Source organism: Coffea arabica, chromosome 11e, assembly GCF_036785885.1.
Source record: "Coffea arabica cultivar ET-39 chromosome 11e, Coffea Arabica ET-39 HiFi, whole genome shotgun sequence".
Taxonomy (NCBI): Eukaryota; Viridiplantae; Streptophyta; class Magnoliopsida; order Gentianales; family Rubiaceae; genus Coffea; species Coffea arabica.
Window position 1 is genome coordinate 56,948,070 of NC_092331.1, and position 69,501 is coordinate 57,017,570.

Consider the following 69,501-nt stretch of genomic DNA (forward strand, 5'->3'; position numbering starts at 1 on the left):
ATAGGGATCACTATGGTGTGAGATTCGTTTTGTGATCAGTTGTCTTTTTCTTTATAATCTTATCGGTTTGAAATTAAGATGCCATTGAAATCAACGATGGAACCAATGGGGACCAATGAGGGCTAATGGATGCCATAGCCCAAACACCCCCTAAAAATGCATTCAATGTTATGTACCATATCAGTAGTATTAACAAGCGGAACTACGTAGTTTTGCATTGGACAGACATAATGGACAGAGTGATAGTTTTAATTGTCAAGAGTTGCTTTGCTAGCATAAGTGCATGACATTAGTATTGTTAATAAACTTATTATTTAATGTATAAGTCAACGATAAACTTTAAAAATTTTGAAGCTTCTCAATTATGAGGCAAAATTAAAAGTCTACAACACTATGTTAAGGCTCAAAATAAAAGTCTAATACTGAATAATATCTCATAAAATGAAATTCTAATATCTCTTGCTACCTCCCGAAATTAACCAACACGCCTAATTAAATGACCAAAACTACGGTATTTGCTATTTCGTAATTCAATTATATTGAAATAATTACATAAGCAAACAAGAAAAGAAATTCTAAAGTTTGCCCAATCTCATAACTTTGTCTGGATTGGCCATTTTTTCAAAAACAAGTTTTTCAAAATACAATGTTACAGTAATACACAATAACTCAATAAACATCTCATCCATATAATATATCAAATATTTCAAAAAACTTTTATAGTAAAATTTTTTATATACATTGCTGCAATAAAATTTTTTAAAAAATATTTTCAAAAATAGCTAATCCAAACGGAGCATAACCTTTATATAATACAACATCCAAACAAACTACACTTTCACAAAATTTTCGCCTCCACTCGTCACACACACTAGACGCATGCTTGGTTAGTAGCATAATGTACAACTTTTATACTATTCTCCAAAACTCTTGAAAGCCCTAGAACGCTTTGGAATATTACAAAAACATTTCAAAAAACATCCATGCATTGGCCTAACCTCCACAGTTTCCCATTTGTTCATTGAAGTAGAGCATGCCTTTACTAATGGTACTATTTTTTCGTTGATTTTCCTATAGGCAATAGTGCATGTCTGACCCATCGCAGATAGACACGTACGGACCAATGCATAGCACATATTGCTAAAGTGCGAGAGCGGTTATAGGATTAGTTAAGAGATAAATATTTCTTAATTATAAAAATGTAAAATTCTATTAAAATAGCATTTAGACTTTTGATAATTTTGGAAGTTCCTTATCCAAAACCCCCTCTGCAATACATATAGATACCTTCCCTCATCCGGAGACGAGAAGGTATTTAATATCATTCTCAACAGTTTGGTGAGCTCAAGCACTTCTTTTTTGACTTCTTCTCTCAACTCATGAATCTCAACCACAACGAGATAATGCACCAAATTCAAAGCAGCTTCAAGTGTTGCCTTGTCTTACTTTAGATTTTTGACACTCTCTTGAATCATAACTAAGATGTCTTTGTCACTCTCAAAACCAAGCATGAACTTCACCAAATTGCGAGCCAGGTCAAACAAGGTGAAACCACCACAATAAATTGTTCAACGCATAGTCACAGTCGGGTGAAAGATCATCCTATCCAACCTCTCAAACCATCCATCAGCCCTACCCCCATTACCACTACCATCACCCCCATTATCAGCACCCATATTGCCATTACTACTATGATTACGCCTACCCCCATTAGCTCCCCCATTGCTACCACTCCTCGCCCACCAGCACCAGCCTTCACTCTATGGATAGCCCCACTAGAACTCCCCTTCACACCAACTGCCTCGCTACCACCACTACAGGAAGACCCATTCACACCCAGACCACCAGCCCCACAACCACCAGAAGACTCATTCACACCACCATTGACTCTACTAGTTTCAGTTGAACCTCCATTCACAGCCTTGTTACAGTAGAGCCTTCTTCTGCTGCAAGTTCGAATGACACGATACATCTCCTAAAAACATGGGTTTTCAGATGGACTACTACAAAATAGTAGTTAATAAGTACTTCTTTAAAAAGTACACATTCCCCACTAAAACTAGTATGAATATCCGTGCTACGCACGGTATTTACGTTATTGAAATAAATTAAAAGATTATATCATTTTAATTTGAAAAAAATTTAAAAATTATACCAACATAATTAAAATTTAAGATTTGTCTAACAATAGTTCAAAGTATGACGAAATCTGTAGATCATTCAAGAATTGCGTTTTTGCAGAAGATGGATCTTAAAATAATAATAAAAATTTATATTTGAAAATGAATGATATATGGATAGAAATAAATATAATTGCACGTTTTCATGTGATTTCAAAATGAAATACTTACAAACGTTATGCATTCGATTTGATAATCTTGTACAAAGGTGCGAACATTTTTTACACCAATCAATTTTTAGTATGAAAATTAATATTGGTGGTTTAGTTAATTCTATTGAATTTTGTAGAGTTCATACTACAAAAAAATGTCCAACGAGACTTGTATTTATTGGAAGTGAACTTGCTGAAGCTTTTTAAAATATTTCATAGGGATCACTATGGTGTGAGATTCGTTTTGTGATCAGTTGTCTTTTTCTTTATAATCTTATCGGTTTGAAATTAAGATGCCATTGAAATCAACGATGGAACCAATGGGGACCAATGAGGGCTAATGGATGCCATAGCCCAAACACCCCCTAAAAATGCATTCAATGTTATGTACCATATCAGTAGTATTAACAAGCGGAACTACGTAGTTTTGCATTGGACAGACATAATGGACAGAGTGATAGTTTTAATTGTCAAGAGTTGCTTTGCTAGCATAAGTGCATGACATTAGTATTGTTAATAAACTTATTATTTAATGTATAAGTCAACGATAAACTTTAAAAATTTTGAAGCTTCTCAATTATGAGGCAAAATTAAAAGTCTACAACACTATGTTAAGGCTCAAAATAAAAGTCTAATACTGAATAATATCTCATAAAATGAAATTCTAATATCTCTTGCTACCTCCCGAAATTAACCAACACGCCTAATTAAATGACCAAAACTACGGTATTTGCTATTTCGTAATTCAATTATATTGAAATAATTACATAAGCAAACAAGAAAAGAAATTCTAAAGTTTGCCCAATCTCATAACTTTGTTTGGATTGGCCATTTTTTCAAAAACAAGTTTTTCAAAATACAATGTTACAGTAATACACAATAACTCAATAAACATCTCATCCATATAATATATCAAATATTTCAAAAAACTTTTATAGTAAAATTTTTTATATACATTGCTGCAATAAAATTTTTTTAAAAATATTTTCAAAAATAGCTAATCCAAACGGAGCATAACCTTTATATAATACAACATCCAAACAAACTACACTTTCAAAAAATTTTCGCCTCCACTCGTCACTCACACTAGACGCATGCTTGGTTAGTAGCATAATGTACAACTTTTATACTATTCTCCAAAACTCTTGAAAGCCCTAGAACGCTTTGGAATATTACAAAAACATTTCAAAAAACATCCATGCATTGGCCTAACCTCCACAGTTTCCCATTTGTTCATTGAAGTAGAGCATGCCTTTACTAATGGTACTATTTTTTCGTTGATTTTCCTATAGGCAATAGTGCATGTCTGACCCATCGCAGATAGACACGTACGGACCAATGCATAGCACATATTGCTAAAGTGCGAGAGCGGTTATAGGATTAGTTAAGAGATAAATATTTCTTAATTATAAAAATGTAAAATTCTATTAAAATAGCATTTAGACTTTTGATAATTTTGGAAGTTCCTTATCCAAAACCCCCTCTGCAATACATATAGATACCTTCCCTCCTCCGGAGACGAGAAGGTATTTAATATCATTCTCAACAGTTTGGTGAGCTCAAGCACTTCTTTTTTGACTTCTTCTCTCAACTCATGAATCTCAACCACAACGAGATAATGCACCAAATTCAAAGCAGCTTCAAGTGTTGCCTTGTCTTACTTTAGATTTTTGACACTCTCTTGAATCATAACTAAGATGTCTTTGTCACTCTCAAAACCAAGCATGAACTTCACCAAATTGCAAGCCAGGTCAAACAAGGTGAAACCACCACAATAAATTGTTCAACGCATAGTCACAGTCGGGTGAAAGATCATCCTATCCAACCTCTCAAACCATCCATCAGCCCTACCCCCATTACCACTACCATCACCCCCATTATCAGCACCCATATTGCCATTACTACTATGATTACGCCTACCCCCATTAGCTCCCCCATTGCTACCACTCCTCGCCCACCAGCACCAGCCTTCACTCTATGGATAGCCCCACTAGAACTCCCCTTCACACCAACTGCCTCGCTACCACCACTACAGGAAGACCCATTCACACCTAGACCACCAGCCCCACAACCACCAGAAGACTCATTCACACCACCATTGACTCTACTAGTTTCAGTTGAACCTCCATTCACAGCCTTGTTACAGTAGAGCCTTCTTCTGCTGCAAGTTCGAATGACACGATACATCTCCTAAAAACATGGGTTTTCAGATGGACTACTACAAAATAGTAGTTAATAAGTACTTCTTTAAAAAGTACACATTCCCCACTAAAACTAGTATGAATATCCGTGCTACGCACGGTATTTACGTTATTGAAATAAATTAAAAGATTATATCATTTTAATTTGAAAAAAATTTAAAAATTATACCAACATAATTAAAATTTAAGATTTGTCTAACAATAGTTCAAAGTATGACGAAATCTGTAGATCATTCAAGAATTGCGTTTTTGCAGAAGATGGATCTTAAAATAATAATAAAAATTTATATTTGAAAATGAATGATATATGGATAGAAATAAATATAATTGCATGTTTTATGTGATTTCAAAATGAAATAAACACATCTAATTAAATGACCAAAACTACGGTATTTGCTATTTCATAATTCAATTATACTGAAATAATTAGATAAGTAAACAAGAAAAGAATTTCTAAAGTTTGCCCAATCTCATAACTTTGTTTGGATTGGCCATTTTTTCAAAAATAAGTTTTTCAAAATACAATGTTACAGTAATACACAATAACTCAATAAACATCTCATCCATATAATATATAAAATATTTCAAAAAAATTTTATAGTAAAATTTTTTTATATACATTGCTGCAATAAAATTTTTTTAAAAATATTTTCAAAAATAGCTAATCCAAACGGAGCATAACCTTTATATAATACAACATCCAAACAAACTACACTTTCAAAAAATTTTCGCCTCCACTCGTCACACACACTAGACGCATGCTTGGTTAGTAGCATAATGTACAACTTTTATACTATTCTCCAAAACTCTTGAAAGCCCTAGAACGCTTTGGAATATTACAAAAACATTTCAAAAAACATCCATGCATTGGCCTAACCTCCACAGTTTCCCATTTGTTCATTGAAGTAGAGTATGCTTTTACTAATGGTACTATTTTTTCGTTGATTTTCCTATAGGCAATAGTGCATGTCTGACCCATCGCAGATAGACACGTACGGACCAATGCATAGCACATATTGCTAAAGTGCGAGAGCGGTTATAGGTTTATGTTCTAAAATAACATTTGTGTATAGCAGATATAGCTCCCTATAAATATTGTAGACCATTTTGGTGTTAGTGCTAGGTGGTATGTACAGTTTACTTTTATTCTGTGCACAGACAAATCAAACCTTTCTGGGCAGACAATGCACGAGGCACTATACTAGTATATGAGTAGATATAGCTTCAAACATAATCTTGGAGATATATTCATCAATTGTTATTTTGTTCAACTTACATTCATTTAAACTTGGTTATTTATATGAATAGACATATCTTTGAACCTAGATTTTGGTTAGAGATATATTCATCAATGACTTGATTTATTTATGATAGGTATGTCACGTTTCTCGAGCTTTCGTCACAGATTGGCCAGTTTGGATGAGGATTTTTTGAAGGAACCACATTGGTACGCTTTGTTGTGATAGAAGGCGTTTACTCGGAACTCGCGCTGATGAAGTCTACCACCTCTTTATTCAAAGAATGAACAGAGAATCGCCTGAAGAGGTTGAGATCAACACTGAAGTCGTCTTTAAGATGGAGGAGGAGGATTTGGATGAAGTCTCGGCTGTGGTCAACCATATCGGCTGTGGTCAACCATATTGTTGACAAAACAGTCTAATACTTGGCCAAATTTAATACAACTTTGTATATTCAGTTCAGATGATAAAAATTGTGGAATTTAAACTAATCTTACAAACTAGTGTGTCAACTTGTCTATGCTTCCCACAGTCACACTCTCTTATATTATTAGCTGTGACTCCTCTAGCACCTTTTCGTTGTTTGAAGAAATACCCATACTGACACTTACATATGTGAAGTTAATCAAATAATTTTTGACTTCTAGGTATTTGTTTTTTCTTTAATCATTTTCTAAGTTTTAATTCACCTACCTTTACACGCAAGTATGATACTATTGTTTTTTCTTTATAAATGCACAAAGAAAATTCAGCATTATAGCATTCTATGACATATACACAAAGGTGATATATGATTTACAATTCCATTATTTGTGGATCTTTTTTGATAGCTCCATGAAGTGTGGATTTATGCTTATTAATTTAGTACCACGACACATTTTTTACATAAGAATTATATGTGACAACAGTTATAAACATTTTATCACTTTTAGTGCTTCCTCAATTTTTAGACAATCCATTTGAGCAATGCCTAATAAAAAAAAAAAAGGGAAGTTTTCGTTGTACAATCAATAGAATAGAAATTTTTTTAAATTTCTTAAAAGTTTGAAGATTGGCATTTCTTCGATTTCCACTTTAAGTTCATCGTAGATTTGTTATTCAACCATATGTAACTAATCCAATGATGAAGTTCTCTGTATTGCTCCTCCTTTCCAACTTCTCTCTATTGTTCTTTTTTTCTGAATTCCTTTCTCTTTAGGAAAGAGACCACCATAGGTTTCGTTTTTATTATTTTTCTAATAAAGTTTCCTCTAAATTTTCTTAGTGAGAGATCTCTGTTTCTCCTAGAGTTCCTAGTCAAAATTTTTGTTCTTCTAGAAGTTTCTAGTGAGATTTTGTGTTATTTTTCTTTGTTTTGTTGTTTAAATTTGAATTTACTGCAAATCTGGTTATTAGATCTGAATTTATTTTAGATTTGTCGGCAGATCTCATCATCTTTATTGGAGTTTACAACTGTTGATTAGCAGATTTGACGATTGCAATATGCATAGAGTGGGTTGCAACGGTTTATTTTATGAAGAGATAATTTTAAAATTGATAGTACTTTTTAAATCTGTTCTTAATTTTTCAAATCTTTTATATCTATCAATTTGAAGATCTACAATTTTAATGCATGTTTTATCTGCCATTAGGGCAACGATGCATATCAATCGTACTGACGATTATTGACGATTTCTAGCAATCTGTTAATGAAATATGTTTTGCTATAAAAAAAAAAACTAATCCAATGATAGTTTTAATTGTCAAGAGTTGCTTTGTTAGCATAACTGCATGACATCAGTATTGTTAATAAACGTATTATCTAATGTATAAGTCAACGATAAACTTTAAAAATTTTAAAGCTTCTCAATTATGAGGCAAACTTAAAAGTCTACAACACTATGTTAAGGCTCATAAAATGAAATTCTAATATCTCTTGCCACCTCCCGAAATTAACCAACACGCCTAATTAAATAACCAAAAACAAGACGCAATTCTATTTACTATTTCATAATTCAATTATATTCAAAGAATTAGATAAGTAAACAAGAAAATTAAATTCTAAAGTCTGCCCAATCTCAGAATCTTTTTATATAATACAACATCCAAACAAACTACTACTTCTACAAAATTTTCGCCTCCACTCGTCACACTACACACACTAGACGCAGGCTTGCTTAGTAGCATATAGCACACGCTACCAAACAAAAAAGGAAAAATCCTCAGCTCTTTCGCGCTTTCCACAAATCTTGCTCTCGATCTCTCTTTCCATTCTCTTTCAGTCTTTCTTCATCGGTCGCCAGCTTGAAGAAAGATGAGTCTCTCAGTCGTTCAAGTAATAAATTTTCACAAATTTGCTTCATTTCTCTTGTCTACTGTATGTGTTTGTGATTTTATTTCTTTTTGAAAGGTTTTTTGGTTGGTAAAATTTATGTGTTTTCATCTGTAAATCTTGAAAGGGTTTTTCGAAGTCGCTGGCGATGACTGTTCTATCCGAAATCGGAGACAAAACATTTTTCGCCGCCGCGGTAAGTCATATGACCTTTTCTTTTCTTTGGGCAATTTACTGGATTAGTATTACGTTTTTTCCTCTGGCTATTTGAAATTGAAAGCAGATTAGTTTTTTAGGCTGGTATTGAGCTAGCTGTTGAGGAACTTAATTGTGGTTTAATGATTTATATAAATTACAAAAATTGAAAGTTCACTTTTTTTTTTCCTTTTACCGTTTTGAGTTCGTGGATTTTATTGGGGCTTTATTAGCTATGTCTGTTATTATTTGCAAAGAATGATTGGCTATGGGTCCTTAATTATATCGTTAATATGTTGACATTGTCATTTTTTAAATCTTCATTTAAAGGTTGAAAAGCAGATTAAAAATAATAAGGATACTATTCAGAAAGGAAAAGATGCTGTCTTAATTCACTTTACTGTGTTTAGAGAATAAGAGGAACTAGATTCCTACCACCAATACGAATAAGATGCCATACGGGCATTCAGGAATCTGAATTTTTCTTTAGAGTTGCAAGTTTTTATATCCATTTTCAGGAATCTGAATTTTTCTTCGTAGTTGCAAGTTTATATCCCTTTTCTTGTCGGTTGTTGGATGCTCTACCTCATGCACTTGTTTTTTTTGAGTGCAGGGATGACTGGAACAATTTTATGAATCTGTCGTTGAATTCTTGCATTTATCATGAGCCAATGTTTGCATTCTATTTGTGACCATCAGCTCTGGTTGTTACTGTTTTTGATTGTCCAAATCCAGATTACGGCCTGTAACTTTTAGACTATTAAGGTGTAGTTGATGCTTTTTAAAGAACAAGCAAAAAATAATCTCCATTAGTTGGGTATTACAATAAAAATAGTCAACAAAGAGCTTTCAGCTTGGTAATGAGCATTTGCTTGCATTTTTTTAGTTGTTTTGGTCGTAAATCTTCTGTTCGTAGCTTAATGCTCTTTTATTCATGTTAGGCCAGAAGTTTTATTTCGGCATATAATGTTTGTGGTACAGAATTAAAGAATTGAATAAGCTGTTAGAATTGGGCTTTTCGCTCCTGTAGTTTGGCATTCGGAGTATTGCTTCTAGTCATTGTCAGTTCACAAGGACTGTCAAAAAGAAATAAGTAGTTCTGGACAGTGACAGAAAAGCGAGCAAATGAGCCAAGTCTCAATTCCAGGAACTTAATTCCAGTGAGGTAATTACCATAGATTGTCAATTATAGTGTCTGAGAAGCTGGGTATGCCTGTTTGTCCATGAAGTGGTACAAGTTTGTGCTTATCAAAATTTCTTTAGCATTTAGGATTACTGTATTGCGAAGCACATTTTTGTTAGGCATTTCACTTCCTATAGAACCGCATACTATGTGGAACAGACTCGGATCACTTGGGGACGTGCAACTTTAATCAGAGATAATAAATTTTCAAAATAATATTCAACTCACATTCCTGAATTGAAGGGATGAATCATTTCTGCTGCATAAAAAGATTTAATCTACTTATCCAAGAGGAAGGATCTTTTGGCTTCCAGGCAAAGATTGTATTTTGCATGGAAGACAAACTTCTATTGACCAAATAATTTGGGGAATCGCATTTTTTTCCCCTTACTTTTCTGCACTTTTCTCAGTGTAAAATTCTCTGCTGTTGACGTTGGATGCACGTGCTATATCATCAAATTCACCATATGGAAGATGTTCCCTGTTTAGCGACTCATATTCATCTTTTTCTGGCATAAAAGATTGGAAAAGTAGGTCTGTTTGTTTGAATTGAACTCTCTTTCCCCTTCTCCCTTAATCAGATGAGCTCAATCTTCTGCAGTAGTGTAATCATTTTGTTCGACACGCTCAAGATGATTAACAACTGCTGAACATGATCCAACCAGTTGAATTCATTTATTACACAATGTTTTTCAGGATTCTCTCAGGCACCTCCCTGTTAAACTGACTAGTCTGTTTTAAACAAGTCTTCAATGGGATGATGTTTCATAGTTTCCTTACCAGAAGTCATCTAGCATTCCTCTTCGCATGAGGTTTTAATTCTTATCAAATGAGATCTAAACCTGACCAATGGCAATCTCACTCTCAAAATTCAGAATGACATTCTAGCATCTAGATGATATTATTATGGTACAATAACTTAAAAAGTTGCCCAAGTCTTTATATGTTTTTCTGATTGTTGCTAGATCTTGGCGATGCGCCATCCCAGAAGACTGGTTTTGTCTGGTTGCCTTTCAGCTCTAATTGTAAGAATTTTTTGGACCTACTCATTCTTTGAGCTTATAACTGCAACTGTTAGGTCTTACTTACAATTTATTTTGTTTCTTCTTCCGGCTTCCAGGTAATGACTATCTTTTCTGCTCTTGTTGGCTGGGCTGCTCCGAATCTGGTAAGATTGAAATGATATTGATGCCATAGGGGCATTAGATGCTAGTATTTCGTTATGTCATTGCATTTTGGTTTGGTCTGGGATCAGAAAGGTGGGCTATGGGAGGGGAAAAGTGTAATTACAAGTGGACACATAATTGAACCTTAAGATGGAGTTTTTGAATGTCGAGACTCTGAAGTTAAACTTTATAAACATGCTGTGCCTCAGTAATCCTGACATGACAGCCTTTGCTATATATGATACTAAGCCATAGTTTACTGATTCCCTTTTAGGTTTTGGCAATAACTATGGTTTCTGCATGGATTTCATAATTTGTTCATCAATTTCTTGAACTTTGACTGCAGATTCCGCGTGCATGGACTCATCATATCACAACTTTACTGTTTTTGGGTTTTGGACTATGGTCGCTGTGGGATGCATTTCATGATGGGTAATGCTCTTGTTTTTGTTCCTTTATGGTATCTTTTTAGAAGGAGAAGGATGAAGAGGTGAGAGTAGAATGGGGCTAGTAGATCAACCCCTCACTTTAAGATGGGGAAACAATGGCCTTGCTCTCTGGACATATCAATCTCTCTTTAATTATATATTGTTAGCCTAATATTATTACATTCATTTTCTTTACTTTCACACTGATGGTCCCTATGCTGTTTTTTGTTACAGGGAGGCTGAAGAATTGGCTGAAGTTGAAGCAAAACTGGTATATTTCTGTACCATGCGACTGTATTTTTTCACCTCAGTAAGTTATTCCTGTTACTAAGTAACTTGCCTCGCTTGTCCTTGATAACTTTTCTCTTACAAGGATGCCGATTTAAAAGCCAACGGTGGAATAACTAAAGAGAAGAATAAGGTATTGTCATTGCTGATCCTATTCTGATGAATACCTCCACTTATTAAGACCACTTAGCTATGGGATCCTTAAAATTGGGACGAGATAAGATTTGTTCTAGTACAACACATCTCCTCTTCGAATGGAACTTGATTTTCATTTTGGTCCTAAAGTTGGTTCAACTCCGACTAATTTTAGGTGCATCTGTCTGCACTAAGTCCTATAAAGTAGGCTAGCCTTGACTTCACTAAAGCCTGTCTAACTATACTGTAGTTCCTCATAAACTAGTTAGAAAGGGGGGGGGGGTCTGTGTAAATGTATCAAAGATTTAGATGTTTGCAGGTTCATTGGCTCATTGTATTGTCTTCAATTGGGAATTGGATGTAGAATGCCAGTGGTTCTGCTACCACACTACTTTGTGCTTTTCCAAGATTCTATTTTTCTAATTATGTGCATCTCCCAGATTGATGATGATTTGAAGAAGCAAAAGCAGCCAATTCTTGCTCAATTCTTCTCGCCCATCCTTCTAAAGGTTTTGGTTCTCATAGGCTGTTAATTTTAGATTGTGGAAATTAGTATGTGATTCCCCACTATTAACTTGCAACTGATGGCAGGCATTTTCTATTACGTTTTTCGGGGAATGGGGTGACAAAAGTCAGGTATGCATGACGACGAGAGTTGGTTTAACTGTATTTGTTCTGATGACCACAAAACTGTTTCTTGATTCCTGAATAACATACAAATTACTAATTTTTCAGCTTGCTACCATTGGTTTGGCTGCGGATGAGAATCCATTTGGTGTTGTTCTTGGCGGGATCATGTAAGCTTTCTTGATATCCTATGGTTTGACCCTTCCTTTGTTAATGCTTTTGCAACTTCAAGCAGCATTATACTTTTCCTCATTGACACGTGATCTAACAGTCAAAGGAAAGCCTTGGAAGTGCTAATTCTATCCCATTTCTTTCTGTTTGACAGTGGGCAAACTTTGTGCACAACAGCTGCTGTCCTAGGAGGAAAAAGTTTGGCAAAACAGATATCTGAGAAAATGGTGAGTTACTTTCATTTTTAATTTCTCCTTATTCTACCTTATTTTTCATTTGTTTTAACAGCTTAGTTAATGTTGGGTGTAGGTCGCACTTTCTGGTGGAGTTCTTTTTATTGTTTTTGGAATTCAATCCTTCCTCTCAAAGGTTGATTCATGAAGAGGTCAAGTCCTTAAGGTAATTTGGTACCTTGTACATCGACAGGTCTTTAAAATACAGTAATGTAACAATTAATGAAATGAGAATAGTTCCACTTCTGCCTTCTCTAGAAGGGGGAAGTAACTATTAATTTTGAGTTTATCTCTGTCTCTTCCTCTCTCTGGGAGCCATAATCAAACAATATCCACCTCACAGAAGCTTCTCCATTATGTAAGAGCCTTGATTTCTTGTGAAAATTCAACCGAGTCAGTGGATGAGACTGAATCAAAAATTTTCTTTCATAGCCAAAGTATTAGAAAGACATTTTTTGGAAATCCAAGCTAATTGTTTTTTGGCCTTGCTGTGTTGGACTCATGCAGGAATTGAAGATGATCCAGAATTATGTTTACATGTTCTCTTGAAGGTAAAAGGATCCAGGAACAATTAAATTGTGAAGATTGCTAAACTGAAGTCATTATAATTTTGATTCGAAGTCAGTGATCCTGTACAACAGCCTCGAGAGCAATAACTTCATGTAAAACTTGAAGACTAACTTGAGCCAATTTTTAGGCATTCTTGCCTCTGTAACAACTTTCTTTACCTCTTTTTACTTTGTCAAAGTCCCCCAGACATCAGTTACTGATAACTTTGACACTGTTGGAGGCATTTTTCAACCAAATGTTACCAGCTAATTTCTCTCCAGATTCTCTCTTCGACTACTTTAGCTTTTGTAATATGTAAATATGATAAGATGCATAATATGGCCAAAGTGGATTCCCCTGTTTCATTCAGATCAACACATTTTCTGTATAGTGTTGGTCTTTGCCCTTTTCCTGCATTTCTGTAAAATTCCCACAAATTTTCAGTTAATCCAAGCTGCCAATAAAGAAGCTAGTGCAAATGTTCTAGGCCACAGAAGACCTACCTTTTATCGAGGAAAACTGGCAACTCGCCTTGCACGGTAAGGCTTTGTCAATTGCAATAATTGGTTCGTTAGCGATTACGTCTTTTAGTCAAATCAAGCATTAGATCGGCCCAGGTTAAAATTTAAACTCTGTCTTGTTTGCCGTGTTACCAAATACAAATAATATTTGTTGCTACTCGCTACCAGTAGATATTAGATAATGCAACAAATGCTATGCAAAAGGGTTCTTTTTCTTGATTTAGACAATGACGGTTTAACAATAAAATATGGAGTATACATTATCATAGTTAAATATATAATATATATGTAAAATTTGAATTTGAAATTAAAATTTTGTTCATATATCATTTATGATGATGTATACACTCACAGTGTATATAAAAATTACTCATAAAATACATGACAAAGTGGAAGAGTAGCGAAAGTAATTAATCATTGAAAGCAATAAATTACTTGGGGTAGATGACTTCATTGTAGATAACAATCAGCATGGTGCGCCAAAGTTTAGCTTTTAGATCTTTTCCGGGAAACGACCAAACAATGAACCACAAACAAATGGAGAAAGATACGTGAAGATGCTTTTTATGTGTATATATATATTTTGGTGCTCCTTTTGAATGAATGACTCTATGATATTATCTAGCCTTTTTTGGGTTAGGGCTGGAAAAGGGAGCATTGAGACGAGACACTTTAATCTTGCGAAAAGGGAAATATGCTTGTGTTGTAGCAATAAGAGAGAGGCAATTGTTAAACTGTAAATTTGAAACCAAGACAATACAAGTTGGCTCAGTTAATATATTTAACTTGTTTTCTTTTTTAAGTTGGAGGTCACTGAGATGGATTCCATGCAAAACTGATCTTTTTTGGATTGTCGTTTTTTATAGAAAAATTTTTATATTTTTTATGAATATTTTTTCAATCACGTTTTAATTTCACATATATCAAATTGTTACGGTACATTTTTCTACAAAAACTTTTAAAAATAGCTATCCAAACGAAAAGTTTTCCATGGCTTCCCACGTTGTTCAACCATTCTATGGAAGTCGACCTATTTAATTCCTGAATCTCTTTTGGTACAGAATCCAGCCAATCTAATTCTCAGCCCGTTGCAGTACCATTCTCCTTCTCAATTACAGAACAAATAAATAAGTAAATAATTACAAATCAAAAGGAAAGATACTATCGTTGCACAAGACTTGGACTTGCTGACATCCAAGCAGCTAACTTGTTTCCAGTCTTTGAGAGAGAAAATTTTGTTGAGTACAAGTACAAGATCCAAGTTGTGTCAAATCATTAGTGGGCTTCGTCTAGAATAACATATATTTTTTGTTACTAGTGCTCATTTTCTTTAATGTGTTGATAAAATATTCCACTCACGATGCTTATGATTGGATCACTAGGTATACTATACTCATCAACTTTGGCCTTTTGTGCTTTGGAAAATTCTGCTTGAGCTGATTTGGTCCATCCAAAGACTTTAGTTTTTTGCAATGCTTTATGGAATTGTACATAAAGGAGACTTAACAGGATACTAAAGCATCTCGATTTTAATTTTTGCCTTTGTTAACCTCAACTCCTAATCTACATCTGTTTTGCCTTTTTGATCTCTGACGGGCCTTTCTGAGATAACAATTAATATGAGCTGCTTTTCTCACTTCTACAAACTTTTTAGTCCAAATTAAGAATATTTATTTTGCGGAATTGGGTCAGTCCTTTGTGTTTTGTTATGGGTTAAACTAGACCACCTTTGTTTCTACTTTTCCTCGACATTAATGTGGTAATAATATATCTATACTAATAAAAAAGAAGATGCTTTCATCTTTTCTAAAGTGAAAGACAAGCTTCTAACTTTCCATTTTAAAGCAGAAAAAAAAAAGTGTTAGTCTGGTCATTTTCCAAATTAAAGAAGCTGAGGCCTGCCTTAGAGTTCGTAAAGCTCGGTAATGAATAATCATTTCCAATTTTTGCCTTTTAAGAGCGCACTAATTTTGACGGAACCACAAACAAAGTAGGTGTTTCTTTGAAATCAATCCTATATAGCCTAGGGAAATGGAACCACACAACTAGCTTTGTTGTTACTGATAATGATTTTTATCTTGGATAAATTATTTATGTCCCTCTTGTACTTTTGCATAATACTACATGATCTCCTAAGATTTCTAAATATCCACGCTACTTTCTTATAGTTTTATGTAAAATAAAAATTAATTTTAACAAAATTTCATAATGTTGTTAGTTGAAATGCCATAATAGTGCCCTTATTTGAGAACTCAATGTTGAATAAGGGTTTAATCACTTTGCATCAAATTATAGGGGAGATTATGTGAATAGATAAAAAAATTACAAGAAGTTGCATGGATATTTATGTAGAAGGATTAAGTTGTTATTATACTTGCATCAAATGCAAAAGTGCGTCTCTGTCACCAGCCTAAAATGCTTTCCGTCCATTTTTATTTTGCGCAAAACTACAAGGGAATCATATCAATTTTTTGGAAACTTCAGAATGATCATGTAGTCTCATGCAAACCACACAGGGTGTTGTGTTACCCTTTTATGTAACTCATTGTTTATGAAGGAATCAATGCCATTGTTTGTAGGGACTAGGGACTTGTTTTCTTTGGTAAAATGATCAGAGTTACAGAAGTGTTCCCGAGCTTATGATACCCAAGTGCCAAATAAAGAGGAGAAACTTTAGCTAGGCTAATATTTGGATGCTTCTATTGGTTAATGACAGACCATCTTCATGTGTAGAACTTGTAAGTGGAGGAATCAGCAACAATATTCCGCAGCCCACCAACAGTTGAAGCAATCATGATAAACATTCCGATGAAAATGCATGACTGCAATCAATGAAATAATCAGAAGTTAATGAAAGAGGCATCTGTAGATTTTGTTCATCATCTTTCTTTTGCCATCATATGCTGCAAACAGAGATTAGGCCATTTTGTCGTCAGCCATGTTTTCAGTTTTCCCTTGTTAACTACAATTAGCTGACTACGTTCTATGCAATCGTGCTTACCCAATTGATAAACCATGAGACGCTAAATCTTCTTGGTTTCATGAGTTTTAACCAGATTATGCTTGGAAGCTGCCAAAAAAGCACCCCAGATAAGTGGATTCTTGTGTGACCCAAAATCTTCAAACAAGAATAAATTTGATGGAGACTAGTAGCACTTACAAAATAAGAAGTGGGAGCAAAACCAAATCCACCAAAGAAACCAAGAAGATCCCCAAAGAAAGGGAAAGTGACGCCAACGAATAAAGTGAAAGCTGCCAGATTGAACAACACATTCAATCAACAACAACATAGAGACCAGAGAAATGATTGTCAGCGCTGTCTATTTACAATCATTAGAGATTCTTACCAACATAGGTAGAACGGACGATGAGTCTTAGAATCATTCCAGGTGGGATCCTGGATCTTTTGACGATTGATCGCTCAATTAAATCAAACACTGGCATTGCGTAAACCTGCAGTGTTTTTTTCTCTTGTTAGTTGTACCTCCAGCTATATACTCAAGAGATTCTTGTGCCCACACGTATTTTAATTATGAAATCAACTGCATGGAAGAAAAGGTAATTCAAACTGATTGAACTTGAGTGATCAGTTTCAATGATACCTGATAGCTGCCTATGACATGGACAACCACCATCATGTTAGCAGCAGCAATAAGCCATGAAGGTCTCTGAAGTCCAACTAACACATTGTCAGCAACGTCTTGGCCGAATGCCCAGTATCCGATGAAAGCAACTGGAAAATAGCAAATTCCATTGATGAAATAGGCCCCCAAGGCACCTTTCCACATGGGAACTTTTGAGGGCTTCTCAGGTGTGGAAGGAATGGTGGCCTGAATCTCAAGGACCACAGCATGACCAGCATAGGCAAATGTTATCTGGCCCAATGCATTGAAGAAGCGGAACATTGAATCAGCTGCACTGGCTTTCTTGTATCCATAGTTCACATTTGGAACCCTACCTCGACTCAAGCAAGCCACCCAGGCTATAGTTGAATAGCTGCCACGGTACAAGAATTTCGGGTGATATAGAATAGGATGATTCTAACGTAAGCAAAAGTGTCTACATAGCCTGTTTCAGCAAAAACTAGTTTCATAATGTTACAGATATTTTGATATCCATTTCCAGCTTCTCAAAACATGGACGCAATTGCTAAAATCACCTTTGGGAGTCCTGATTAGGATATTGCTAGTCCTGAAGAATAAATTTCAATGGTACTTGCCAAAAAGGACAGAATTTCAACAATATAGTTACAAAGCATGCTCTTGTATTAGTATGACTACCATCCTGAGAGAAGTTATTAATCTATTCCGACTGCAAAAGATGGCTTCTTTGGAAGTTTACGTCAAGAAGCACTTTCGCAAGTTCAAGTTAAGTTAGACTTTAGCTTCTATTCCTTATCGATGAATAATCTAATTTTCTATGCATCTCTCTCTCAGACGTGTCCAAGTTGTAAACTCATTATCTAGATAAAATTCCTTTCCTCTGTGAATCAAAGCAACCAGCGAATTAATTAGCTGTGCCATACCATTCCACAAGTTACATGTCTAGTTTTTGAGTAAAAGATTCGCAATCGAATTTTTCAACAAAAAGTAAAGTAGATGGTCCACTTACCCCAGAACCCTGCACAACAATAGATTGATCTTACTTGCAATGATTGAATGCCAAGTTTCTCAAAAGCTGAACTATAGAATTGTAAGACTACCTAACTAGCAGAACATAGATTTCTGCCTTGAGTTCAAAGTTACAAAATCACAAACTGATAGTACTGAGACAACTTTTCGTTGGTGAGATGAAAATTATCAACATTATACGCATAAAGTGGTTGGTCAGGCCCCTCAGTTGGCAAATAAAATCAGCAAGTACCTCAAAGACATGATTGCAGCTGCCAAAGAAACACCAGACACAGAATTGAAGTTAGGTAATTGAGAGAGGAAGAAATGGAGGGCTCCAAAGATGCAAATCCAGTATGATTCCTTGAGTCTGGTGCAATTTGTACAAGTTATCTCCACAAATTTCTTAAGACAATTTCCTCCGGTAACCATATAAACAATGTCACAGCCAACCTGAACAATCAGCTGCTGAGGGAGCACAATCCATGGCCCAAATTTTGGTCCAAAAGCATGTCTTCCAAGATCATAGTACCGATCAAATCGAACTCCGGGTACACATTCATGCAACTGAATCATCTGCCACATTGTATTTAAGGTGATGCACCATGAAAATATCATCACCACTGTCCCTGGTCCCCTGAAAGATGCAAAAGGAAGGAAAACAAAACAAAAACATGAACCAACCATCATTAAATTTTTTTGGGATGCAAATGGAAAATTTCGGCTAAGTTTTGCATCCCATGAAAAATATGGTGCACCTATTAACTGAGACATGAAAACTAAGAGCAGGGTGCATACCAGCCTAAGTAAGCCATGGCATAAGGGAGGCCGAGGACACCAGCACCAACCATGGCTGTGACAGTGTGGAAGGTTGAGTACCACCATTTGGCTTCTCTTGGGGGTCCGTCTTCTTCCCACCTATCATCTGGAATTTCCTGCAAGAAGACAATACTCACGAAGCTCAAATTTGATGTGCAAGAAATTTATAGAGCTTGAAATTAATGCATGTATTATGGCATGCAATGAACCTTTGGAGCTGGAGGAGGTGGAGGAGAAGCTGAAACCATGTTTGCTAGTTTTTCAAAGAAAGAGAGCACAAGGAATTCTTGTGCTCCTCAGCATTTATTTGTGGTGGTTGATGATGACTGAGTTAGTCTTGTAGTAACAACTGACAAGAAAAAAAGCAGCATTGTTCATTGGTGATCTTTACTTTGCTTACTCGCTTCTTAGGTTTTACTAGTCAGACCGACAACGATTTTCTTCCACACCTGAAATTATTTAGGTCAGTAGCATCACAAAATAGTAAAATAGCATTACCAAAAAAAAAATCACAAAATACTAAAATAGACCTAATTTCACTAAAATACGAGTCGATTTGGCTGCCTAAGAGAAGGAGAATTGCGTGAGATTCAAAAAAATAGAGGCTTAAGAGTTCACCATATCAGCTGTAATTCTCGCAACGTTCTTAATATACGATTTGTCATTTTGTAAGTACTCGTACATTTTTAAATCATACGATAATTATGCACATAAAACAATCACGTAGTTAACTTAATTCAGCATTTAAATATAATAAATTCAGATCTTAACATATTCAAACATGCTTGATAATAAAAAGTAAAATATTTGAATTAATTAAGTGGTATTGAATTTTTTAGGCAAAATTTGTTCCAAAAAATAAAGTGATAAACTATTTACTTATCACTTAATATGATATACACTAAAATATATTAAATTAGTGTTTAACAATTCAATAATTTAAAAGATTCAGATTTTAGTTTTTAAACTTTACTTTTATCAAATGTAGCCTAGAGTTTTCAGATAGAGTGAACATATTAACTTAGAGCGTGAAGACCATTGGAAACTTGTCATAGTCCGTCTTGCCATGAAAGCTTTGCATTTCCAAGGTTTAATGCGTGATAATTGATAAATGCAAATATAAAAAAAGGGTAAATGCAAATATAACTCTGATAAATAATTAAAGTGGCCATGTATGTGGTAGCAAGCTTTTGCACTAAAGGACGTTCTTAAATTGAATAAGATAGTCATCTACTTCTAATTGTCTGGTCCAATAATTTTCTACCTCGTGCAATGTTTGATAACTACTACAAGAAAATATTTTGAAAAAAGATATGATCTTTTTTTGTCGTTGATATCTTAGAAGTTCTTGTTTCTTTTTAAATTACCAAACAAACTTTATCACGATTGAAGACAGAAAATTAAAGTTGCAATGCAGTATGTATAATTTGTTACAACTGTAAAAGCCCTTTTGTTCCCCCTCCCCCACCCCCCACCCAAAAAAAAACTAAACTCGTAAGAGTTTTAAAAGAGTGCTACCACCAATTTCATGGATGGTCGTCTCTAATTTACTTAAATTTCCTCGAAAGCAAGTTAAGCAACAAATACGATTAATCCTGCAATGAATTTTAATGGCCTACACTTGTATGTTAGTCATTGGCTGGCTAGTACTGACTTTTGTCTGTGACGAGAAGGAAAAATTAAATCCCAGACACGTTAATGAAAAGACAAGAAAACACAACACACATCATCTCCGAGAAAACCTCGTTCAAGATTCCTACGGCAATGTTCACTTATGTTTTGGTTGGGACGTGAGGTTAGACTGGGCAGTCCACTACCAACAACCAGGAAAAGCTCTTCCACTGGATTATTCGCACGCAAACATCTGAGTTCTAGACTGGAAATTCGTAATACATATGTAACCAAAATAATAATAATAATAAAGGACTTTGTCCAACGAACAGCCGTGCAAGTCCAATTAGACTCCCTCGCCTCGCCCATAATATAAGAGTAGAGTAATAATTATTATCATTAAACAATAAATAAAAAAATAAGAAAATTTCCGGTAAAGTTCTATAAGTGGATACCCATTTTGCAGAGCATCGAGACGTGTAAAATCTTCTTTTTTACGTTTGTCATGGTGGCAGGCAGCCTAAAGAATCATTTCCTTTCTTTTTTTTTTTTTTTTAAAAAAAAAAAGGGAAACATACATGATTAGGAAATGCTTCTGAAGGCTACAATTATATCATATGAAAGATAAAATTAAGGTGAAGTATTTCGAGATTTGCACTAGAGGGAGATAAGTTGGTGGGTGACCAATAGCCATCTCAAAATGATTACAGAGTATAATGCTTTAGGAAGCAATAGTTTCAAATGATGAATGGAACCGGAAAACGTCAGGGTGTACATTCGTGAAGCCTAAAGGTGGTGGAGGCCTACTTAAAATCTTTCAATTGATGTATCCCCACTCCCAGTAACTTTCTGTCAGTGATCCTCATTCCTCAAAAAGTACAAATGACGCATATTTTATGTAATCAACCAGAGTCTACTCTCTGTAAATAAACGCTCTTTGTTATATTTGTACAAGCACAAAACAAAATTAAAATAAGATTAAAAAAAGACAAGCATAAAGCAACCATATCACTCTTCAAGTTTATTTCGGTTACCGGTCCTAAGGATGGAGAGGTGAACGGGGTGATGCGGATAAAGTTACGCATTCTATGGTTAAAGCTAAAATGAAATACAGCCTCAGAATACCTCTGATAGCGCCTTAAAAGTTAAAAAGTTTACCTGGTAGGGAGGGATTCCAATTCCTCCCCTCTTGTTCTCAACCTCGTACAAAAATACAGCCTCTAAGATATTGGATGTCATTCGGGTCTCAAAATAGTTATGTCAAAGTTAAGAACGGGGACAAACAGAATAATACGGGAAAAAGATGAGAAAATTTTGCCTATGCTACAAACCGAGAAAATTTACTCAAATTATTCGAGAAGAATACCAAGCATGCATTCTAGCGTCAGAAGAACGATACAGGAACCATACACGCTCTTCGCGCGCACACAGTTAAAGCTACCTTAAATCATGAATATTACGAGCATTTCTAAGACCCAATCAACTGCACAGGAATGTTAACTATGTCAAATAGGCAGCTTTGGACTACTTACACCAAAATCAACTCATGAAGGGTCCTCCAGACATGGTTGGAGGTCCTTGTGATGAGACTTGCCCCTGAGACATTAGTGGTGATCGGCCAGGGCCTTGCATGTAAGGTTGGCCCAATCCTGTCCCAACCATCTGTTGTTGCTGTTGTGGTTGTTGCAGCTGTGGAATTTGTTGCTGCTGTTGTAACTGCGGGATTTGTTGCTGCTGTTGTAGCTGTGGCATCTGCTGTTGTTGCTGCAATGGCATTAGCGGTTGCTGCTGTTGCATCTGAGCAAGGGGCTGCTGCTGTAGTTGTGCCAGAGGTTGCTGTTGCTGCTGTAACTGTGGCATGTGCTGCTGCTGCTGCTGCTGCAGCTGTGGAATTGATTGTTGCTGCTGTAGCTGTTGCAGCTGCTGTTGCTGCAACTGAGGATGCTGCTGTGCCTGTAGCTGCTGATGTTGCTGTTGTTGCAGTTGCTGCTGTTGTTGCTGACTCGGTATCTGAGGCTTAAACACAACCATGTCCTGAAACAGAGTGATTTTATTGTCACAAGAAGAAAGTAGTATCAAAAGCAATTCCAAGTCTTATGCTGTAGTTAATCCGGTTACAGCTTAAATCAATAGAAGCACTAACATCTTACCCCAGGAAAAAGCATCCCAATCAAGCGACAGGCTTTGTCAGAAACAGAGAGCAGCAGTGTTTGTGATGGTAACTGTATTACTGCACACTGATATTTTCCGAAACCAAAAAGAAAGAACATTAGGAAGCCAGGAAATTAAAATTACATAAATCCAACATGGTAAAAAAAAAAAAAGCATTTGAAAAATATGTATAAACAAAAGCTTTTCATAGTCATAGTAACAGCAGGAAATGAAAATAAATAAGCGGAATAAGTCAAGCACCAACATAACCCATACATGTCGCCAGCACTCCAAGACGTTGGAGTACCTTCATCTCATTTATGGAACCCATATATTATCTATCTAGCTCGATGTATATATTAAGTCTTTCAGGGTACTTACAAGCTTCTTTTCTTGCAGCTGCCCAAGAAACCCATGCTGATTCATTGCCCGAAATACTAGAAAGTCTGCCTTTCCCACATATTGCCTGACAGACAAGGAAACAATGAAGTAGAATAAATGTATCAGTCATAAGTACTAAAAGATAAAGGTTAAAGACTCTATTCTATTACTAAAGTGCTGAAGGAGAAACTATAGCTCCGCCAAAATAATGATTACTTGTTATTCATGTGGTCCTGTGATATAAGACGTACTATCTGCATGGTTGGTGGCCAATTTGCCGCAAGCCTGAAAAAACAATTTCCAAGCACAACAGAAAACTAGTCATCCTAGTGCAGATAGATATTATCAAAGAAATAAAGCTGGGATAGATCAAAATCAGATTGACAAACACCCAGTCACTTGCAATATCAATTATAAGAAGACGTGAAATGACAAAAGAAAAAAAAAACTTATTTAGCATCAGGGACTTCGTAGCCTTACGTCTCAGAAGCCGAGGCACTCCTATATCCCTGAAACAGTTGAATTAAATAAAAAGTTCAAAAGCAAATCAAGTAGTTATCAACATTTATTAAGAAAGAAGCCAAGGAGAAACTATGATTTACAACAAAATGCTATATATCACATGGGGATGACTTAGAAAGGTCCATCTAGAGCAGTCATTTGCTATAATAAAATTGGTTACAAATATAAAAAAGACTAGAAAGAAGAAACATCAAACTCTTTACCAAGAATCAGCAAATCCGTTTATCCATACCTCTAATCTGGTAATGAAAACAGGCTGCCCTTGCCTCTGCCCAGATAAGTTTCCCTGCATCATTCAGCAATAAGTTCAGTTATTGCATGCTTCAAGTCAGGCTAAGACTAACTACATATATATAGTTCCAGAGATTCTGCCAAAAGAAATGTATATTCATCTGAAACAGTAATCTCAGTTCTCTACACTAACTAGTAAACCACATACATATTTGAAACACTACAAGACCTAATCAAGCCAACAATTCACACTAACTTCAACCGCTATGTCATGTTAACCCCCTTTAGCCTTTCTTAAGTCTGGCCCACACAACACTGAATTAGCAAACAAAGCATGAGGCCAATACTTTACAAATCTCCTTCCCCTCCCCCAAAAAATAAAAAAATGTTGCTGGTTCTTTGCTGATGCACCGTGTATCTCAGTCTTGTCATGCTTTGACCACATTTTTATTGTCCAGAAAAGGAAGAACATTATACTCTATTTTACACCTGTGAAAACAGAAATTTGAGCCGAAAAAGCTTACAAGTAGGTGAGTCAGACATGCTACCAACCTCTAACAGCTTATTATCATAAAATTCCATCCTTTTTCTTTGTTACATAAACGTACCTCCCAGACTTTGACGTATTTTGATTGTGCTGATGGCAACGTATTTGATGTTTGCTGAGGCAATGGCATATTAGCTCCAGCATTGTTATTAACACCAAGAGGCTGCATTCCTGGCTGAACTTGCTGTGACATTCCTGGAGTAGGAATCATTGTTCCAGTTCCAGAAGGAATACCGGATGCCCCAATGCCACCCATCATGTTTTGATTCATGGTCATGCCACTCTGTACCATTTGCGTACCTGTCAAATTCCCTTGGCTCATGCTAGGAACAGTTTGACCCATGCTAACACCTCCTTGGTGGTTACTCAATGGCTGAGACATGCTAAGGTTTGAAGACCCAGATACATTCGAGGTTGTAGTAGGAAATGATGCAGGAGCTGGATTCTGTGCACCCTGTGCATTTCCTGCTACTGGCGCCGACCCAGATACTGATGTAACACCTGATTGCCCAGATGATATTAGAGTTTGAGCAGCAGGAATAGAAGATGTCATCCCACTCGATATCATGTTGGAGAGAATAGGTGTCCCTCCCATGGACTGAAGTCCCATAGAAGTTCCTCCTGCAAAAGCTTGCCGTGCTTGGGCAACATCATTCAAAATTCTCACATTTGCTGGAGCAGCACCCACAGGACGTAGTGACTGTGTCATACTACTAACAATTGGTTTCATCTCTTGAATATTTTCATTAGTTGATACCATGTCCTGAGATGCAGATATAGGCGAAGAAGTTTGCAAGTTTGGAATAGGTTGCGAGGAAGCCCGAGGAACTGATGGAACATGTGGAAATGTAGGTCCGCTCATGGATGTCACAGTGGTTGGCTCCTAAAATGTAACATATCAGACGTGTTCCATAATTATTGACATAGAAACTACAAAATTGACATTCTTCACGTCATAGCTATCAAGAAATGAGATTTCTGTCTTACAATTTTCACAACAGCAGGTGGGATGGTTCCAACAGAACCGGGTTGCCGATTCACGACAGCTCCAGCATTTGCTGAAAGGAAAGTATTAAGAGGTTAGAAACCACCAAGAATGACATGAAAGACTACAGTATATTTTGGATTCATGATTCTCCTCCAACAGATATGCAATGCCTATGTAACTCCATAAAGTCTCAATAAATGTTTTATCCAAGTTTAAGCATTATTATTTCATTTAGTTATGCAAGCAATGACATCTATTCTTCTGATGCTTTTTGGACGAATTTTTATCTCCAATTTAGCAATAAAGAATAATACTAAAATCCTTTTTACATTCTATAGAAGCTTGTAAAAATGGTCATGTTGATAAGTGCATAATAGGAAAAATTAGCTACTGCCTTTTCAACCTGAATCCGAATTCTAGGAGATCTCTAATGGAAGTGTAATAGAAGGTGTTAAAATCTCTATATTTACGAGCACTTAGACAAGTGCGGACATGCTGCCATTACCAAAATACAACTAATTGACGAGCCTCTAGAGAGATCAGGATTGACCTAATTATTGCCATTGTATGAGCAAACTTTCTGACCCTCAGCACACAAGGGAGGAGTAGATGCAATGTTAAAAGACAAAAAGTATGAGACGTGTTTGCCATGTAGTTAGAAAGAGAATGTTGATCTTCATCCTTTGACATAGCAGATTAACTTGAAATTACTTGACTAAAGCAAAACAGAATTTGTTCCCTGACTAATGACCACAAACATCAAATTCATCCTCATCTTTTCATCCATGTTAGAAATTTGGATCTGTGAAAAATGATTGAGGCCCTGCAAATAGTGTTTCCAAGCAAAAAAAAACCTGACTGAACAGATGTCGAAGGTGGCCCAGAAACAGAAGCTGCATCGACTTTAACAGGGCTTTGTGTTGATATATTTGTCATTCCTGAGCGACCTAAAGCCACACGAGCCTCTATAAAATTCTCTGATATGAGAACAAGAAAATGAGGATTCTTGCCATTGTCAACAGGTGGATCTGGCGCTCGAGGATTTCGCTTTCCCTGTATTAACAAAATAAAAAAATAAAAATAAAAAACAGAAAAAAAAAGATGATAAAACACAACAACTACGAATCTTCTTTGGTAAATGGGAATATGTTACATAAGCTATACTCTTGATTTTCATCATTATCAATATTTAAACTCATTAATAACAAATTGCGTATATTTCCCACACTTACCGCATTATAAATTGCTTTTAGCTTGGGAAGCTGCTTTGGACAAATAACTGACAAGGAGATATTGCACTGCAAGAACGGTGATAACTTCTGTAATTGCTCAAAACGGACTGTAGGACAATGAAGAATGACCAAGAAAAAGGAAGCTTCAACTCTGTCACTACCTGAGCAAATGACTTTGCAACTGTCTCAGCATCAGAAAGTCGACCGTCTGATTGAATTTCTGTGTTCTCACTCTGCTCAACATTCTGTCGCGGCCGATAAACCGGTGTAGGCAATGGATAAGGGTTACTGGCAGCAACAAGGATACAGTGTTTATGGCTATCCAGATTTTGTTGAGTTTGATTTCCATTTTTAGAAGAAATCATCTGCAATAACACGCGAAAATTTCCTCAAAAAATTAGTTTCTTGAATCAATACATGTAACTTATCAGAATAGTCTTTTATCGTAATATCATTTTCCAGTTGAAAGTAGATATAATAGGGAGTTCTCATAGATCTCAACATGTTAGTGGTGAGATTGGACAAAGTATATACCTACACATTTGAAAAGCACAGCACACTATTGAATGTACACCATATACCATGATAGTCGTTTTTGTACCAGAATTAGGAGCATAAAACCAATAAATACAATATTGAATAAGATCAACTTAAAACTACAGCTGTCAACATGCAGACAAGAGAAATCAGAATTTTATTATCACTCAGAGCACTGAAATAGCCAAAACTTTTTGAGTTATATCCATGAACAGAAACATTGAGGAATTGTAACTTATATACCGTGTAACCCTTGTAAAGCTCCTGCATCAAATCCTATCAACTCCAAAATAAAACCAACAAACAATAACCTTGTCTAACAAAACAAGGTCAAACATCATTGTAAACAACAAACTGAAATTTCTATGACAAACTGCCCTGATCACCTTATCTTATGAAATTATAAACAAAAGATCAAAAATGACAACAGAAAGAAGAAAAAAGCATTAGAGGAAATGTCTGTCTTATAGATTTAACTATGAATCACTTCCAAGTACAGATAAATCCATCTAAACTGACAAAGATTAGGAAATTTGACCACTGGTAAGATTCAAAATTGCAGTTGTAGTTAAAATTTTGATCATGCAAGTCCCTAGTTAACAGAAATTTGAAGAGGGACAAAACTAAGAGAAAGTTAACACTGCACAAGCAGGCACCTGCCCTCACGTAACAAGAATCTTGCTACTCTTAAAGTAGACATATTAGATTAGCAATAAAAAAAATTCATTCATTTCAAGAAAATAAACCAATAATTAAAACATCGAAGAAATACGAAGAGTCTAAAAATCAATCCAAACCATTAAAGCTTCAGCAAGCCCTTCTGCAATTGCAGCATCATTGAAACCGCCACCACCAAAGGGTATTGCTGAAAGCCACTCGAAAAATACATCAATATCTCTTGTCCAACCACTTCGTTGCACCAGACAGGCTGCATAGGAAAAGGTAAAATAAGGAAAACGGGATGGAAAAAACCTCGATGAGTAGAATTAAGATATTCAACCAGAGTTATGAGCTCAAGTCACTTTACTCAATGGGTCAATAACTCTATAAAAGGCAAACAAAAACCTTGAGCATGGCAAAGAGGATAGAAATACGCACCACTATATGGACCATGACTATTAAACGTGACCAGAGAGAGGTTGACATTGGCAGCAGACAGCTTCTGCAAAGTTGAACAGAGCATGGCAATACTCAGCAACCCAGTAAAATGTATTGAACACTATTTTAATCAAGTTATCAGATAAAAAGCAAGAAACATGAAGGTCTGTACAAAAGCAAATGGGAGCAGAGCCTCAGACAAGGACAGGAGCAAGTTCTTGCAGTTCTTTGCAGATTTACTTGAAGAATATTAAAGACAGCACAAAAGAAGTTTAAAATATTCACCAGAAGTCCTAGTGAGGTTTGTAAAACTATTTCTACCAGACAAATGACAAGAAAAATCAGTTTATTCCTAATTAATGGATAGGGTCTAAGAAGAACATGGCTTCCACTGGTCAGTCACATTTACTCCTGTGTTTCTCAAGAATATGTTCAACTTTAGCATTATGTTGCTCGTACTCAAACAGAGCAGCGCAAAAACTCATACAGCAAGATAAGAATTCAAATTCTAAGGCATAAAGTAGTGAATTTAATTAATCAGAATAACACATCATCAACTAAGCTAAAACCATATGTGTTAAGACAAACCAGAGCAAATTACATGGCAACGGCTGACAACAGTCTTGTAAGAGAAATAAGCACAGACAAAAATACAAAAAACGACTATCACAAGACCAAAGCAAATATTTTGTGAACACACTTACCTGGCCTGTTGAGTCATTCGCGCAAAAACTCCTGGAAAAATTTCAGAAGAAACAACATAATTGAGTGAGTCAGCAAGTATGAATAATTGCAATAAATAACAGATAGACATTGTTCACATTCATTTATTCGAATTTAGCTTATCACAAATCACATTACTGCACTTGATCATAGTATGAAAGAAATAACACGACTTTCACTCCTTTCCAAAATCACAATGCATATTCATGGAAAATTGTAAACCAGAATCCAGCTCAATTTTGCAATTTCCACAATTATACAGTACCAGTCAACAGATTACGAAATAAAACAAAAGATTTGCAACACTAAAACTATTTTGTTACACCTAAGTTCCAATTAGCAGAATTACAAATTAAAAAAATGATCATTAGGTACAAGCGAGCATTACATTTCGTTATTTGCACGCACATGAGTGTGTATTTGCGTGCTTTTCGAGGAGAGCAAAAATTAAGAAAAACTAAAAAAGCGGAAGATATGGTACTAATACCTAATAACTTTTTCAAGGTAATCAGAAAGGACGGTGTGCCAAAATGGACCAACAGCGGCCGTGCCTTCGACTGCTACGATCAGATGTCGCTCCCCCGCTGCCGTAGCCACCACCGTCGCCATAGGAACACTCGGCACTGTGTGTTCAGTGCGTGAAATTTTAGGAATTATGTCAGTTAGTAGTCCGACTGGGGCTTTATAGGCAAGGAATTGAAAGTAAATAGAAAATGAAAAAGAAAAAGGATACAGATGAACGAGCCAATTTCCTGCCGCTAGACTGACGTCACTTGGATGACAAGGCGGAAGGACTAATTCATTTTGGGCCCTCTATATTATCGCAAATTATAAAGTTTCTTTCAATTTTTGTTTTGTTTTTAGCCATAAACTTATTAAAATGTCTCGAACCACCTTACTACTTTTATCTCAGTAGTCAAAAAAAAATTATTCATACAGAATTATATAGATTTTCAGTATGAAAAATAAGAAAAAAATGGTTTTTGAATTTATATTATTTTTATACATTTTCAACACTTGTCAATGTGTGATAGCTATAACTCGAGAAAATAATATAGTTTTTGAATGAAAATGATCTAAAAATAAAATTTTCAGTGTAATATAGTAATTATAGATAACTCTAGAGTTCAAAGTGATGAGTACTTGTTTCAAAAAAAAAAAAAAAAAAAGTGATGAGTACTAAAAAATTGGGGGAGTGGGTGCAAAGTTGGAGTGGACCAAGATAACAAAGCGGTGAGACTTGGAAGGAGAACAGGAAGAGAAATTTTCCGTGTTTCCGTGTTCCTTGATCTAGAATGCAACTGATTACACGTGGATCATTCCAGTGATTTTCTCTTCATTATCCCTCCACTTATTTATATCTAAAATTTTATTATAAATCTATAAAATCATTTGATTGTGTCATTATTTTTCTTTTAATCTTTAAATCAACATACTAAAAATTAATATTATTTTGAGAATATTTTGAGAATTAATTTATACGAAACATTTAAGCGGTGAAAAATGAGTCAAAATTATAATAAAATTTATAATCATTAGTCAGTAAAATTTGGCCAATTTCATATGAAATTTTATGAATAACTGGCACAAGTAATAAAATATATTATAAGTAGTGTTGATTTTAAAAATTAATTTTATTGAGAGGTAATGGAGAGAAATTCTTTTCACTGTAAAGCAGAGGAGTCTTAACGAGTGTTGCCCGTGTGGGTATATTACTGGAAGAAAAAGGACATATTGATGAAACAGTCCCTAAATTATTTTGGGAGTTTCAATTTAGTCCTTATAGTTTAATTGCAAACCTTTTAATTCATCTAAATAAATGTCAAATTCCTTCGTGTGAAGGAGAAAAAGGTCAACGACGATCGATCAACTTGATGCTGATTTTAGATGTTCACTTTTTATTTTGTTTTGGGCACATAATATAAGTTGAGATTATGTGGAACAAATTAAACGTAGAGTTATAATACACGAACTTTAACAAAGCAAAAAAAAAAAAAAAAAGAAATCCTAATTTGGGTCTCTACCTGGTTTTGTTATGAAAGTAAAAGTAAAAATTACACATATAAAATTTTTTCAATATTGATGAACAATAGAAGTTGCATTATACTGATATCTGATAATAATGGTTATTAAGAATTCAAATTGGTTATTAAGAAGTTCTGTTATTAAAGGTAGAAGATTCACTAGAGAAGTACAGCTTCTAAAGCGCGAGACTCTTTGCTATTCTTGTCCCTGTTACGGATCATGAAGATTCACGGAGTATTTTTTTCTTTGTCGTATACTCTAATACCACTTTTCTTTTCTTTTCTTTTCTTTTTTCTAGTACCACTATGATAAGGTTAATCATAATAATAATTTAATTTTCACGAAGGCATTGGGCTTGAAGAAGTCAAAGATACACGAGCACCGTGGACCCGCGGGAAGCTTACGCGGGTCAACCTCTGTTGTGATTAATTTAATACATCTTCCAACGGGATTAGTATTCTTGGCATAGAAGGAAACTAATCCGTATCCACTATCCTGAGTGAATATTGATGAGAAAAGGACCCGACCAATGATTATTAATGGCAATTATTCCTTTAATGGCCCCAAAATATCACATTCACGTAGTAAAAAATCCCAGAAAAACACTCATGCAGAATCCAAAGCGACTCCCTCCAAGTAATTATTAAGTCAGAGACTTTTTTGTATAATCAATCAATCTTTAAAAAAGTATGGTTATTTTTCCAGGTGGTTGAGTCAGAAGTTGCGATAAATTTTCATACTTGAAGCTTCAACTCAACGCCGCAAGACCCTTTTCCAGGTTCATATAGGAAGGGGGATTGGAGGCGTTAAACTTGAAAAAGGGCTTATATTTGAGGTGGGTTGCTGGGAGAGTATTCAATCAGAATTGCCGCTTCTTCGATAAGGGACAAAAGTAAAGACTGCATCGTTTGTTTGTTGAAGGTTTTGTTGGAGTATTGCGAGCCCACCAAAAAACACAAAAGTTCGAAATTATTTGATCTTTTTAGTTTCTTTGTTATGTAATTGGTGGGGTTCATCGAAAAAGAGTAAGAAGATGATGATAAGTTGTCCAGGCCTGTCAAAGTTCAAAACAAAGCAGGTATGTTCCCTTCTTTGAACATATTATTGCTCTTAATTTTTCTTTTGAGGTTTCATAAATCACAGTAATTTAGTACATTCATGTGCTGCATTGGATTTATTTGCCTCTGGTACTGAGTCCTGCTCCTGACAGTTATTTGCACATTTCACCAACATGACAGTTGATTCTAGCCTAACATATTGCAACTGAAGAATTTGACAATGTGTAATTGCAATATGATCTCTTTTTCATCAATTTGTGCTGTTCGTTTGTGTTCTCTCTTGAAAAAATGAAGCACTTATATTCTCCCCGTTAGCTTATTTTATATATAGTTTGCGCATTGAAATGGTAAATTTGGATTGACAAGATTGTGCTTGGGAAGATTAAAGTTGGAAAAAAAATTGCCCCATGAGTCAAAATGTTGATTTTTGACTTGAGGCAAATTCGCTTGTTTAATTCGTTGAAAGGATTGTGTTTCTGTAGCTCTCGATGATGTTTGATTTTATATGAGCGTGTTGAGAATCTTGAGATGGTCATGGAAGTTGGAAGAATCAATAATGCTGATACCTTTTCAAGGAAATTTTTATATTGTTACATGTTTTATGAAGCATGGCATGGTTGCTTGTGTGGGAAATGGCATTTAGGCTATGGAAGGGGACTCAGATGTTTCACTTCTGCTTTTGGCATTCGATCATCTGGTATTGGAATGGGAAATTATATGGAGTTCTAGATTTTGTGGAAGCAAGTAGCGCTGAATTTGCTTTTCTAACTACGATCAAGTCTCTACAATGAATACCATCATTTAGCAATGACTATGAACGTGCAGAAAACTTTGCCTAGATTCATTAACCTCATTTGCTTTGATTGGTCTTGAATCAATTGTTATTCGCATAGTAGTTTTCTTCCTTGACAAAAAGTTAGTTCTGAACTGTTTTGCGGTATATTAGGTGCTTATTTAAAAGCAAAATTGATGTTCTTAGGTTGTCTTTGAAGAAGTTTTTCCGGCCTGTGATTCTGGTACACTTGAGCAACTGAAAGAAATGAGCTCCAAGCGAAGAGCAATTGAGGAGTCTATAAATGAGAGCAGCTGTGTTACAGAAGCTATTGCTAGAGAAATGTCGGGGGGATTGACTTTGCGCTGTGAACAGGTAATAGAATTATAGATATGCTCTATCGCAAGAAATTTGACAGTATTTTGTAGAAATGCCAAAATGTGTACTCATCATAAGTTCATAACCACCAAATGGTCTTGAATGCTTTACGAGATAGAGTAGTTTATGAACTTGTAGATCAACAAGCTATCTCTGGCACGTAATTAGTCGGAAATTTTATTCCAGAATGCACTGGTAACACATTGAACATTGTTGTGATTCTGTCTGTCTTGTCAACAGGATATTCAGAAGTTGGAACAGTATCTTCCTTTATTAGAGAACCTGGTGTACCACGTTAATAGAGTTCGTAATAATCCTTGGGTTGATCGTTGGATGTCTGACCTAAAGTTAAGGTGGACCGGTCCTCTTATTTCATCATCCATCTTTCATGTTAAAAGTCCCAAGTATTTTCAAATCAATTACGTGCAATTTGAGCTTGGAATGGTTCTTTTCCTATATGGTTCATTGCTTCGAGAAAAGGCTCTTGATATACTTCAAACAGGTTAGCATCAATTTGTAGTCCTTCCTTATTCCAGAAGTTCATTTTAATTGAGACGCTTGTGTTAATTTCTTAAACTTTCTGTCAGACTTGGTGCAATCTGCCGCTCTTTTCAGAAAAGCTGCTGGAGTCTATCAACACTTGGCTCATGAGGTTCTTCCCTCGTTACAGCTTGCCGCAAGAACAGAACGGCCTCCAGAATCTGTACCAAGTGTGTCCTCAGTTATGAGCCTTGTTTGCTTGGCCGAGGCCCAGGTTAGTTTTCATGGTTTCATACAGCTACTGACACTAAGTTTGTGCCCTTTATTTATATTGAACAGTTCCACCACTGTACGGATGAATGTTGTTTCATATTCTTGTCAGTGAACAAAAATGCGTCGATTGATAATTACTGAACATCTTTTCTGAAAATTTTTAGGCTGTGGCAGCAAGGAGGGCTGAAGAGAAAGGAAACACTCAAAACCTCTTGGCTAAGTTGCACTATGGTGTTAGAGACTTTCTTGATGAAGCTTTAGTTCTTTTACATTCAGCTACCAAAGAGTGCAAAGACATTTCATCACGATTTGCGGTATGCAACATATATTCTTGTGGCTTGTGCCATGACTGCATCTAATGTTTTTTAAATATTCTGAATACTTGGATGAAATGAGTAGAATTCCATCTTCTTCCCTCGTCATAACAACTCTGGTAAAGATGACCTGATTAATGTGTATTGTCTATTAATTACTACTGGATAGATGAACGCACTAAAGGGTTGCACACAGGAAATTGAAGCACTCTAATGGTCTATAATAGTCTCGAAATCTGGTCTAGATGAAAGTCTAAGTGGGTGTATTTATTTCAGGACCAGCGAAGTCTGGCTTTATGATGTTCTTAAATGAATAATTAGTTCGTCTAAATTTTGGACGAAATAATGTTAGTGTACCCTGGTGTTTGTTTGCTGATTTGAATATCAGAATAGTCTGAAAGATTACAATATAGTATTTTGAGTAGTGTTAGAGATAGAATTGTGGAACCAGAACCCTTGAGATCCATTAGCTTGCAGAGAAAAACTAGACCTTTTGTGGATAAAGATTCTTGGCTTTCAAATAAGACATCTAGTGAAGAAAGGAGCGCCATTTCTACTTTGCAAGTCTGAACTTACTGTTGTCATTCTCTTTTTCTGGGAATTGTAGAAAAAAACAAGATCCTTGCTAGCTAACGAATCATGTATTTTATCTTCTTTTTATTACTTTTACTTTCTTCCTTCTGGTGGTAGTTGATGAATTTTCTGATGATCTTCTTTGTCTAATGCAGGATTTCATTATAAGTTGCCGAATGCTACATGAATTGAAGAGTTACAAGTACATAGCAGAAAGCGTAAAGGTAGATGGGAAGATTGGTGCTGCCGCTGGTTTACTACGGCATGCATTAACCAGTATCGGAAAGAGTACTCCTAAAGGAGAGGCATGGCGCTTAGTTTATAAACAGTTAGTCCAGGAAATGACAGAGTTACTTAGAAAGTACGAACACGAAAATGATTTTGTCTGGCATGAAAAAGTCCTCACTAAGCATGAGTTGCCCCAGCCCGAGACAATAAAGATTGTAACTTCTACACCTTATCAACCCCAGAGGTCGGAGAAAACGCTGGCTTTCAAACTAGTATAACTTATGAATTGTACAGTAGTTGTTTCTTGCCTTCAGAGGAATGAGTAGGAAATCAGAAAATTCACGATAGTACATTGCAACGATTTTGCACCGAGGAAATCCAATATCTTCTTCTTTTTTCCCTTTTTAGGCTCTGATCTTGGTTTTTTTTTTGTTGCTCAAGTGAGTGGCCGTGCAACTTTTGAAGTGTACATGGATTGGGAGCGATCATGTAAATTTAAGGTCGTAGTTTTTATGCTTTAAAATTTCTTTCTTTCTTTCTTTCTTTTTCTTGCGTTCATTGACGAGTAGTAGTGCTGCATCTTAATAAGAATGCATGCTTGAACCTGTCATAAATGATGCTACCGCACTGTAATGTAAGTTTACACATGCCAACAATTTACAAGCTGATCTGAAGCAAGACAGCTGAATTAGGTGAACCTAGGAAGAACAATTGTTATACCAAATATCCATAGAAAATAGATGTATGCATGTCCAGCAACTGATGAAGAACAGCATTGCTGCTTCTGTTAGTTCAGCAATAGGGAGTCAATTAAAAATGGTTGGTAATAAATGTAAGGCAAGGTTGATGCTGTTAGCCAACGCCGGACCTTATCCACCAAAAAGTGAAAAATGGTCTCTTTCCACCCCGTTCCCTGCTTAAAAGGTCCTGCTACCTATGCAACAGGCAACACAAAATGTTGGATGGATCTAAAAGGGGGGAGGAAAAGACGTGTCGAATATGCTAGAAAAAGAAGACCAAAAGGGCAAAACCACTCATGTCCAGGACAAAAGATGGATGAAATTGAAAAGAGAAGGTTCAAGCTAGGCCCAGAAGCCAAACTAAGATGGAATCATGGGTGAAACATTTGACAGTTGGCAACATGAAAACCAGTTAAATGGGCAGATAACAATAAAATAAAGAGGGGAAAAAAGGAAAATGCAAGGTCAGGAAAATTCCATTTATTTTTCGAAAAGCAGATGCTAGTAGCTAGATATTGTACACGTTTCAAATGTGGGTGGTTATAGTACTGTGCAGCACATAAAGGATTGAGGAGTTGAGGCCTTGAGGGAGCTCGCGGAGTCGCGGGAACATCGATATTCAGACAACATCATTGGACGTCACATACCGCAAAGCCCCAAACCAAACCATCAGTTAAACGTTAACCTCGCATAAGTGTCAGTGAAAGAATCTTTAACCTATCCAAAATATCAGCTTTCTTTCTGAATCTTCTTGATTTCTAGCATAACAATTCAGTTCATGGCTGCTCAATTCAAGTGTTTTACTACTCACCTCACTTTTGGACAATGTACAACCAAACCCATGTTTCCTTTCTCATCTATTAATTTCACTTCACCTAAAAAAGCCCCACTTTTTAACAGCCCTTGTTCACTGAAGCATTCCTCACCTAGGTATGACATGCAATTTTTTTATCTCCTTTTTTTTTTTAATGTTGAATGTGGTTATTTAATAGTACTACTAGATTTGTCGAACTGGGGACTTGGTTTGCAGTTTGGATAGAGGTCTTTCAGCTGTGGTTTCTGAAGAAAGTGCTGTGGAATCAAGTTCTAGTGGAACTGGTTTATTCAGACTCACTTATTTGGAGGTGGGTCATTTATTTCATCATCTGGGGTTCTGACTTTCTGTAATTTTGGGCGGTTTGAAGTTAGTTGCTAAAATCTTTAAAGTTGGGTGTAGGGAAACAGTTGGCTGTGGGAAGTTGGAGGCGTGAAAATTTTGGTTGATCCAATCTTAGTTGGGAACTTGGATTTTGGAATTCCTTGGCTTTATGATGCTGCTAAGAAGGTTTTAAAGAATTTCCAGGTATCTTTCTTTAAATAATGCTACTTGAGTATTATTTATTCGTATCTTGTTAGTCCTTAAAAACATTTTTTTCTTTTTGAGTTTTTTTTTCGGGGGTGGGTTTGATAAAGATTGTTCTGATCATGTGTGGTCTTAGTGCAGCTTGACAATCTTCCTCAAATTGACTGCTTATTAATTACACAAAGCCTTGATGATCACTGTCATTTGAGGACCTTAAAGCCCCTCTCTCAGAAATATCCAGGTCTGAGAGTTATAGCAACTCCCAATGCCAAGCCATTGTTGGATCCCCTTTTCAGCAATGTAAGTAAATCAGAGGTGTCCTAATTGATCTTTGCCTTGTATACTGCGTGAATGCTTAATCAACTCGCTTTCAATCTGGACGTGCTCTGCTCTTTCCAGATATAACTTTTGTCTGGTTTTGTTTGATGTGATAGAAAGCCCTCAAATTGCAGACAAGATTAGCTACTTTGGTTTGGGATGTTATATTGTGCCCAGAAAACCTTCCTTTCGCAAGTTTATCTGTCATCTTTTGATGTCCTGCCTATCTTTTCTAAATTGTGTCACATTACTGGTTGATGTGTTTTAACACTAAACTAGAGGGACATAAATGATTTGCACATCCACAATTAACCAATGCTAATCACATGATTCAGATTTGCTGTCCAAACTGAGTTCATTCAGTTTTATTGGCCCACTCACTTAGCTGGGAATGGATGCCATTTTAGGAATTGAGGTAAATGGAGCTTCTAACAAAAGCATAATTTGCAAAGCTGAATATACCCTGCAAATTAAGTTGCGGGTAAAAGAGTAGAACATGAATTTAATCTCCTGTCTTCTGCCTTTAGTGTTATCATGGATATGGAGAAATTCTATATGATCACATAATAATGTAGTATCTTCCCAAACCATGTGAGATGTAGTGCATTAGTTTGATCAAGGAGTCTTTGCTACTTGCCTGTACCATGTTGCTACCATTCTTTGTACTTCTCCATGCACTTGGAATGTAAATAGTTTATTTGCTCTCATGAAAGGAGAATAGCCATCAGCAATTAAGCATAATTTGAATTGTGAACGGACATAAATATAGTTTCATTTTTAAGAATTAATCATTTACTCATGCATGATGTGTACACAGCTAAAGTCCAATTTAGCTTCAGAAACAATTGGATGGATTCCCCTAACAAGCTCAATGTTATGATATGATATTGAATGTTCATGATTATTGCGGTTTTACAATTTCTCAGGTCACTTATTTGGAACCTGGCGAGGAGTCTGAGATTGATGTGATAAACAGTTCACCAGTTAAACTTCGGGCTACTGCAGGACCGGTTCTTGGTCCTCCTTGGCAGCGCCCGGAAAATGGGTATGTTCTTAATGTCACTGAATGCTATGCTATCGAGAAGCCTTGACAAACTTAACCTTATACTTAACATGTGCTTCAGGTATCTTGTTAGTTCTGCACAGGGTGAGCTGACTCTTTACTATGAACCCCACTGCATGTACAACAAGAACTTCCTGGAACAGGAACGCGCTGACATTGTAATCACACCTGTGATAAAGCAGCTTTTACCAAAATTTACTTTGGTTTCTGGGCAAGAGGATGCTGTTCAGCTTGCAAAACTACTCAGTGCCAGGTATATAACCTGATACTCTTTTCTGAAAGCCTTTTGCTTGGTTTACAGTAGAAGTAGCTTGGCAAACATATATTATCAAAATCTCCAAGAGTAGACAGTATACTTTGAAATGGTAATGGCCCCAAAAAAAAAAAGATTCTCATGAATGGACATCGTGACAACTCTTTGGCATTCGTTTCTCAGGTTTATTGTGCCTATGAAGAATGGTGACCTTGATGCTAAAGGTTTTCTTGCCAGTATCATTCGGGCTGAGGGAACAATAGAATCATTCAAGGTATGGTTTTTCAATTCCCTGTTGAAATAAGTGTTTACTGCATTTCATTCAACTGAAAAATAATCATGATAATGGTCCAATTGCCTATACTTGCAACTTCTACTTTCTTTTCTTTGGCCCTTTTCCTGCACATCACGGACTTGGTTTCTCAAGTATAGTTTTGCCTTTGATTTCTAACTTATTAGCAAAAGAACTCCTGATAATTTCGTTTCTGAAAAATAGGGGGCATGGACAGGTTTTCCTCCATCGCTTTTTTTTCTCATGTTGTTTTATTGACTACTACTTAATCTGAAATAGGTGAACTCTTACGAGTAAATAATAATTTTTTCATGTGTAAACATAAACATCCTGTTTCAGGTGGTAGCCGATACTTTCTTATATTTGTTACATTGGGCATGCTAGAGTGTCTAAAGTAAATGAATCAGTCATTTCTGGATTCACACTCTCCTGGACGTCATATTTTAACATAATACAAGAGAAAGCATGAGCTTTTGGTGTCAAGTTTTGCTGCTGACTCTTTAAACCTTAAGCGTGCTTAAACTTCATTTGTCATAACAAGGGGTAAGGTTTGAACTGATATGATTGTAAATAAATCTAATTCCACTCGAGGTAGGTTTCTAATAATGGACCAAGCAAAGCCTGGGAACAATTTCCCTTATATTTCAAGGATTTTCTTCTTCAATTTTGTTTCTTTGCTAAATCAGATGACTAGCATGTGATGTGCTTGCTCAAGTCTTCACAACTTTGTCAGCATACCATACTTGAATTTTTTGTTTTATACTTTCTTGATCAAATAGAGTTTAGGTTAGTGTGGGGAAGTTATATTGGGTGGTTGTTGAAGTGGGTATGGCCAAGTTAAATCAACTAATTTAGCATAAACATGTCTGTGAAGCTCAAGATAGACATATCTTCTACTTGGGAGGTTCTATCCTAAATTTCCTTCTTTGTTTTTGTCTCTGTATGTGTGGGTTGACTGTGAAACTGAAAGACAAAGCGATTTTCATATTTCAGTTGTGATATTGATACACTTTTTGACTTGAGCTCCTGCCTTCTGGAATAGTGTCCACATATCTTAACCGGGTACATGTCTGAGTTATTAGCAATTATTTTAGTTCCTCTGCTGGGATTGACAGCATCACTTCTCTTGATATTTGGCGTGTGTTTTTATTTCCAAGCAAATACAAGCTTTAGAATGATCTTATTGCTTGATACAGAAATCTGATGATTGTTCTTTGTAGTTCGTGTCACTTGGTATCTGTAAGTGGGGTAAACTCTTGTCCTAATGTTTTGAAGTCAGGGCGTCTGTTAAAGTTACTAAAGTCGGTTTCCTTGATAACACAGGAAATTTTGTTGAAGGAACTACCAGATGCAAAGGTACTAGAGCCCACTCCTGGCGTACCATTGGATATTCCAAAACCATAGATGTTTCAACATATGCATATACTCCACTCATTTCAGCAACTGAGATTTGATGTACATTTGAAGAGGATCCATCCACAGATAGCTAAAAATCATTATTTGAATATTTGTAGCGGCCCCTTGATTTTTTACCATTTGTAACCGTTCCACTGCTACTCGATCTGTCTAGGTTACTGGTACAACTTAAAGAATTTACAAATCTTGGTAACCACATTTGAAGAGAATTTACAAAGTTCTATTTTGCTTCATAAAATAAAGTAACTATCTTGAAAGTAGAATTGAGTGCAGGCAAGCCAGGGCCAGGCAGCAGGTTTAATGCAATTGATTCTTTCTGTTAACTAGTCTGGCGTGGTTAATGCTGTAGCAGCATATTTCATGCCTTTCGTCTTTCGTCTCTGAGGTGAATTTTTCAACAAGATTCGGTTTGCTATCCGATGCCTTACGTTTTACTCCAGCATCTTCCTGTTTGTTGAAGTTAACTGCGAGTGGCTTGTGAGCATTGAAAACCATCCTTTAGGAAGCAATTCCGTCTTTCATGGTAGTAGCAACTAACATCAACTCATCATAATTCTTTAATTGATGGCACTTTAGTTGAGCACTTACAAGGGACAATCATGGCATCTTGACATTGCAGACACCTTTTTTTCTCTTTCTTTCTTTTAATTCTCTGTCAGTTCTTTCTTTGGATTGATTCTGCTGGCTATATTCATTGCACCTGGAATATTCTAGCATCTTGAAAGTACCAACCCTGAACTTACTCCAACTGTTGATTTAACATTTCTTTAGAACATATGAGGGTCCATCAAAATGTTGAAAAGGGATCGATCAGTGAATTATTGAGGGACTCATTTCTGCAGAGATGATTCAAATTCAGGGCAATCTGATGCTGCCGTTAGCGTTACTGTAAAGGCAAAGCTATGTCCTTTACACCAAATGCTTGAAAGTGAAGTATCAACTGCCAACCAGACGAAAGGAATATATGAATCCTCCAAGGAGATTCCCCACTTTCTTCTACCATACCCCAACACCAACGGTAGCTTAAATGTGGGGAATATGCCTTCTTGATATCCTCTTTATGACTCTTAACGCTAGGAAGATAATACAATCTGACAATATAGATACGTATGACAAAGCTTCATTTAAACTCACTTAAACAAGTGTGTAAATTGTGCAGCTATAACAGAAGTTTTGAATCTTTGGGACGGCTGCTTCTCGAAGCCCTTCTTAATTAGGACATTTTAAAGTCAAAAAATGAGTTGAATGTGGCTGGATAATCGAATTGGTCGACCATATGTGTAGGTTGGGTATGAATACACAATGAAGGTGACAAGCCAAAAGAGTCCTGTAGTGGAGAAGGTCCGGTTCAGTAATATCCATATGGTGATGTATAGCTAGTTGCTTCATGGATGACGATGATACCATCAAGAAGAAAGTTATCATGACTGATTGGGAGATAAGATCATCAAGAAATTGAAGATAGTTGACACTGGTGCACCACAATTGGCCAACTAAAACATTGTTATACAATGAGAAAAAAACAATCCAAAACATCTTGAATGTGCTTTAGTTGTCAAATCGTCTAATAGGTTAATGCTTAACAAGGGGAGAAAAAAAAATAACAATATAGGTTGTACCTCAATGACAACCTCAAAGCATAGGCATGAAGAATATGCTTCGCTATTGTCCGGTTTTGTGTTTCTTTCTTTCTTTCTTAAAACCAAATTTGCTGTTGAGCTTTTGATTCAGCATCCAAAGGTTTAAACTTAGATATATCAGGTCCACTTTTACGTTGGTTGATTCGCCGATAGTTTTTCTCGACATCAGTGATAGCTGTACCCCAGATGATATTACTTTTTGGTGATAAAATAGAGGTTGAACGGTTCGAGTTGAACTCTAACCATTGGATCAAAATAATATATTCAAGAAACGAATTATTCGCCAAGATATTCTCCGGATAACAACTTCGATTACATAATTCAACCAACGATGAAGCACCTAGAACATTATTGTGCAATGACGATGAAAGATTCAAAAGATATGCTTTAGTTGTTAAGCCTAATGTATGTGAAATGTATAATAAGCACAAATTGTACAGCATAGCATATTGTTAAAGCCCTTTACGTTGAAAATGGGAGAAGATGAACTTAACTACGCCAGGAACATGCTTGACAAGTTCTCAAATCGTTTTATTTTATATCCTTTTCCAACTTCTGAAGTGTGCTCGATAATTTGGGGGTTAACTAAGAGTATAATCCGAAAGTAAATGGGTTCGTTTGTGAATGAAAAGAAACAAGAAGAGGGTCCGTCTTATGAATATGAATGTATGCGTTTGACCAACTGAAGGCACCAATCCATGTGTAGTTTGATTAAACAAAAGTACGAGAAATCCCAGAAGCGGCATATATATCTTCAAGGAACAGAAAAATATTTTTTTTTTCCTTTAATCAATTTTGTTAGGGACATTTGACCTCACATAACTCGAAAGGCCGTATATCTAATTGCCTCTAAAAGTTATAGGAGAAAAACCCACGATTCATGCCTATCCTTCAGCAGACCCACCCAAGGCATTTTAAAATTACAGAATGACCCTCATCCTCATGGCTGGCTACAGGAGTCATTCTTCCGTCTCAATAAATATATATCTGGACATTCATTTGTGGAAATCCTGGACTTCCCGGGTCTTATAATATGATCATTTCACATGCCCATTTCTGGAAAGTAAACAGACACGGCTGACCGGTCAATACTTAGTTTGGATAGAGAGAGAGAGATTCGACGAAAGATTTGAAATTATCCAAATCTCTCTGGTTATTTAGATTATTTATAGATGTATGATTCATCAATACATCCTGAACACTATAATAATTTAGTATAATTTACAAATTCAAATATCCTCTATATAATTCAAATAATTAGAGCGATTTGGACGGATTTTAAATTTTTCGTTAAATCTCTCAATCCAAATGAAGCCGGTTTATAATAGTTTCTTCTTGTTTTAAAGCAATTGAAACTAAGTCAACACAAATGAAACTGCTTATAGCGCATGCATACCAAACGCTTAATTAATCTCTTAGATCAGTAGAACAAATAATCTTGTGAAGCAACTGGTGTATCAGATGATAATCAGTTATTTTGTGATGATGATCTTTAAGTAATTCAAACAAATTTAAAGTCTAACTCTATTACATGCAGTAATCCCGTGAAGCAATTCGTGTATGGAACATAACATAACCATTATTTTGTGGTCCTGGACCTTCATTAATTTGAGGAAAATAAAAATCCAAACCCCTTTAGTTTAAGGATTAATCTTTCCTACACTGACAGTGTTGGATGAATGACAACCATGCAATATTTGAATTTGAAATTTAACTTTTACACACATGCTATTTGAAATCAAATAGCGATAATATATACACTGTCAATATATATAAGATTTACTCTTAGTTTTAATAGTTATCCAGAACCGTATTCGTCACCTTTTAAACCCGTTTGATGATGGGTAGGGTTGATGAATCTTGAATATTAAAATGTCTGACATGCGTAGATGCAACTTTGGTGGTTGTCGATATAAACACCTCATAACCACTCCCCTTAAAATAATCAATACTTAATTTTGGAACAATTTTGAATAATCAGTAGTATTTTGCCTGGATGAAACACGCTAAGATGTTAAATTTGGATCCAGCGGAATCTTGGGCAGGCAAGATTCTGGAGGATCAGAATATTTTTTATCTCCTGTGATCCTTAACAGGAAGATAAATTAAATTATTGGAGAATATACTTGACCAATGAATTTACGGGTGCATGCAATTTCCTTAGTTTCTTGGCGTCAATATAATAATAAAGATACAATGATGCATATGCTTCGAATGCCAAGAATATTCCAATTGGGAGGGCCATCAATTCATACAATAGACAAAATAGAAATCTATATATTTTTTCCCAACCTTGTCTTCTTTTGTGCTCAGCTGTTGGCATCAAATCAATCAAGGAATGGCTATATTTTAAGCAGTTATATATGTCCGAGTTACAGTACGGAATTTGTAGTGAAAAGGACCAGGGTAATTATATAATCTAGTTAATCCTAATAATTATCCATAATTACTTCTGTTGCTGGTTGAATAATAATCTATTGCTCCTACATGGAAAATGTAATTGTTACTTACTCGATTATTATCTACCAAATTATTATGTATACATACAAAACAAATTGACTTTCTGTCATTGTTGCAGTTGCATTGCACCCGTTGGCTCGTGTTCAACAAATGCGGTGACCATAGCAAAGCAAAGGATATGTATCTATGCATACAGGGTTACGAGAACTTCAGCATCTCAAAATGTTGCTTTCTAAGACATTACTAATTACTACCACTGAATATTTAAATCAAAACTCTTACCCTAGCTCGTAAATTCAACTGCGTCAATGTATCTAGCAGATTTCATTTTATGTTGTCATGTGTGACTTATTATTTTGTTCTTTTCTTCTTTCTTTGATATACCACTCAATCTTAGCTAGACAAAAGCTTCAAGCAAAATTTTGTAACATCCCAACCGTTCATTTTTGGAGAAAATGAACCATATATAAACTAGGGTAAGAGTGATATCGAATCGAGTCGAGCTCAAGTATCGCCATACTCTAGCTCGAACTCGATACCTAGCTAGTAGCACTTCTCGAGCTTGAGCGAGTTGTTTGAATATACCTCGAGCTCGACTCAACGTAATATTAGAAAGGCTCGAACTCGACTCGATAGAGTTCGAGAAGTTGAGTACTCGAGCTCGACAAACAGTTAGGGTCTTAAATATTGCAAATAATCAACTTAAAAAAGCAATTTTATTATTTATAATATATTAATTAAATATTACACCGAGTACTCGATAGAGTTCAACGAACTCTCGAGTATATGATATACATATTCGAACTTGACTCAAAACCTCAATCAAATAGCTCAAGCTCAACTCGAACTCGATCAATGTTGAGTTCGAGTCAAGCAGTTGACCGACCTACTCGTGAATCCGAGTCAAGCTGCTCGATTGAATTGCACCCGTAGGGGTTGTGTGATTCCTAATGGAAACTACTAGATTCTTGTTGGTAAAGTACAGTTAATCTTGATATATAATTGAGCGGAGGATGGCTAAAATTCCTTAAGCATTTCATAGGAATTCATATGATTCTGATTGAAGGAGTTTTCTTGGGAGCAATCCAAAATTGAGCAAAGCTCGAAGACTTTTCCATTTCAATTCTTAAAGAAGTATCCCGTTTTACATGCATGCATACGCATATGCATATACGCTCGTATAGCTAGTGGTAGGCATGACTACAGTGGTTGACATTTCTACCTATAGCAGTAGGCTCAAGGAATGTACACATTAGTATTTGCTCCTTGTTCTTTTTCCGACAAATCTTCGGAAAAAAAAAAAGGGAAAATTTTCCTGGCAAGTGAGTGGCATTCAAATCCTCTTGTCGTTTCATTCTTTAAATCTCACCCTCTCTGCTAAAAAAAATAATAATATATAGTCCATGCACACTCATGTAATTACACTTGATGATTGATTATCAACGAGAGAGGGAATAGCAATCCAATCCATCAGATCAAACTTCGCCCAAAGTAACGAACAGAAATACGTCGTTTTTCATTAGATATCTTTAAATTGGAATGATTTCACATGCTTTCTTTCATATTTTTGATCTATCATCTGTAACAATGGTAAGAAAACGAGAAACCAGTTCATGTCTCATCACTTCACGTTCCCAGCATTTTCGTCTTTATTTGAGCCAACAAGATATGTATAAAAATGCTTTAAAATTCTGCTTTGACATTGTATAGCCTTCTCCTTTTGTAATTAAGCGGTTAACTTATTCAACGGGGTGATAAAGAAGAAGCGTCTCGTGAAGATATAGAAGCTGGAATCATAACAGATGTTGATGAGCACTGAGCAGTATTGAGTATTGACCACGATACTTACCTAACATTATCTCTAGTTTGCAATGATACATTTGGCTAGTGCCACCTCTTTCCAATTTCTTTCTTGCAAAGAAAATATCCTTGGGCTTGTCAATGCACTTGAAAACTGTAAAATCTTTTATTGGTTTGAGTACTAGTATAATATTTCTTCCAGTTGGCGATAGTTAATAATTTGCTAGCTAGTTGCATTAGCAATCATCATTTTGTGAACCATGTCTGCCGCCAAATCTATGAACTGATTTGAAGCAGAAGATAGCCTAAAAATGTTGGAGCGAATGTCTTTCCAACTAAGGAAAGGGCAAAGTTTCGTCTCCTTGCACCATGCTCTCTTTTTTGGTTCAAACTTCAAAGAGAGATTTTGAGCCTTGCAAGGAGAAGGAGGAAGGGAGAAAGAGAGAGGCTCGAGAGTACTAGTTCAGATTGAATTTCCCAAACGGGTAATTTTGTTTGAGTCTGCTCGAGAGCCATACTTGTACTCGTCCATTATTACTGTCGCTCACAAAGGCATTCAAGATTTTCACATGAAGATGAAAAGAAATATAGCAATGTGTGAAATTGCAGCAGAAACATGACTCAAAACCACTCTATATTTCTCCTAACTCGTTATATCAGCACATTACAAGAAGGAACATGCTACAAAATTTTCCACACTTTGCACACCCAGAAGATCAGTAGTTTGGCGAAGTGGTGGCGGTGTCAGTAGAGGAGGAGGTGGAGTGGGAATTGGAATGCACCCCACCGCCACTATTGCTGCCGCGGTCATCAGAGTGTAACTGCTTATATCGCTGCTTTTGCTTTAAAGATGCCGAGGGATCTTGAAAGGGAGGAGGTAATGTAGGAATTGGAGCATAGATTCCATTAGAATTGGCACCTCCAGATGCTTCCCCAGAGCCAGTTGTTGCAGCCATGGCAGCATATTCTGGTGGTGGCATCCATATTCCCCCCACCACAACAAACTGTGGTGCTTGTGGATTGTTATTGCTGTGAATGGATGGACTGGGCCTTCTATTATGCAGACGATATTTCTGAAATGATTGACGAGAAAGGATTAGGCCGCGTCTTGAGATCAAGACAGTAATAGTAGTAGTAACTGGTAACACTGGAACATTTCACTTTTTACTTTTTAGGTTTTAAGCATGTAGGGGGCTGCACTGAAAGGAAAAGGATCTAATCTAACTATTCCCCACTAAAAAGAAAATAATATATTCTTTTGCCATAAGATGTTCAGTTCAAAGATATGGGCTAGGAAACTATAAGATAAAGCCACATCCCAAATATTTAGCTATGGATTCCTCCATAATACTACTACGAGGGAACCTTAAACATCAATGATGTGATGTCCTCTTTCAATTTCAATCAATTGAAATCGTAAAGCAGGATGCTCCACTAACAAAATCGAGCATTAGTCTTGAGATGCTCCTCCCAAAATCCACAAATTTTCTTATAGATAAGACGGTATAATATTGGCTTGTGCAGCAGATATGAATTTTCCCCGTGAAATTGTACTACTTTGGTACCGAGTATCTAGCATAATTTAAAGCCTTGTTTGGATTGCGGTTTTCCGTCGGAAAATTACATCGTTTTCCGTGATTACATTTCCTTATTACATTTTTCCCTCACATACATCAAATCGCTACAATAATTTTTCCATGAAAAATGCAATCCAAACACAACCATTATCACAAGGAAGCTACGAGGCACGAAAAAGTACGATTCTAACAGCTCCCTTGAAGTAACTTTCACCAATATCCCATCCGAATAATTAAAACATGTACATTTACCACTAGAACAAAAGACTCCTGTACCTAAATACTTCAATTTTACTATTTATTTTGTATTCAAAACTACCTGGGGAAAAGAATTTGCAAAAATGATGAGGGAAATAATGGAAGGAAACAGAAAGGTTAAAAGAACAAACCTGTAAATGACTTTTAACTTCGTCATTGGTGAGCCCATCTACCTTCATTAATTCCCTAATTTGTTTAGGGGTAGCAACTGCCAAAATTCAATGAAAAAAATGCCATTAGTATGCAATCAAATAAATTTTAATCCAATTAAAATGTTCACAGCATTAAAGTCTCATTTGACTGACTCATACCATGTGCACCACCAAGTTGTTGAAGGGCTAACAAGAACCTCTTGTGTAATTCAGGTGACCAACACCTTCTTGATTTTCTTTGAGATTGTCCTTCTTTCTCTTCCTTCTTACTTCCTCCGTTTCCACCACCACCACCACCACTAGTGCCACCTGTCTCCTCCGTGGAGCTAGCTTCGGCCGCGGGGATAGATGTCTTATCACCACTTTTAGGAACATCTAATTTACCAGCATTGGCACCAATACTCTTTTCTTTCTTAAATGGATGAAAAGCTCCACCACTGCTTCCATTTCTCTTCACCTCCACAACTGACACCTTTTTAGGTGAATCCTAAAACCCAAAAAACAGCAGAAGGATTGAACCTTTATCAAAATTGACAGAATCCCAGACGCTAAAATACATCAAATTTGACAATTCTGCAGAAAAAGCAAAAAATAAAAATAAAAATTACCTCTTTTTGAGGTGGATCTGGGGTCTGATTCCATAACTGGACAGATCTAAGCCAGTCAGACTTCTTGGATGATGCAGCTTTGTCATTATTATTACTCTTGTTATCCGTATCATTACCATTACTAATATTACTCTTTTTCGGCTTGCGGGATTGTTGCTCATCATCATCAGATGATAAAGCTCTTTTTATAGGAATAAATTCTTCCAAAACTGGCCCATCAGTTGATGTCTGCTCAGAGCATTCAGATTGCCCATGAAAATTGTACTCAGTTACTGTTGTTCCTGATGACAACTGTTGTTTGCATGTTTCAATAGCTGCAAACCCCACAAGAAATAAAAAGAAAACCCACAAAAACTAATATCAAAAATCCGTCAAGAAATGAATTTCAACATATCGAAATAACCAAAACTTAATTCAGAAAAAAGATACCTTGAGTGACAAGCTCTAGACAAAGGGGAAGCTCACGCTGGAAAACAAGAATCTTTCTTCTTTCTTCTTCCAAAGAATCAATATACTCTTGAGTTCTCTGCATTTTCTCATCGTAATTACTACTATCATGATGGTTATTATTATGATAGTTGATCATACCATTCATGATGCTTTGCTATTTTCCTTGTTGCTCGGTTGTAAGTAAGTAGTGCTTCTTTTGTTTTTGGTTTGTGTATAGATGATTGACTTCGTAGAAGTGTAACCTTTTTGTAAGGAGGGACCAGGTTAGCTAGAGGAGAAGGAGAAGTGAGAGGATTTAAATGGTGGAGGTTTGGTTTGTCACAAAGCATAGAGAGATCCGGATGTAAAACAGGAATAAAGGGATCTAGGTAGAATCCTATAATTGAATAAACTTGGTTCACCAGAAAAAAAAATGAAAAAAGAAAGAAAGAAAGGTTTTCAGTACATGGTTTACAATGGAAGGAATGGAAAGAGAGTTAGGTATTTTGAGGGAATTTTTTTTGGTGGTTTTTAGTTTATATTTGTTTTCCGGACATAGTAGAAATCAAGAAAAGAAAGAGTGCGTGGTGCCGAGGTCGGGGCGTCGCGTACGAAACGAATCTTTGATGATGAATATTTAAGGAAATGTGCGTGAGAGAGAAGACTGAAGGGGCCTGGGCAAGGAGAGTGGTTGTGAGGAAGAGAGTTTGAATATTCGAGGTGTGATTCTGGAAAATGGGCTGGCACTGACGTAACACATTGATATGTAGATAAGATCAAAGATAGACCCATCCTCAAGCCGTCTGTTTCTTGACATGGCTAGATAGAGGGGGCCAAGGACAAAATACTTTTGTTTTCTTTTTGGTTCAGCCCCATAAGTTTTGTGACGTTGGGTTATGGACAATAGTTATTATGCAATTACGTGACAAACACACTTTACAAATTTTGATCAATAAAATGTTGTATTTGAGACAAATACTATATATATATATATATATATATATATATATATATATGTTGATAGTCATGTTTTGCCTCAAGGTATACTCATATACTAAAAATAGGTTCCATTATTGCTACTGTGACAATTTTTAGTCGTGAAATTATTAAGTTTGTTTGGTTTTCCCATTTACTATCTTGAAAATATGTTGTTTGAGTGATAATTTTAAAGGAATATGATAGATTAATCATCTACTTGATCATTGGATTTTAATTTAGGAAGAATAATTATTAGATCTCTCTTCTCCCTTATCGCTTCTTAAATTCCACAATTCTCTTGTTTTAAAAGAAAAAAAAAAGAAAAGAAAAATAGCATGAAGCATGATTTTGTGACTAAGTGTAAATGAATAGGATAAGAAAATTGTCTCACTCATTGCTTACTTATTTTTCTCTTTTTCTTTTATCTCATTTTTTCTTTATCCTTAGTAATTGATAAAATAAGTGCGTAATGTTCTTTTGTGGTGTTTAGTAATACTGTTAATATAGAAAGGAAGTCAAATGAAAAGATAATCTCATAAGTCATTAATAAAAGTATGAGTTTGCAAATAAGGGGAAAAAAGTAGGCAATTATGTGACTATTTTTTGGTAGCTTTATGAACCATACCATCATGCTTTAGCAAAGAATAAAAAGCCTATAGGTTATTCATGTGATATGCTTAATAGAAAATGCTTCACTTACTAACTTAAAAAATTAATAGAAAGTACCTTATGTTAAAATTTCGGTGGAACAATTCATTAGAGGCGAATTGATATTTACTATCACATTTGACATAACATTTTTTCTTTTGCAAGCCTTTGTTTTATTGATTAGCATCAAAGAGTACATAAGTAGCAAAAACAAGACACTAAGATATTAACATATAAACGCTATCTAACTAGCTAGAAAATGAAAAATCAATTCCAATTGCAATAAATAAGTTCACATTGGACACAACATTATTATGAAAAAATTTTCAAGCATATCCAAATGGAATGTTCTCTTCTCTTAAGACATTACATTTTATTTTTTATTTTCTAACATAAAAATAAATGAAAAAAGATGTTAAATTTTGTGTATTAGATCAATTTCATGGTATATAACGTAAGATCAATCATTTTTTATTCTTATGATTTGGCCCATCTTGTATTTGTTAATATACATAAAATTCTCATGTACTTGGTATCCAAAAATATATATATTTTTTATTTTTTTAATATAAATAAGAAGGTTCAAACCTAAGACTTTTCACTTACATTCACTCCCTGTGAAACATCCAATCCATCTCTGCCCCTATGTAATCTAGTATTAAGAACACACTTATAGATTTATTCACCAAAGATGTTTATAAATGACAAATATTTGAAACTTTTAAACATATAAAGATCTAATGTACAAACATATCATTTAAACACTAGGTGAATAAATTGAAGTTTATATCTTTGTTTTTAAGAAATTTTTACTTGTGAAATTGAAGAATTGAGAACTTATGTAAAGTGAGCAAATAATATATGGAAATTGGGTAGCAAAACTACAGCATATAAACAAAGAAAATAGTGCTAAACAATGACATTTGCAGAAAAGTCTATAAGCAAGAGGATATCAATCAACAAAATTGTAAAATTAAAAACTTGAATCGTAGCAATTTAAAGCAATGGGGACGACATTATTACCTTGAGAGTTGTTTTTTGGATTTGTTAAACTAAATAAAAATTGACAAAAGAGAAAGAAGCCTAGAAAAATTGGCCAGTGAAAGATTAAAAATTACTTTAGGGTAAAACTAAAACCCTCAATAATGCCATGGGGCAAAAGGCAAATTCTATTGAAATGACTCTCTCTCTCTCTCTCTCCCTCTTCAGACAGCTATGGATGATCTTTTCTCTTTCTACTTTCTAGACTACATAGCTTGCTTGCCTGGAATATACTTCGTGAACGGCGGTCTGGAGAATCAAGAAAACATTGAAGATAGAATCTTTCAAAGGGGGAGTGTATCAAATACGCATTACTTAGGAGCGTGGAATTTGGTGGGCTACTTAGTGGCCTTAATTGCCGCTGTTGAATAAAATTTGCCGATGGCTTTTCAGGTCCCAAAGGGCCAACCAGGAAAACAAACGTTATCTCTAACTCACTCATTTAGAGCGTGTATCGAACAACAAATGGATATCGGACAATTTGGCAAAATACTGGGTCCCCCATGAGTTGTGATAGTCTGGAAGACTGGAATATTCCATTATAGGGGTTTTAATTACCTGACAAGTTACCTGACAAGTTAATCTATGAATAGATATTTTGTATTTTATTTTTTAATTTTTTCCTGAAAAAAGCTATCACATCCTTCCTTTATATGCACATTTTTTTTTAGCACCTCTCAGCTTTTTTTTTGAGTTTTTCCCCTAATATTCATCTAATCTATCATATATATACGTACTAACAATTATTATCCTCTCTTATATTTATATACTTTTCCTATTCAATCTTATCTAATCTCTCTTGTATTTATTTATTTTTTCTAATTAATCTTATATTTCTAAAAAATAACGCTTGAAATGTATCTTAACAGGTGTCCAAAGACTAATCTTTTTTTTTTTTAGATTTTTATCCTATCCTATTGTTCTTTTTACTTTTTTTTTCATATTCTTTTAAGATTAACCAACATTAGATTGGTTTCATTATGTGAACATTCTGATTCGTGGAAATTGAAGAGTCATGTGTAGTGTGTACGACGCATCAAACCCTGTAAGAATTTTGTGTAGCGTATCTTGTATGTACTCAAAAAGACAAAACTCATATTTTTTTCATTCTTGTAAAATTAATTTAAACAAAAAAGACTTGGAACTTAAACCCGACACAAATACCACTACACTCCGATTGATGCTCTTTTTAACTGAATATTTTCTTTATTCTTGTACTCTTTTAAGGTGACTCTCTAAGATTTATTTGGATTACTACATTCAAATACTCTAATATTAGAGAAGTGTTACAAGGAAAAAAAATTAAGAAGAGAAGTATTCTCAATTCATGTCAAAAAGTATAAGTCCAAAGCAAATTGCCAAAAACTCTAAAACTAATTAAACTTCGTACGCAGGGAAGGGACGTAAACCTATCCTCCACTGTATGTTAAAAAGTGTAACAAAAAGTTATACTCAGGTGTGTTTGGATAATATATTATTGAGAAAAACGCAGTTTTGGTATCTAAATTTTGACACATGGGCAGTTTTAATTCCCAAATTTTGGACAAAAGCAAATCTGATTTCCAAACTTTCAATATTTGAGCACATTGAGTACCCTTAGTGATTTTTTACCGAATAACTACTTGAAAGAGTCGCGTGATAGTCATATATTCGGCAAATATTGTATAAATAAATGCCACAAAAACGTAAAATATCTTTCTAACACTAAGGTGAAGATGAAATACAACAAAAGGAAGAGAAAATGAATAAGATGAGTAGAGTCAGACAAGTGATTAAAGTTTTTAAAATATCTTTCTTGATACTTAGTGTCAGAAGGATAAAAAGGTGATTAAAAAATGTGTTGATGATACAAGTAAGTCAATATGTGTAAATAATATGTAATCCAAACAAGTCATTATATATAAATAAAGTGTAAATACGGTGTAAAAATGTTGTTTGGATTAACATAAGTAAACTCTCACCTATTTAAAGAAATAACTGTCCTACACCTACTAGGCAAATCTACTCCCAAAACCCCAATAGATGCCAATGCTTTAGCTGCGTTATTATTATTATTGGGTCCATTTGGATTAGCTGTTTTTGGGATTATTTTTCAAAAACAGCACTGTAGCATTTCATTTTTCAAATATAAGTCCGTTTGGATTAGTTGTTTTTGGGGTTATTTTTCAAAAACTATATGAAAAAATTACTGTAGATGTTTTTTGGATTATTTTTAGAGGTATTTTTAAAACATATTTTTGAGTATTTTTATAATTTATAATTTTTATATTTATATACATTTATGCATTTATAATACATTTATAAATATTTATAAATAAATATATTTATATATTTATATAAAAATATATAAATGTATTATAGTATATATAATACATAATATAAATATATTTATAAATATATAACTGTATAATTAATATAAATGTATAAATTATAATTTATAAATATATATTAATACTATGTATAAATGTATTAATATAATTAATATAAATGTATAAATATATTAATATTATGTATAAATGTATAATTAATATTATTTATAATTTATAATTTTTATTGTTTAAATATTTATATATATTGATGCATTTATAAATAAATATATTTATATAAATATATAAAAATATATAAATGTATTATATTATATATAATACATAACATAAATATATTAATAAATGTATAAATGTATAATTAATATAAATATATATTATAAATATATATTATATAAATGTATAAATTATAATTTATAAATATATATTAATATTATGTATAAATGTATTAATATAATTAATATAAATGTATAATTAATATTATTTATAATTTATAATTTTTATTATTTAAATATTTATATGCATTTATGCATTTATAATACATTTATAAATATTTATAAATATATATATTTATATAATTATATATAAATATATAAATATATTATATTATATCTAATACATAATATAATTATAATTATAAATGTAATAATTGTATATTATTATAAATGTATAAATTATAAATTAATATTAGATAAATGTATAAATTAATATATTATAAATATATATTAATATTATGCATAAATGTATTAATATAATTAATATAATGTATAAATGTATTAATATAATGTATAAATGTATAATTAATATTATGTATATTAATATAAATGTATAAATCTATTATAAATGTATTATATTATACATAATACATAATATAAATGTATATTATAAATATACATAAATATATATAAATGTATAATTACAGAATATATATACATAAATGTATAATATATATTAAATGTATAATATATAATATATAATATTTATATAAATGTATAATTACATATTTTTATTATATATAATTTATATAATATATAATATTTATATAAATATATAAAAATATATTTTAAATACAGCAAAATATTTATAATATGTATAAATAAATATATAATATATAATATACTTTAATATTAATATAATTTATATATAATATACGTAATTGCAATATACACTTTAATATATATTAATATATATTGTAAAAAAAATTGCATAAATATATTTATAAATTTATATAAATATATATATATATAAATAAATGTATTTATATAAATATATAATATTTATTTCAATTGATATAATATATATAATATTATACATAATTGAAATAAATATATTTATATTAATATTATATATATATAGTATACATAATTGAAATATACATATTAAATATGTATATTTGGAGTTGTTTTTGATATATTGTTTGGATATAGTGTTTTTGGAGTTGTTTTTGAAATATACATTTACTGTAGCATTTGGAATGTAAAAAACAGTTTTTCAAAAACAGAAGCAAAAACAAGGAATCCAAACGAAGCCATTATTATTTTGTCAACACAGGGAGTGTCCCAACCTTCGACCAGACTAATTTTTCTGTGCTTGTGCACCCCGCCCTCAAAGATACACAAGACAGTAGAAGGAGTCGAACCCGACCACACGATGTCAGGATCTAATTAGGCGACCCCAGCACCAGCCGATTCAATCCCGAGGGGCCTTTAGCTGCGTTATTAGCTTATCGATATATATAAGGGTACTAGAGGCTGCCAGGAGACCTACTAAATGCTCAGCATGTACTAAAATAAGACACAAAGGCCAGTTTGTACGTGTAGGCGAATTAAGTAGCTGAACCAATGTTAATCCCCCTCCACTTGTACATTTGAAATACCCCGTTGCAACTAAAACTAATCATTTGAAATAGGGTGGGGTCAAATCCACGCCCTGTTAATCTAAATTCACACCCCTAACATTAAGATTACAATAAATCCCATAGGAGTTTAATAAAAACTTTTTTTCAATACAAAATCTTGTCTTTCATATAACAAAAGATGTTTAAAAATCAATTATAAAATTTAGTTAATTGAAAGTGTTTGATACCATCATCCTAATTATTGATCCGGTAGTATTTTCTAAAATTATATTTCAATCAACTTTGAAATGCAACATTTCAAAAGGTAAAAATATTTTCTGAACACAATTAAAAAAAAGAGAAAATCTCTCATGTCCTCTTACATGATAAAAAGGGATAAAAACATTCTCTCTACTAAATAAGAAGAAAAAAATAAATGTCATCAAAGTGAATAAAAAACATCAGAAATTTTAAGATCATTCACAATGATGTCAATTTTAAATCTAAATTAGCACTGAAGAGGTGATTTTTGGTGGGTGGTTGAACCGACCAAAATCAGTCCCTTCTGAAGTGAGGTGAGGTGTATCTGCTTATCCGAAGTGTAATGGTGGGGCTTCTCCCCTGAGATCACTCCGACGATCAAGTTAGTATGAGAACGAGAAAAGGCAGTAGTCTGTATGAATGAACAGTGTGCTTATTTGTTGGGTGTACGTGAGAGGTATTTATAGAGCGGGAGTGGATGACAGGACAGAGGGCTCATGCTAGTGGGACCCATGTTCTGCCATTACGGCTCTGTTCCTTGCCAGGAGGTCTGACTCTGACACTGTAGCCGCCTGGGCAGGGTGATGGGGAGTCCTGCGTAGTAGCCATTAAGAGTATCAGTGCTTTTCAGATAAAGCACTGGTCCCTGATGATGTCAGCTGGCTTGACATCATCAGCGTACAGCCGAGGTGGAAGTCTGAGGTGCAGGGGTCATCTAGGCAGTAGACCAGGGACTTGCCCGAGATCAGGGGCCATATTCAACACGAGACCGTGCTCGTGTGAGGGAGGAAGTGAGATCACCTCGGCATTCCCATGAGGGCCGAGGTGAGCACCCTCAAGCACCATCTATTTTCATAAAACAAAAGCTAATTTTTTATTAAGCAAGTTTCTACCAAACCACGAAAATGCTATGGAATTTTTGATCAATTTAGTTATAAGGGCGTGGATTTAGATTATAAAGGTATGGATTTAGCCCACCTTTGAGATATTATATGTGATGTTAAAAATTCTTCTTGGTGTATTAATACTGTGACTAATTTAAAGTGGAACATTGTATATATCATGTATTCTCGAAAGACATGACTAAGGAACACTTCTAACGAACATCGTTTACATTTGTTGTTGTCGAGTGTTTAGATAGAAGATAATCTGGAAAGTTCTGTTAGTATAACATCGTACTCCCTCCGTCCCGTTTTGTTAGTCTTGTTTTCCTTTTTTGTTTGTCTCAAATTGTAGCCCACTTTCCCATTAAGGAATGTAGTAATCTTTCAAATTGTCTAAAATACCCTTATTAAATATCTTGTTATTAATACATTGTTATTAAATACTAACCCACTACATTGAATACATTGAGTTTTTCCAATACATAGATAAATGAAAAGTCTATCTTTGTTATTTATTGGCACTATTGGCGGTAATTGAAACAATCAGGGTGCACTATTGGCGGTAACTGATATTTATTGGCACCATTAGCTGTAACTGATATTAATTGGCACTCTTCGTGATTAGCATAAGGGTATTTTAGGAAATTATTAATCTAAATGTATGTTTCCAACCAAATTAATTATATTTTCTTAATCTGTGTGAAAAAAAAATCAAGACTAACAAAACGGGACGGAGGGAGTAATTCTTTTTTTATAACGTAATGTATATAAGAAAAAACATATTCACGTACTTGACTACCTACCTCTTATCAGGCCTATCATTGTACAAGTTAACTTGTCAAGCAATTACACAAATTCAACGATTGGATACCAATGGAACCTGCTTGCTGATCATTCACACAAAAGGCAAATACGAAATTACATTGTATTATATCACCTTTACGAGCAAACAATTACTCTACGTGGGATTGCTATTGGTATAATAAACTACCAATAGTCAGAACAAAATTTCTATTACCCATACCATGCCACAAAACTCATGTATAATTCTATTGGAATGACTTAAAAAAAAAAGGGAATGAGATTTAAAAAGTGAAAAGAAAAAAAAGGAGATTTAAATTCATAGAATGTAGATTCTGAAATCTCAACATTAGTCATTAGACTTTCTTTTAACTTAGTTGGGAATTGTTCAAAGCTCAAAACTGGCCAAGCTCCCAATAGCTGGCTCCATTGCTAGCATGCTTTCAGAAGGCTATTCAATTCCTCAAAATTTTAGCATAACAACGATAATTAATTTTACTTGTTATTGCCTCGGCCTTCAATATTTCAACCTTGTGCATACCTCTCCATTTGATATTTTATCCATGCTGGTCCTTTTGGTACCTTAATCCTTTTTAATGCAGATCTGATGGGCAAATTTTAGTTGGCATTTGAGAAGATGGCATTCTCCAACTCCTTTCTCTTTTTTTCCAATTTCCTTCCAATGATTGCAGGGAAAAAAAAATGAAGAAGCCTTAGAGATGCATCTCCTTTTTCGTTTGTATTTGTCTTTCTGCATATGATCTTTCAAGTTACAACCCTCTTGTTTCTTGAAATATTATTGGGAACCATCCACAAGCCTTCAAGCATTGAGATTATACCTTAGCTACGATTCATACGAATTTTCCAGTGTAGTACTTTAGATGCTGCTGTGACTGGATTATTCTTTCCTTTTAGTTCCTTTTTCCCATCGGAAATTAACTGTAACTGGAACTACGAACCGAAGCTGACACTTTTTTTTTTTTTTTTTTTTTTAAGGTTTCCTTTTCCGTCTTGCTACCCTTACCTGTAAGTTGTTATGGTACAAAGGTCCCTTTTTGAGCTAAATTTAACTACAAAAAATTAATAAGGAACCCTAAAAGGTTCTGGTAAAACCAAGAAGAAACAAAAGATCTATTTTCAAATCTTTGAACCCACTTCCAAAAAAAAAAAAAAAACAAAACTTTGAACCTAAAACTCCCAAACAAGATAAAACTTCAAAGTCCTCATTCCTCTTATTTTCATAGCACGCAAAACTGCGTATTTTCCTAGCAAAACCCCGTATAATTAGAAAAGGAGTAAGATTGACTGTGGGGAAACTCGACATTCCCGATGCAGGAAGAAAGAAAATTGAATGTCTTTTATGGGTGCTGTGTTCCGTCTGTGGACGGGAACTAAATTAAAGCCACTAGTCCACAGTCCATGCACCGAATCTTAAAGAGGTACCGACAATTTGCCATCCAGATTGACATTTTCGTGTCTTCAAAAAAAAAAAAAAAGATTGACATTTTCGTCTTGATAATATGAAAATCCCTTGTCAAAGTTCTTGCTAATTACTCGTTTGGAAATGGAAAGGAATCGCGGTAAAACTTTAGTGCAAATTCAAAGTGTACATTTTTCACCCTGAAAGGAGTCTATGGTCATGAATAGTTAATGCTAACAACTATATATATATATATATACATTGATAGTGTATATATTATTACCGTTAGATTCATGACACATGTACAAAAGTTAAAGTTCAAATTCAAATTTTGTATAGTTATCATTCATTCAATACTGATAATATATACATCGTTAGTGTAAAAAAGTTTAATCTTATATATATATATATAAAACAATGCCAACAACTAGTCTGACTCGATTTTTATTTTTGTCAATGCCAATTTGGCACGACCTCACTAAGCTCGTATAACAAATTATGAAGTTGTCAAAGAGAATTTGGTCTTGTTATTGACTTTTTTGTAATTCTATCTTCTGCATGACTTAATAATATTACCTACTAGCTTATGTGATATGTGCAATTTTTTTTAAAAGTTTTCTATAAAGATAGACATGGAACAAGGAGATCACGGAGATAAACTAGGAAAAGGCCGCCAACCCGCAGATTTCTTCTAGGGTAATCAAAGGTATGTTCAAAGAAAGCTTTCCATATGGCAGAAACAGTATATGGCCTTTCATGTGAAACTTGGGTTGGTTCTGAAATCCAGAGCAAAGTTGACCTCTATTTTGGCCACCCTGGTGAAAAAACTCTTTGTTGGAGGCCAAATCTTGAATAGTTCCACCATTATTAATCACCAACTATCCCAGGCTGAGTTTGAAGGATTTAATGATCATTTAATCAAGAATCAATAAAAGAAACAAAATTGAGCAATTGTACACTTGAAATAGTTAAAAAATCAAGAACATAGTGATTTAATCCGAAAATATTTTTAAACCACTTTTAAAGTACCTGTTGGAACAATAAGACACGAATGATCAATGAATTAGTTCATTAATCTTTTCGATCTCTAACAAAATGACATACGACTGAAGTCATGCAAAGAGAATTAATAGATTAACTATAAGCTAAGCTCAAGATACAAATTATTTGTAGCAAATTTCTTTCCTTGAAATCAGTTCAAAAATAGAGAAAAAAAAACAACAAAAACTGGAGTCTATCTTTTCCTATAGGTTGGTTGGGTAAAAGGAAGTAGTAAAGCTTAGTACATGCATGCACCATCACTATACGTTGTCAATCATGAAACAGTGGCACTTCAAAGTTCAAAGGGACTGATCTAAAAGATTATTGATCAGACTGGGAAAGTTATTTTCTTTTTCCAATAGTTTCCTTTTAAATAGAAGACAATGCATTGGCAAATTTCACTTTTCCTTTCTTACATACCACTCTCCAAATGCCAAATTTGAACGCAAACCTGGAAGGTGCCATTTTTTGTTTTCCTTTTTTTGGCAACTAACATTACTACTGACCATGGAATCCAATACGCAGCCAGTGGATTTCTTTGTACCAGCTTTAAGTGCTTTTTCAGACACTTTTATCTATATGCCTCGGTATGATGATGAAACTGTTACAAAAATAAAACATTTTGTACCGAACAATTTTCTTGAACTACGTACTTCCCCGTCTGTGTGTGTTTTTTATTTTATTTTTTTTTTTTTTTGGGTTTTGGGAAGATTTTTTTTTTTTTTCCCTTGAAACATATGATACTATGAGGAAATCACAATGGATTGGGCGAGAAACAATGTGAATGATTAATCAGATGTTTGCCAACCAAAGATTGTTGCCCTAAACCTGGGCTGGCCCATTACACATTTCTCCTTTAATCCTCAGCCCGCACTCGTGGCACTTTCTAGTCGTACAGAGTTGCTTGCTAGTTCTCCTGGATGGATGAAAATGGAGTCTTCAACAGTACATGCAAGCAACCCCAAAAAAAAGAAAAAGAACTGATCTTGAATCCTAGACTTCCAATATAATTAATTATCTATATGCTGAAAATTCACAGATGAATATTTCTACGGGTGCCAAAAAACTAGTATATAGATAATGCTATTTACGAGTTCCAATTTGAGGATTCCCAAGCAAAGACATTATTAGCATTAGTACGTGGTTTTCTGCATATGTGGTCACTTGTTCAGGTAAATGATATCTCCGTGTAACTCGCGACCAAGCCGGGGAACAAAGAGACAGCATTTCACCTTAATGGCTTGCAAAATTATATTCATGGTGGCAAGCATCTTCTCTTCTACATCCATCCATTTGAGTCTATTCGATCTATGGACACTGATTGAAGATGTTCCTCATAGCCAAGAGTGCATAACAGTCATAGAGAGAGGAAGCATGACTGCATATCGAGCACAACTTCAAATAGCTAGATCCGTGACAATAAGATGCATGGCTCTCGCTAAGAGATTTGATGCAATGGCATCTTCTCTTGTAGGGGAAGTGCATGGACGAAAAATTAAGTGATGTCAAAAATAGTAATAAGACAGATGTCCTCGTCACAACTTTCAATTGTGAAATAGTGAGAGTTATGGTGTGAATATTATATCCAGCATGTTAATTGATTTCATATAGACTTGATCATACCAAAATTTTCTTGTCAATATATAAATGGTGAATGACAAATCATGTGGACTAATGCAGCCACCTTAATGAATTGGAACATTTCTTTAGATGGCAATATTGACTTTGTTGACAACTAATTGATTTTGTATCATACATAGCTCCTTCATTCACATACTCTTAAGAGCAGCAGCCCATCAAGGTGCAGGCGCTTAGCGACAAAAGGTAGAAATGATGTCTTGCACATAACTGATTCTTAACGTTGGAAATCCGAGGATTAATTACTTTGCAAACTCAAAAAGGTCACCAAAGATCTTTACGTGTAGATCTTTACATGTATAGCAAGCTGTAGCAATTTCCTATTGGACTAAATGAGATATCTAAGGAGGTGGTGCGTATACTCTTGTCGCTGGGGACAAGTCACAGACCTTCGCTTTATATAAGAAATCAAATCAATGTGCGACCACAGCATATGAAGGACCATCATTGAGGAGAAGGCAAAGGTTGGATTAGTGTATAGTGTATTTGATGAAGATGACTTCCTGGACTGCTCTCTGCAGTGTAACATCTTCCAACTTTATATTGTAAAACATCTCTATCAAAACCTCCTTTAATAACGAAAGTAGAAGAGAGAGAGATCAATATGTTCAGTTCTACAGTTATCCTTTTGTTCCCTGTTTACACCTACACCTCAATCATCCATCCAACCATAAATACATAAATGGTGAGAGAGAGAGAGAGGGAGAGGGAGAGAGAGATGATGATGAAAGAGGAGGAAGCCCATATGACTTGACAAGGGCTCAAAGTTCTCGCTTCTCAGTTGGGAAACGAGCAACGCTGTGAAACAGCAAGAGAGAAATTTGCTGTTACTTTGGTACACAATTCTATGTATTTTTTACCCCCCCAATTCTCCCTCCTTTACTTATACCTTGTCTCCTCCGTCCCTAAACAAGCCAAATTTTCATATCTTTCAACTCCACGTGTGGAGGGAGAGAACACACAACACAACTCTCTCTGCCTTCAAACTCATCAGTCATCACTACTCCTTGCTCTATTATCCCTTTCTCACTTGCTCTATAGCCCTTTCTCGCCTATTGTCATACTAATATCCCAACAAAATCCCACAAAAATCCCAGATTCTGAACCTTCTCAAAATCCCATATATAAACAAATAGTTTTGTTTATTTGCCTATTTCTTATGACACAAACCTAAAATCTGCCTTCCGACGACTTCTATAAGTTCATACCCAATAGCTTATCTCCATGCAAAGAATTCATTGTTGTTCAAACATTTCATCAGGTGAGACTGATGAGATTGGCAGTTTGGAGGCTGATGATCAAGATGATGATTCTTTAACTCTTCTTTCTCTTGCTCCTCCAGGCCAAAACAACACCTCAAAGAATCTTCTGGACTGTAGTTTTGAGTACTCCTCATGCCAACTACCTCAGGATAACTATCAACAATGCCCTAGGACTAGTGCTGAAAATGGTGTAACAGTGGCACTTCATATTGGTCTGCCTACTTCAGAAGCTAGCTCTACTAGTCATGCTCATAACTTTGGGGTTCTTCCTGAAGGACAATACTGGATTCCTACTCCAGCTCAAATTCTTGTTGGCCCCACTCAGTTTTCTTGTCCTGTATGCAACAAAACATTTAACAGATACAACAATATGCAGGTTATGGAACTTCTATGTAATTCATTTTCAGTTATAATGAGATCCTATCAATGTTCTTCTTTCCCCTTAACTCTTTGCATGCAAAAATAAACAAAACCTTCAGTATACAATAGTGCTGCAACTTGCAACTAGTTGGTTGCTACAGTAGTATGTAGACTTGTTTCGAGATTTTTGTGGGTGATGATGAATATTTTATGTGGGCTTAGATCAATCTCTTGCATAACTTTTCCATCCTCATGATCCTTCTGTAGATGCATATGTGGGGGCATGGATCACAATACAGAAAAGGGCCAGAATCTTTAAGAGGGACAAAGCCAGCCTCATCCATGCTTAAACTTCCCTGTTACTGTTGTGCTGAGGGATGCAAGAACAACATAGATCATCCAAGATCAAGGCCCTTGAAGGATTTCAGGACTCTTCAAACACACTACAAGAGAAAGCATGGGACAAAGCCATTTCAGTGCAGAAAATGTGGGAAGCCATTTGCGGTTAGAGGAGACTGGAGGACTCATGAAAAGAATTGTGGGAAGTTATGGTTTTGTATTTGTGGTTCTGATTTTAAGCATAAAAGATCACTCAAAGACCATATTAGAGCTTTTGGAGATGGCCATGCAGCACATAGTCAAGACTTGCGTGGAATTGAAGAATTAGTAGAATTAGAAGAAGATGATGAAGAAGAAGAGGACAACTACTAAGTAGGGCTAGATAGACTTAATTTGTACCCTCGAAAAGTATTGGGGGTTTTGTTAGTTTGTACCCTAAACATTAGTATCCTACTAACTTATGTTTGTTGTCAATTGACCAGTTTTCGTACATGATTTGCACGTTTGTAGTAGGTAATAATAAATTGCACATTGGCTCTTGTCAATTTTGACCAATTTATGATAGGATTTTTTCCTAGTTTTTCAAAACAAATTGTACACTCAGTAATAGATTAGTGTTAAAGGATTAAAAAACCTACCTTAACGTACATAATACACTAGCGTTGTTGATTTGAGTATTCAATGGTCACAAAGAGAAGTTTAGGAGGGTGCAAACTGTGCAAAACTCGATCTAATACTGAAAAGGGACAAAGTGGTATTGATCAAAAAGATCAAGAAGTGATTAATGTGTGAAGAATAGAATAGAAATGTCGGATATGATTCTGCCAATGTACATCCATTTATTACATGTGAACCTTTAGTTGTAGTAGTGGTGGTAGGCTGCTGAAGTCTGAATAGTGACTATTTGGCTCTATGCTTCTGAATGTGTCTGCGGATCTATCATCTATGTGTTTGAGGGACTTGAGAGAAGAGAAAGAGAGAAATAAAAGGGAGAGAAAAAGATGAGGACAAACAGTATAATGAAAGGCACAGTTGCATGGCATTAATGTTCGAAGTGCCAGTTCGATTATCTGATTAAAGTTTGGTTCTTTTCTTTTTTTCCCCCCTTTATTTTTTTGGGCCTTCAGAGTCTGACTGGAGAGTAGAGACTGAGTCTGAGTTTTTTCTGAGGCTTTTGGTCTGAGGGCCTGAGGAGGGCTGAGCTTGGACTAGCACTACTAACACTTTGATAGAGGCTTTTGTCAGAAGGTAACAATGGACCACTGGAAGTTTTTCTTTTTGGGGTTTCACCCAAAGTATTAACTTTCTACCTTTTGGGACGAAACAAACAGATTTTTCGTAATATGTTGCCAGAGCCCTGTTTTTGCCTTCTTTAAGTTTAATAATGTGGTTGCATGGGCTCATATGCACTCTGATACTATATGGCTACCTATGCTTGCTCTCTCAGATGTATATGTGAAGGATGAGGTCCATATCCTGCACTGCATGCCTTACTTTTCAACAGTTTCACCGTCTTATCAGTATTATCGCTCTACTTTTTTGATGCTTTCAACTTTCTGTTTCCTGTTCTTTCATTTTTACCCATTTTTGAGCTGTAATTGGTATTCGTTTTTCTCCCTGGTTTGAGACTTAGGCCGCATAAAACTGGTCCATAATCATTGTTAAAGTTCACTAATTTTTACTAGTTTCGTTGGCTTGTTAGAACAGCTGTGACAATTTGCCGTACTTCTGATTTTATTTGTTCTTCTTGTTTTTGTGTGCAAGTGTGTCAACTTCAACACACAGACAAAATCTGGAGTGAGGTTTTCTTATTGGACAATAAATTCAGACTTACTTTTTTCTGATCAAGATTTGATCAGAATTCTCAGATGATGGTTCTAATCAAATTATTTGGTTTGCTGCAGGGATGCATGTACTACAGTATAGTACACAAAAAGTCAGCATTATATGGCCCTTTGGGCTGTCAAGACGCGAACATTTTATTGTAATGAATAGGAGAAATGATTTTGATCGGAGAAAGAAAAGAAAAAAAGAAATTACTCTTGTAGGAAACTTTAGCACTGTAGCCTAACATGTCCAAGAATTCCTTCTTCTGTTTCATTCTTTTTTATACGGTTAGATTGAATAGTTGTCAAGCAAAAAGAATAGTTGTTGGAATCCCATCTAAGGAAAATGGGATACCTGTAATCACCTTTAATCAGAAAAATATCTGGCGTTTCTCCAACATTTTATGAAGCTTAACCAAAGAAGCAACGTGGTGGCCGGGCTTCCTTTTCCCAAGTTTGACCAGTTAAAAAATAAAAATAAAAGGAGATCAAGATTATATGCTGCAATTTAAGTCTGAATTGATCCCAAGTTGTATGTAGAAGTGGTCAGGGGTTCTGGGTTTTTATTTTAATTATCGTTTTCTAGCAATACTCTTGTTCTTTTTAACAAGCCCTTCTGGAATGATGGAAAAGAATAGTTCCAATGCAAATTTCTCTCTATTTTTTCATGCATGCATGTGCGGATTGCAGGGACAGCTCCACCAAGACACCCTCAATTAGAAACATTTCATCGAATGATAGAATCTACGAACATGGCCTCTCTATCTCTTTTTCTTCGTTTTCATTTGAGTTAGGCACTCAACTCACAGCTATACATACACATTTTATTCCCAGTTTTATCCTATTACTTCATGGACTTTCTTCTTTCTTTTTTTTTCCCCCACTTTTTTTGGTAAGTCAACAAATTTCTGTTTTGCTGTTCTTCTAGATGATAAGGGAGAGAAAAATATGACAGTAATTTCTTCAAAATCCAATTCTGACAATAAAGATGGGAGACATTTGGTCAATGATGCTGGTAGGAGAGAAAAAAACCATTCTAAATAGTACAAACGATAAACCAGTACAAGCATTTATTGGACAGCTCTTGCTGCAAAACTAATTAATGCTTGAATAATTGTGGCTAATTCCTTGGATCAACCTCCCTATCAATCAGTGAAGTTAGGGATGGTTGCCTGAGGCTCAGTAGCCTTAGCAGCAGCTGATGGTTCAGCAGTAGCTGTTGGCACCACTGGCTTAACCACCAACTCAGATGGCAAATCCTTAATTCCCTTTAAATAAAATGTATAGAACAGCTTAAATGGGAACACAATCTGCTGCAGCTTCACCACACCCTGCACCCCCTCGAATACTCCTGATCCAGCGGTCACAGCCAGATGTGTGTCCTCGTAAGTCAAATATGGCCCCTGGACTGAAATGTGACCGTAGTCACCAAAATAGAAGCTGTAGATAGCCTCATAACGATCACCTTTCTTCTCAGGAACATGTTTTATCAGCACACATAATCCTGATGTTATGCCTAATCTCTTCTGCAAATCACCTGTGTAGAGCTTATTGCTGAATGGAACTAGATCACCTAGAGAATTTGCGTCCTTTTTGCTAAGTCTCAAGTATGCTGGGCTGCCCCTGTCCCTTTCATTAATCTCATACACATATAGTTCTTGAACTTTAGCTGAATCACAAAGACATGATTTTGTGATGAGCAATAATACATCGTGAATCATGAAATCCAACTAATTTTAGCTAGTAGTTTCACTGACTACCTCAAAATTACCGATATAACTATGCCTAGCAAATCTTTTATTTCCAAGAACTCGTATTCATTTTTGCTTGGAGAAAGTAGAATGCATCTGACGGACCATTTTCCTATGGTTTCACGACAAAATACTAACTAACTCATCGAATCGAAAAAAGATTTATTGGTACAGGAAGTACTCACTTGGTTCTGGCTTTGGTTTGCCGATGTTGAAGAAGAATGCTTTTGTTGAGGCATCTTTGGAGGGTCTTCTGGCGGAGAAGGCTTGGTGGGTCGTCGAGATCTGGACAGATTTAGTTAAAAGTGGATTTGAAAGCTTAAACGCAAGCTTGTCATAATGGAATTCGATGTTGGAAAGTGATTCAAGATTGAATAGTTTAAGGGAAGAAACTGGTCTGAGAGAGCTTGTACTTGCCATTGATGAAGTGGATGCTAATGGTTAGGGTTGATCTATGCAAAGTATAGGTTCAAGAAACATCCATCCAGGGGACAATGTGCCTTGATTTAGAAAGGTATATAGCTGGAAGATTCTGCACCGATAAATTATGCACCAATATTAAACGCACGCCTTGTAATTCTGATTGGTTTAAGGGTACCTATTGATGATGACAATATAGCTTAATAGTTTTTTTTTTCTTTTAATGTGGAAACACAGGCTGGACTCGTAAAAGTAGTCAAAAGCTGTAGCTGTAGGTGTGGAAATAATTAGAAAATTGGAAGAACATGGAGGAGGGAAAAGTATGAATGTAGCAGCAAAAGACATATCAATCAGAACCTTCACAACAAAAGACATATTTGTTAGGTATCGATGCTAAAATCTTGAGCACTGTGCAGAAGCAACATCAATGTTTGTTAGGATCATCAGATTAAAATGTATATTAAAGAGCTACAATTATTCAAATGATTAAATAGTACAAGAAAAGTTTTCTGTACATATAAATCATGTACTGTTCGTTGCCATGTATAACAGCCTTAAGAATTTCTCACAAATTGCAAACATTTATATCCCAATTTCACCAGCTCCGGCAATGGCCATTGACATGCCGGTAACAATGCTGTACCTTTACTTTGACCAGGCAACATATCTGGTGAACGATGTCCCGATAATTGCTTAGCTGCCAGCAGAGTTCTATAAATGGTGTTGATGTGATCAAAACTGGGATCATCACTCAAGGCCTAATGCTTTTGCCATCTCAGGGTTGTATATGAGATCCATGGATCTCAAGTTAATGGAGGAGCAGGAGTTTATTTCCTCCATTACATGTAGAAGAAATGAAGTGTGCAAAATGAATCATGAGTGATTCATCTAAGCTTTTGTTAAGATTTCTGCGCCAGTTTTTGTAATCAAAATTGTGTGCTCGAATTGCGCAGCAGGGCTGCCATCAGCTGTCAGGGTTGTCCAGTTATCCTCCCATGTGATACACTCCGTGCTTCCCAATGTAAGAATTGGTTCTGCAGTAAATTTACAAAACATAACAGGTAAGGATTCAATTCAATAAGCAAATTTCACTTTACTGCAAAACACAATCTAAAGTGAAAATATATCAAGATAGTGCCGGACTTGCCTGAATAAGCCAAGATGACAAAGTAATAGAAATTATGGCAAAAATG

General features: G+C 35.1%; 9 protein-coding genes across 13 annotated transcripts in view; 4 read left to right on the forward strand and 5 right to left on the reverse strand.

Moving 5' to 3' along the window:
- The first annotated feature begins 7,869 nt into the window (after positions 1-7,869).
- Positions 7,870-13,337, forward strand: LOC113720307 (GDT1-like protein 4). Of its 2 annotated transcripts, XM_072072635.1 has the most exons (14): positions 7,900-8,085; positions 8,210-8,278; positions 9,259-9,442; positions 10,426-10,485; positions 10,581-10,628; positions 10,973-11,058; positions 11,289-11,325; positions 11,428-11,475; positions 11,918-11,986; positions 12,069-12,113; positions 12,213-12,274; positions 12,430-12,502; positions 12,585-12,674; positions 13,016-13,337. In XM_072072635.1, exons 4-13 carry the CDS (start codon positions 10,435-10,437, stop codon positions 12,654-12,656), a joined length of 591 nt encoding a protein of 196 aa, XP_071928736.1. In that variant the 5' UTR covers positions 7,900-8,085; positions 8,210-8,278; positions 9,259-9,442; positions 10,426-10,434; the 3' UTR covers positions 12,657-12,674; positions 13,016-13,337. The 2 variants fall into 2 exon arrangements, with proteins under 2 accessions (XP_027101015.1, XP_071928736.1); XM_027245214.1 differs by lacking the exon at positions 9,259-9,442 and having other exon boundaries at positions 7,870-8,085.
- Positions 13,338-16,077: 2,740 nt separating this feature from the next.
- LOC113715531 (lysine histidine transporter-like 6) lies at positions 16,078-19,410 on the reverse strand. The gene is made up of 8 exons (XM_027239757.2): positions 19,217-19,410; positions 18,987-19,123; positions 18,442-18,825; positions 17,181-17,574; positions 16,926-17,031; positions 16,739-16,830; positions 16,580-16,648; positions 16,078-16,400 (listed from the first exon to the last, which is right to left on the reverse strand). The coding sequence occupies exons 1-8, from the start codon at positions 19,253-19,255 to the stop codon at positions 16,302-16,304; spliced, it is 1,320 nt and encodes a 439-aa protein (XP_027095558.2). The 5' UTR covers positions 19,256-19,410; the 3' UTR covers positions 16,078-16,301.
- Positions 19,411-21,939: 2,529 nt separating this feature from the next.
- Positions 21,940-29,733, reverse strand: LOC140020965 (mediator of RNA polymerase II transcription subunit 25-like). The gene is made up of 15 exons (XM_072071635.1): positions 29,516-29,733; positions 29,010-29,040; positions 28,306-28,369; positions 28,005-28,135; positions 26,832-27,035; positions 26,671-26,736; positions 26,293-26,491; positions 25,438-25,508; positions 24,512-25,333; positions 23,905-23,958; positions 23,631-23,659; positions 23,367-23,435; positions 23,151-23,235; positions 22,769-22,855; positions 21,940-22,652 (listed from the first exon to the last, which is right to left on the reverse strand). The coding sequence occupies exons 1-15, from the start codon at positions 29,635-29,637 to the stop codon at positions 22,158-22,160; spliced, it is 2,529 nt and encodes an 842-aa protein (XP_071927736.1). The 5' UTR covers positions 29,638-29,733; the 3' UTR covers positions 21,940-22,157.
- Positions 29,734-31,411: 1,678 nt separating this feature from the next.
- Positions 31,412-35,467, forward strand: LOC140021583 (uncharacterized). 2 transcript variants are annotated; one of them, XM_072072763.1, is made up of 6 exons: positions 31,412-32,131; positions 33,058-33,258; positions 33,502-33,763; positions 33,849-34,015; positions 34,179-34,328; positions 35,057-35,467. In XM_072072763.1, exons 2-6 carry the CDS (start codon positions 33,151-33,153, stop codon positions 35,405-35,407), a joined length of 1,038 nt encoding a protein of 345 aa, XP_071928864.1. In that variant the 5' UTR covers positions 31,412-32,131; positions 33,058-33,150; the 3' UTR covers positions 35,408-35,467. The 2 variants fall into 2 exon arrangements, with proteins under 2 accessions (XP_071928864.1, XP_071928863.1); XM_072072762.1 differs by having other exon boundaries at positions 33,091-33,258.
- Positions 35,468-36,461: 994 nt separating this feature from the next.
- LOC140003971 (uncharacterized) lies at positions 36,462-40,774 on the forward strand. The gene is made up of 8 exons (XM_072072765.1): positions 36,462-36,799; positions 36,900-36,993; positions 37,086-37,211; positions 37,353-37,511; positions 38,456-38,574; positions 38,654-38,845; positions 39,029-39,119; positions 40,461-40,774. The coding sequence occupies exons 1-8, from the start codon at positions 36,648-36,650 to the stop codon at positions 40,539-40,541; spliced, it is 1,014 nt and encodes a 337-aa protein (XP_071928866.1). The 5' UTR covers positions 36,462-36,647; the 3' UTR covers positions 40,542-40,774.
- Positions 40,775-47,070: 6,296 nt separating this feature from the next.
- Positions 47,071-50,082, reverse strand: LOC113715587 (transcription factor HHO3). The gene is made up of 5 exons (XM_027239824.2): positions 49,478-50,082; positions 49,049-49,362; positions 48,600-48,927; positions 48,420-48,496; positions 47,071-47,526 (listed from the first exon to the last, which is right to left on the reverse strand). The coding sequence occupies exons 1-5, from the start codon at positions 49,641-49,643 to the stop codon at positions 47,170-47,172; spliced, it is 1,242 nt and encodes a 413-aa protein (XP_027095625.2). The 5' UTR covers positions 49,644-50,082; the 3' UTR covers positions 47,071-47,169.
- A 12,725-nt stretch (positions 50,083-62,807) lies between these two features.
- LOC113715443 (zinc finger protein WIP6) lies at positions 62,808-64,866 on the forward strand. 2 transcript variants are annotated; one of them, XM_027239641.2, is made up of 3 exons: positions 62,808-63,611; positions 63,693-63,988; positions 64,240-64,866. In XM_027239641.2, exons 1-3 carry the CDS (start codon positions 63,575-63,577, stop codon positions 64,681-64,683), a joined length of 777 nt encoding a protein of 258 aa, XP_027095442.1. In that variant the 5' UTR covers positions 62,808-63,574; the 3' UTR covers positions 64,684-64,866. The 2 variants fall into 2 exon arrangements, with proteins under 2 accessions (XP_027095442.1, XP_027095440.1); XM_027239639.2 differs by having other exon boundaries at positions 62,808-63,988.
- A 2,229-nt stretch (positions 64,867-67,095) lies between these two features.
- LOC113716783 (allene oxide cyclase, chloroplastic-like) lies at positions 67,096-68,479 on the reverse strand. Its single transcript, XM_027241222.2, has 2 exons — positions 68,074-68,479; positions 67,096-67,806 (listed from the first exon to the last, which is right to left on the reverse strand). The coding sequence occupies exons 1-2, from the start codon at positions 68,306-68,308 to the stop codon at positions 67,283-67,285; spliced, it is 759 nt and encodes a 252-aa protein (XP_027097023.2). The 5' UTR covers positions 68,309-68,479; the 3' UTR covers positions 67,096-67,282.
- Positions 68,480-68,725: 246 nt separating this feature from the next.
- The window catches only part of LOC113716782 (methionine aminopeptidase 1B, chloroplastic), a 6,543-nt gene continuing 5,767 nt past the window's right edge, over positions 68,726-69,501 (reverse strand). For both annotated transcript variants that reach the window (XM_027241221.2, XM_027241220.2), the window contains one exon: positions 68,726-69,342. Coding sequence is in view for 1 of the 2 variants with exons in the window: in XM_027241220.2 (XP_027097021.2) it covers positions 69,197-69,342 (146 nt within the window). In the remaining variant the exon portion in view is untranslated. The remainder of the gene's footprint in view (positions 69,343-69,501) is intronic.

What these genes read in the sequence shown, in the direction of transcription:
- LOC113720307 (XM_027245214.1), top strand. Translation starts at nt 8,065, where the DNA reads ATGAGTCTCTCAGTCGTTCAA. An exon ending in CTGAAGTTGAAGCAAAACTG is followed by an intron (nt 11,326 to 11,427) that starts GTATATTTCTGT and finishes TTCTCTTACAAG; the next exon opens with GATGCCGATTTAAAAGCCAA. An exon ending in AATGGGGTGACAAAAGTCAG is followed by an intron (nt 12,114 to 12,212) that starts GTATGCATGACG and finishes CTAATTTTTCAG; the next exon opens with CTTGCTACCATTGGTTTGGC.
- LOC113715531 (XM_027239757.2), bottom strand. Translation starts at nt 19,255, where the DNA reads ATGGTTTCAGCTTCTCCTCCACCTCCTCCAGCTCCAAAG. An exon ending in GCTGCAATCATGTCTTTGAG is followed by an intron (nt 17,575 to 18,441) that starts GTACTTGCTGAT and finishes GTACCGTGGCAG; the next exon opens with CTATTCAACTATAGCCTGGG. An exon ending in ATGTCATAGGCAGCTATCAG is followed by an intron (nt 17,032 to 17,180) that starts GTATCATTGAAA and finishes AAAACACTGCAG; the next exon opens with GTTTACGCAATGCCAGTGTT.
- LOC140020965 (XM_072071635.1), bottom strand. Translation starts at nt 29,637, where the DNA reads ATGGCGACGGTGGTGGCTACGGCAGCGGGGGAGCGACATCTGATCGTA. An exon ending in CACCTGCTGTTGTGAAAATT is followed by an intron (nt 25,334 to 25,437) that starts GTAAGACAGAAA and finishes GTTACATTTTAG; the next exon opens with GAGCCAACCACTGTGACATC. An exon ending in TTGGGATGCTTTTTCCTGGG is followed by an intron (nt 22,653 to 22,768) that starts GTAAGATGTTAG and finishes ACTCTGTTTCAG; the next exon opens with GACATGGTTGTGTTTAAGCC.
- LOC140021583 (XM_072072762.1), top strand. Translation starts at nt 32,087, where the DNA reads ATGATGATAAGTTGTCCAGGCCTGTCAAAGTTCAAAACAAAGCAG. An exon ending in CAAAGTTCAAAACAAAGCAG is followed by an intron (nt 32,132 to 33,090) that starts GTATGTTCCCTT and finishes TGATGTTCTTAG; the next exon opens with GTTGTCTTTGAAGAAGTTTT. An exon ending in TGACTTTGCGCTGTGAACAG is followed by an intron (nt 33,259 to 33,501) that starts GTAATAGAATTA and finishes TCTTGTCAACAG; the next exon opens with GATATTCAGAAGTTGGAACA.
- LOC140003971 (XM_072072765.1), top strand. Translation starts at nt 36,648, where the DNA reads ATGGCTGCTCAATTCAAGTGTTTTACTACTCACCTCACTTTTGGACAA. An exon ending in CTGAAGCATTCCTCACCTAG is followed by an intron (nt 36,800 to 36,899) that starts GTATGACATGCA and finishes CTTGGTTTGCAG; the next exon opens with TTTGGATAGAGGTCTTTCAG. An exon ending in TGGATCCCCTTTTCAGCAAT is followed by an intron (nt 37,512 to 38,455) that starts GTAAGTAAATCA and finishes ACAATTTCTCAG; the next exon opens with GTCACTTATTTGGAACCTGG.
- LOC113715587 (XM_027239824.2), bottom strand. Translation starts at nt 49,643, where the DNA reads ATGAATGGTATGATCAACTATCATAATAATAACCATCATGATAGTAGT. An exon ending in ACAACTTGGTGGTGCACATG is followed by an intron (nt 48,497 to 48,599) that starts GTATGAGTCAGT and finishes GAATTTTGGCAG; the next exon opens with TTGCTACCCCTAAACAAATT. An exon ending in AAGTTAAAAGTCATTTACAG is followed by an intron (nt 47,527 to 48,419) that starts GTTTGTTCTTTT and finishes CAATCATTTCAG; the next exon opens with AAATATCGTCTGCATAATAG.
- LOC113715443 (XM_027239639.2), top strand. Translation starts at nt 63,575, where the DNA reads ATGCAAAGAATTCATTGTTGTTCAAACATTTCATCAGGTGAGACTGAT. An exon ending in ACAGATACAACAATATGCAG is followed by an intron (nt 63,989 to 64,239) that starts GTTATGGAACTT and finishes ATCCTTCTGTAG; the next exon opens with ATGCATATGTGGGGGCATGG.
- LOC113716783 (XM_027241222.2), bottom strand. Translation starts at nt 68,308, where the DNA reads ATGGCAAGTACAAGCTCTCTCAGACCAGTTTCTTCCCTTAAACTATTC. An exon ending in CAAACCAAAGCCAGAACCAA is followed by an intron (nt 67,807 to 68,073) that starts GTGAGTACTTCC and finishes TTTGTGATTCAG; the next exon opens with CTAAAGTTCAAGAACTATAT.